The sequence below is a fragment of the Lycium ferocissimum genome, chromosome 3, assembly GCF_029784015.1.
Source record: "Lycium ferocissimum isolate CSIRO_LF1 chromosome 3, AGI_CSIRO_Lferr_CH_V1, whole genome shotgun sequence".
In the NCBI taxonomy this organism is placed as follows: Eukaryota; Viridiplantae; Streptophyta; class Magnoliopsida; order Solanales; family Solanaceae; genus Lycium; species Lycium ferocissimum.
The window spans coordinates 6936800-7008888 of NC_081344.1; the positions used below are offsets into that span (position 1 = coordinate 6936800).

The following is a 72089-nucleotide window of genomic DNA, read 5'->3' on the forward strand; positions in this document are numbered from 1 at the left end:
TTGGCGAACCGACCTTAAAAATAACGAATATATTCACGTGGACTTCGTATTTTTTTTCAGATTCTGTATATGTATCAAGAAATTAATAATTCTATTTTTATAAATATTTGATTGTGAAGTCAGTTGTTATTGTAGTATATTAGCTTGAGGTATAGAAACTTGTAAACATAAAATTCTGAGACCTGAATCCACATATGATGGGAGTAGGAATAATGAGAGTTTTTTTTTTTTTGGACGTATATTTGGTTGAAACTTGAAGGAAAAAAAAAGTTTTGTGGTTAAACTTGAAAAATGATATTCGAAATTTGAAGTTATGTTTGGATACGTATTTCACTTGATAAAAGATGAAGTATTATTATTGTAAATAAATCACTTGGAAAATTAGTGTTTAAAATTTGAAAAACTTACTTCAAAAACTAACCAAAAAATCATTCTAATACATAATTAAAAATCTTTTAACTCTTATCCAAACGGGCGTTAGCATGTAGGAGGTTTGGCTAGTCCAACGTGTAAACAAGTGTTTCTAGGTAGCTAGCAGCCTAAACATGGTACAGATTCCGTATTACTACTTTCTACAACTGGCACGCGGTCTAATATTAATCATTAACATTAATTTTACAATAAAAAATGAAATATTTTACTAGAGTAAGTTTTCTATATATTTTCATCTTCATCGATTGTTTGTATTATTAAGGAGTATTACTTTGAAGATTTACGTTTAACTAAATAGATACATAATACGTACTTGCTTGTAAGATTCCTTTTACTTAAATCATGGTTTAATTAATATATATACTCTTATTTTCTTAGATCATTTGATTATAATAAATTAATACTCCCTCCGTTTCAATTTAGTAAACAGGCTTTTACCGTTAAAATATCATGAAAATATATATTTACCCGCATAACTACTATTGAGAAAATTAAAAGGTTCTTAAAGCTTCAGACAAATTAAATGTTACTCCTGCTATTCAACAGGGACCTTGCAACACAATATCTAGATTTTTCTAAAATCAAACCTCAATGACAAGTATTTTATAGCGACTATTCTAAGCCGTCTGGACATGGTTTGAAACCATGGTTTGAAATCATGTTTGGACATGCAATTTGGATATTTTAAGTTGTATCTTCTCTTATAGACATAACAAACCCACAAGTAGTGAAAACTATCAAAACATTCTCAATTCTTATACAATCTTACCAAAAAAGCAAATCATAGTTCATAACAAAATTAATACGCTACTAGAAGGGCTTTCTAAAAAATACAACATCAATTGATCAAACTTTATTTTAAAAAAACAAAAATTTCACATGAATAGTAACGAGGTTGGTACACATAAATAAAGGTTGGTATACATAAATAAAGGTTGGTAGATGTTGATGAGGTTGGTAAATGGTTGGTGGAAGTAATTGTTAAAAATATCTACCAACTTATGGGTCTCTTTTTACAAAATATAAACTTATAGGTCAAATTTTATATTTAAAATTTTTGAAACCATGAGATGAAATGCATGTCCAAACGCTGGTTTCATCTCATGGTTTCAAACCGCATGTCCAAACGCCTGGTGAAAGAAATGACAAGTACATGAGATCATCAAAAATGTCCTCATAACTAGCTTCATTTTGAAAAAATGTTCAAGATGATTGGAGAAAGAATTAAAAGCTTGATAATATAATACTTAAGCTTTTAATCAAGAAGCTCATCAAGATTCATCTTCCATTTTCGCCTCGTTATCATGATGAAAATGGAGTTGAATTTGTAGAAATGCCGATAGAAAGTGAAGAAGTTGTACCATATGATGTGAAGGAAGGACATTTTGCTGTTTATGCAGTCAACAAAACATGCAGTGAGGAGCACATTAGAAAAAAGTTTATTTTAGCGTTAAATCGGCTAAAAGATCCAGCATTGTTGAGGTTATTAAAGTTGGCTGAAGAAGAATATGGATTCAGACAGAAGGGTGTTCTGGAAATCCCTTATAAGTGACCGCATTGTGTAAATTTTATACCAGTTGATCAGTAACTTAACTTTATTGAGAATATTATCTAATTACCCATTCTTAATAACTGAATACTAAGTAGAGAGTATTTGGCAAAGAAGTCACTCCCTTAGTTTAATTTGCAAAAGGGCCACTCATTTTCTTTTTCCTTTATTTTTTCATTTTAGGGTTAAGGGTTGTGGCCCCAGGGTCACTTTATAATTTTAAAAACTTTGAAGTTTACAACTTATACACTTAAGTCCCTTTTTACTTATTATTAAAATATACAAAAGCCCATTCTCTCTCCCCACTTCTTCCAACTCCCGCTCTAAAAAAAACTGAACTTTCCATCAGAATTCTCCCTCTCCCCCAATCTTGGTAACGCTCCTGCCTTCCATTCCAGGTATTTTCTTTAATTTAGCAATTCCTCCAGAGCATTTAGAGCTCCATTTTGCCATGAAAGTTGTTATTATTTTACGAACTCGATAGAACCATAGTGTTCATAAACTTGAGAGTTTTTAAAAAAAAAATTTGGAAGTTTCGCCTGTTTTTTTGCTAGAAATATGTGTTATTTCTACTTATTTTGCTTGTTTCGATCTTTGTTTTTCTGTTTTTGCTTTTTGTAAAGTATGGTCTATTAATAGACTTTTGGTCGATTATTCTTGTTTGTTTTTCGTGGTTGATCAACGTCACTGTGTTGTTTGTATATAGATTATAAAAAATGGTTAGAACTAGAGGAAGAGGAGGGCACATAATTCAAACTCATTCTAGGGCCACATCTGACGATAGAAAAAGAAAAGGTAGAGACGTTAGCCGAGAAGGTAAAAGAAGAAAAACTGTAGAACCTGAAAATGAAGCGTACTCGGAGGAAAATAATGATGTGTATAGTGTCGAGGAAGGTGAAAGAGATGATCCCCATGTTTCTGAGGAGTCTAGTTGTGATGAAAATGTTGATCCCTTATCGGTGCCATATTGTGCAAGGATAATTGACGACGACAAGTATGGTCTGATCAATTGGTTGGATGATTATGAATCGTTTCCAGCAAAAGTTTCGGTTATGAGACATTGCTTGTTGATTTTAAAACATTGATAAAAGATCATAAACTTAGAAAAATGTTCAGGCATTTCTGTTTTGGTCACTTAAGAAAAATATCAGAACGCTTCAATATATTCAATGGAATGTTGGTGCACTATATAGTTCTTCGTCATGTGGTTCATAAGAAGAAGCGCGAGATGTGGTTCTTGGTGAATGACAAGCCCGTGTGTTTTAGCTTGAATGAGTTTTCTTTGATCACTAGTCTAAACTGTGGATCATATCCCACCAGAGCTAGAGAGGAACGGGCACTTAAGAAAGAGGCAGCATTCTGCACAAAAGTTTGTCGTGATAGAAAGATTTCTACACTTCGAAGGAATGCTGGGAAATCAGAGGAGGTTCCTTTCCTTATTCCTAGGATTCTTAGGTGGCACATGAAGAAAATGGAGCGATTCGCTGAAGGAGGTCCATTTAAGAGAGCTGGAGTTATCGAGGTATAAATTTGGAGTCTATTATGAATTTTTTGGCAAAAAGGTAAGCTTAATGTTAATGTTTTCTTTATTTGTAGATGGTGCACCCTTACCCCATCCCTATAGTGCGTGAGTTGGAGTAGGATTACATGAAAAATCTGCTGCCATATGATGATGAAAATAATGACCCAATCATTGATGAGTTGGAGCGTGAACTTGAAGGCGTGACTGTTTTGATTACACCAAAAAATTCCTCAAAGGCTTCTAGTAGGAAGGAGAAGGAGTCCATGGAGCATTTTGATGAGGATTACACTCAAGAGGCCGAGGATAATCATTCGGAAGATCTCGGTGGTAATTCAGCTGCAAAAGATAATGTTGGTGTTGGGACATCTATGGATCGTGCTCAACTGCAGTAGAGTATAGATAAACTACTTAATCTATAATGTACTATGCTCGTTGGCGATTATACACTTTTGGTATATTATAGACCTATCCACGCCTTAGATTTACGTAGTTTGGGGTTTGGGGTTTGACTTTTTTTTTTTTTTTTTAAATTATTTTTATGAGCTTTACATTCACCGGGCTTCTCATTCCAAAACAAGCCCCCTTTATTTACCGAGTCTATAATATACTATGCTCGTTGGAGATTATACACTTTTGGTATATTATAGACCTATCCACGGTCCCTTAGATTTACGCAGTTTGGGGTTTGGGATTTGACTTTTTTTTTTTTAATTAATTTTATGAGCTTTACATTCACCAGGCTTCTCATTCCAAAATCGTCCCCTTTAGTTACTTGGTCTCTAATAAACCGATGGTCTATATGAGGCTATAGCTTGTGGTTATTATAGATATTGTATTGGTTATTAATCAACTTAGCTTGTGGTTATTATAGATATGGTAGTTGTTTGGTTATTAATCGGCTCATCGAACGACATTAAATCAACATTATGCAGAAAATAAAGTAAGAACACAAAGATCATAACATAAACTATTTTCATTAATATGGTGGATTTTTACATAACAAAATAAAACCCCAAAACACCACCCAAAGCTTTCGGCGATGAAAGTCCAAAAGCTTCCATCGACCACTTTCATCGCTGAAAGCTTATACAAAAATATACAAAAAACTAATATTCTCGGGGGATGGTTGGGGGGGGGGGTGGTTATCAGAGCATCGGGGTTCACACCCTCCAGCTCAAGAAGCACATGCAGGATGCGTGTGATTCTGTGGCGATGTCTCCATCCGCTGATTATTATTCTCCGAGGCCCCGAATGGCCCTGCGAAAGTCGTTCCTGAGGAGGAGGAGCTCAGGATGTGGTGCTCTGAAATTAGGATGAAAGTTTGCTCTATTCCTAATCCTTCTCGCCATTCTTGATCTGAAAGTTTTTTGGAGTTTTTTGTGATGAGAGAGATGAGGTGGTGTATTTGAAATAGGCTTAGGCGATTTATAGACTGATGACCTCGGTTTAGTGAATCGACGACTAATGTGTGAGCGCCACGTGTCAATGCGCATGGAGGTAGCGTTTAATATTGGGTTTGATTAGACATAACCGTTGTGCTTTTGAATTTTAATTGGTGGTGTTTGGCGGTTCAAAGAATCGATTGGCTTGGCGAATATATATCATATACGTTATCTAGTATAGACTAGATATTAAGTTTATTATTTACTATACCTAGTAGATATATAGATATATCATATACGTTATCTAGTATAGACTAGATATTAAGTTTATTATTTACTATACCTAGTAGATATATAGAACACAATCTTGGTTTATTATATACAATTATACAGTTGATTAATATTTCGACATTCAAGAAAAACAAAATGAAATCCATTCAATAAAATATTTAATTGAAGAACCAAAAACTGCAAAGTACAAGAAAAGCATATTTAATTGAAGAATCAGAACTGGAAAGTACAAGAAAAGCACAATGAAATACATTGAAAAATACATCAAGTTCATCCCTCTCTATTTCAGCACGTTGTTCTCTTGTGGCGGCTTCCCTTGCAAATTGAGCACTTGTTTCTCCTCCCCTTCACACATCCTTCGGGCTTAAAAGATTTTGCGATGCCAGGGATACACTTTATTCTCTTCCTTCCAAGTTGGTTTGGCTGCCCATCACACTCGCTCTTCGACATCAACATCATGATCATCCGTATCCATTGAATGATCACACATGCTCTCATTTTGCATTGAATTTGCATCCTTAAAGATTGTGTGGGTGAGGTGGAGGTGGTCTTGTGATGTTGATTATTTCGAGACCTCTTAACAATATTTATTCTCAAAAAGTTTTACAACCATCAACAAGAACATCAAGCATATACAACACCACATGCCTATCATTCGTTATGAAAGAGGTGAGCTTTTCCCCTAGTGGGCGGAGCATTAATCATATAACTAATGCGCAAGTCTCTGGGGGTCACAAGCTAACTCCCCGCTTTCCTTTACGCTCTTAACCAAATCGTTATAGGTACCATTGCGACACACAGCGATCGACACTGTCACCTTGCTCGCAGAATTCCAAATCCAACATTTTGGGGTCTCCACCCATTCACCCATGTAATCACCACCTACTATAACATATTCTCCAATAGATGCCATACTAAAGATATAATAGACTATTGCTATGGTCTATAATTTGTCGATGCCTAGACTTAGAACAGTACCAGATCCAGACAAAAAAAAAAAAAAAAACAGCAGGGATACGGCTCTTTTAATGGAGAATTGACTCCACAAGAGGATTAGAACAAAAAACGAACTCCACTACCAGTGGACACGGACGGAATTGGCACCTGATAATTGAGCTTTGACAACAATGGTGAAAATAATTCGAGCTTCTTTTCAATGATTTCTAAGAGATTTAAGTTACAATGACTGAAAATGGGGAAGAAATCCATCGTTTGGGACTGATTTTCAGATGAAAAGCCAGAAATTTGGCCAAAAACGGGATCGAAAAAGTGCAAAAATGGGGAACAACGAGCTTTTGGAGGGAGGGAACCAAAAAAAAAAATTGGGCTACTAAATTGGGGTAATTAAATATTACTGGTTGGCGGCTATTTTGTATTTTTTAAAACTTTGGGTATAGGGGTGACAACATGGGAGACTTCATTTGATGATGTCATAAATAGTGGCCCTTTAGGCAATTCTTTAAGACTTATGACCTTTTGTCAAAATAAGTGTTGAGAGTGTCCTTTTAGCAAAACACCCCTACTAAGTAGTGCTAGTATTGACTAATTATATAAGATCATTGATGTTCATATTCTTTAACAAACTGTTGAACCAAAACACGTGAATTAGAATCAATGTCACTAAATAAGTAGACTCATTTGAATCAAGAATGGGAACGAGCTCACTATACTATTCTACTACTGTCGGATCCATTTTAGATGTCGTATTTCTTTGTTACACAGCCCTTAAGAAACTACTATTAATAAAAAAGGAGTTTTTGACTATTACACCTTTATTTATATCTTTAATCTTTCAGCGTATTAATCTCCGTTCAATAAATGTTCTCTATGTTTATGTGCCTTATCCATCAATATAACACATTTAAATTAAACTCGGATTTAGGGTTTCTATAATATGTAACCAATGTTTCTTACTTTCAAGAATAAGTAATACGCCCTCCGTCTCAGATTATTTGTCGTGATTTTTAAAACTAGTTGTCTCAAATAATTAATCGTTCTAGAAGTTCAAGACAAAAATCAATTATTTTTTCCCATTTTACCTTTAGTAGTAATTGTTCTTGAAGACTACAAACATCTCAATTGATGCAGATGACACATAAATAGAGTAAATATTCAATGAAAGATTATATTTTAAGACACAAATAAGCATAAACTAGTAAAAAAGTTTCTCCAAATGAATGTGTCTTAAGGGACGTGTAAAAAAAGAATCACAGACGTAATTTGAGACGGATACTGAGGAAAAATAGGAGAAAAATATTTGATTATATCTTGATGGTGCTAACCATCATTTTTCAGTCCCTGACATAAGCGATGGAAGTTCACTTGTACTATTTTCCGTCCCTATCTTACTCTATGGGCTCTCCGTCAGTAATCTGCAACTCAAGAGAAAAACATTGCCTCGCCACAAAGAAAAGATCGAAGGGGAAAGGTTCAGAGATCTCAAGCGTAGCTTGTCACGATCCATTTAGCGAGTCATGAGGGAACCCACACTAACCCCCTAGTGGGTGAACTCTTTTCTTAATCACATCATTTGGAAGAAAGACATGCATAAATGAATACGACAACTTTATATTAAAAGACTTACTTTATGAGTATAACTGATGCGGTAATAATTTAAAGAGTTACAAGCCAAAACCTGGTCTTAACTTTTACAAGAGCTTCTAAAAAGAAATACATATCCGAGTACTGACATTACAAATCACTTAGTAATGGAATAAGATATTGTCTGTCGAAAAGGAAGTATATAGAATAACATAAGAAGAGGTCTAGGGCTGCAGGTCTGGCTAGTAGCTCACCCTAAGCCTCCGATGGATAGCCTCGGGATCAATCACGAGGTCTCGAACAACTTGGATCAACACTGCACTTCACAAGGAGTGCAGCAAGAATAGTATAAGATCAGACATAGTGTCTAAAAGGCCAAGTAAGACGGTCAATGAGTAAATGAATGCATGTAATGCAATGCAATGCCCCCCTAGGCCTCCTCTCCAATTCGTATACACATGTTAAGGGCTATGCATCAAAATCATGACCCATGGGTGACCCGCGAAGTCCATGTACCACATCGCTCTCCGGCAAAGACCTCGAAATCTGTCTATATATCTCGCTCTTCGGCAAAGACCTCGGAAGCTATCAATATATCTCGCTCTTCGGCAAAGACCTTGGAAGCTATTAATCACTTTCTCACCATCATATTAGTCATGTATGAAAATGGAAAACATGACAACCATGGAATCAATTGCAACTAACATCGCAAATCATAGAATAAATAAATGCATGTCACGAGTGCAAATCACAACTCAGTTCGATAATCTTATTCTTCCCTTTTCCATGTAATAAGTGAGATATCAAGTGACGGGTAAATAAATCAACAATCACAACTTATTATCAAACATGACGAGAAGCCCACATAACAACATGCATACCAAGCCATTGGATTTATCACCACAACCATGCCCTGAAGGCCTAACATGCTTTCCCCATCAATATCTACCATGTATATGCGATTCAGTCATCGGAGTCTAATAAAACACCTTAACCGACCTCGAAGACGAGCAGGAGCCCCAAACCCAAATCTGAGCCTTCCCCTTCCGAAGTGCCTCCGAACAGTCAAAATCTCATTCCGGACGAAGATTAAGTCTTCTGGAAGCTCTACCGTGTCCAAATTCACCAAACCAGTTCAATCTAGTCAAAATAGTATTCTACAAGGTTAAACAAGTCTAAAGATACCCATATTGTTATACTTCTGTTCGGAACCCCAAAACGAACCGAAAATAGTCAAACCTGAATTTCATTGCAAGATCAGGTCCCATGTAGTCAAAATAATACTGTACGAGTTTAAATGAATCCATAATGGACATTTTGCTTCTAAGTTCGCCTTTAAATCTCTGCATTCCTTCAAAATCCAAAAACATCACACCCCTCCCATTTGGGGGCCAAGTGCTCAAAATAAAAAGACTTTTCTATTGTGGTGTCCATCGATGTGGGATAACTTAGCAGCCCTTGTTTTTCTTTTACCATCTGTTGGACTCGCGAATGATGGATTAAAAAATTGGTGTCATTAAATTACACGACTCCAATCCTAACTAGCTAGTCTACTTTGATTTAATCTTTATCTTCCATTTTTTCCCGTTTCTTTTCTTTTTCTCTGCTCTTCCGAACAATACATACAAGGAAATAATGTTGATATTAGACGGGTTGTCTGAATTGCAGCCTAACTGTTTTAAAAAATGCCTGAAAAAGAAAATTATTATTTGTCTGAAGTAGGAAGTTTAGCTTTCTGCATAAAGATTGAAAAAAAAATATGCAGTTCTTGTGATTCTCATTATCTATTAATCCCTACACCTCCGGCCAATAACTATGAGTAATTTTGGACTAGTTATTTTTAGCAACCACGAACAACTAAAATGGACCAAGAGTTCCTAGCTTACGTATAAACTTCTTTTAGATCACATTATCAGTGTGAAATTTTCTTTCCAATAGAATGCAACTCTCCATCAATGAGCCAATGCCACACGTTCGAATTCAGAAAATAAATGGTCTATCGCTCGTCAACCCTTTTTTTTAAAAAAAAATACATTGTATGACACTACATTGATCATTCATCTTTTGATGTACACCTTATCGAGAAATACGTTATACAGATATCAATTGAAAAATGGAACAAGCTCTGCAGTCACGCAGATACTATTACTTCACCTCTGAGCAATTATTCGGACCAACTGGTTCTCTCAAGCAGCTCGATATTGCCATAACAGCAGCCTCAATAGACGCGTCTTCACCCTGTCTCACACATCAGATTCATACAAGACTCAACTTCAAAATCTCCAAAATATAATAACTCAAGGGAAAAAGGAAAATTAACATTTTTACCTTTTCTTTCCAATAAAACATGTTTCCATATGTCCCTGCCAAACGGCTCCAGAAGCTACGTGGAATATCAAGATCCACAGTAGCTCCGACGTTGAAATTCAGTATGTTTCCTGAACAAACACAATAAGCACCAGAAGATAATTCAACAGCACAGATTAATCTGAAAAAAGAAGGATTTTTTTTGCATATTTACCAAATGTAGGATCAGCAACAAAAACTATAGTACTGTCGTCCACTTGCCAAAAATCTTTGATAGCTAATCCTGTGAATATAACATTGATACATCACCATTACACTTTTTAAAAGTTTAATTAAGATAGGAGATAATTAGACACCAAAAATAGCATATGTACCAGGCGTATCAGGGTAGTTCTGAGCTAAAACTCTCAGCTTAAAACCAGTATCCTTTTCTATATCTGTGATCTCTTGTGCAATTCTTTTCTCCTGTAAACTAGTAATAAATCATGAGCATCTTTTATTCTTTCATATGAAATAGCAGCTCTTTTAGTAAAAATTAGTACGCATAGGAAAAGATAGTACACTACAAAATATATACTGTGTTTTCCAAAAGAGAGATCCTGAGTCAAAGATAATGCATGCAAGAAATCAAACCTCCATTGCTTTTAATTTAGATTCAGATTAATGCATTAGAAGGGAAATATTCTTAAACCGTGTATCCAAAGTCTTTTGGCAGAATAAACAAATTAGAGAGAAAGAAATGCAAGGAAGTACAATGTGGGGGCCAAAAATCACACCTGACCATCAGAGAGGAAGCCAGCAACATCAATAACTGGAGTAAACTCCTTAGGAAGCAATTCTGGCTTGTTCACCCCAACCAATCCCTCAGCAGTACCAACTCCTACAAGGTTAGGTTTATTTTTCACTCAACATCCTAATCCAAGAAAAATAAGTCTAGAAGTATTAAAGCACACATTTCTTGAGAATTGGAACATATCCAGGAAACTATATATTGAACCAGAAAATTATTCATTCCCTTCATAAATGAAAAGAGCACCTGAGAAGCTCAAAGAGAGTATCATTTTCTCTGGATGGAAAGAAATTCTGGTATATAGCTGGGAAAAGTGGAGCATAAGCACAAGACATAAACGAGAAGCAAAGCATTCTCATGCAAATAAGAAAGAACTAACTAAAAATTATTTTAATCTAATAGGAACCAATTGTTAACATACCACTTAATTCATAGTGATGAAGTAAGATGATATATACCAGAATGAGTTCAACTGCTGTGCCATTTCAACATTGTAATTCAATGCCATTCAGAAAGTCTACAAGATGTTTTTGTTGCTAAACTAGAGGACTATTTTGGAAATTCCATCGGAAGCATATATTTATCCAATACGCCTTATGTCTTAATTATAGGGGTAACTAAGGCTGGAAAGAGGAGCTTAATATGATAGTTTCAGGTCTCAAGTTAGAGTTTTCCATAATGGCTGTTGAAACCAGCAGTCTCCTTTCCCTTAGCTACATTTGAAAAGTAATACGGTATTTTATCTTACAGAAGAAAAGCAAGTTATGGAAGATCAGAAATCACTTATCAAATGTTGGATGCAGATTATAGAATTGCTGAGACAAAGAAAATTGCGAACATAATCTAATAGTTTAGACCACCATGTATCTGACTTGAGAGTTAGAATTCGAGACAGAGGCGGATGTAGCCTTGTGGTACCGTGCTCATCTGAACCCAATACTTTCGACGTGGACCATAAATCTATGAAAAAAAAATTAATTAAAGTTGCAACAAATAATACATATGAACCCATAATTTTAGGAATATAATAGGTTCAAAGCTAAGGACCCAATGTAATCCTACAGGCCACAGTACAACAACATACCCAGTGTAATCTCACAAGTGGGGTCCGGGCAGGGTAGGATGTACGCAGACCTTACCTCTACCTTTGCAGGGTAGAGAGGATGTTTATGATAGTCAAAGCTAAGAACCTTAAATGTTGAAATAGATCATGTTTATAAGATGCACTGGCTGCTCGCTCGTATAACCGACTTAAGCTCTTATGTAAAACACTAAATCCTCGAATACAACCCCATCACCAATCCGACTCCACAAGAAAGGAAGAAATTATACCACATTTTTCATGAACGAAGATTTATCAATCATTCAACTATCCAAGCTGGAGTTGACTATATGAAGTTCATCCTATAGAAGTATTCACCCCCAAAGCTATATTAGTTATAGGGTTAATAGCACTTTTGATCCCTCAGTTATTAGTAAATTCTGATTTTTATCCTTATGGTATCTGAATAAGCACATTAAGCCTTCAATTAATTGAATTGTGCTGCAATGGACTTTGATCTAAAATTAATAATTTGCTTGGAAATATTCACAAATTTGTCATAAGTATTTACGTTTCACCACTTCATTACTTACGTGTTATGTTAAATTTGTCCAGTTACTTATTTTTTTACAGTGATATTGTTATATAAACAGTCAAATATAACATATTTTCTATGAGCTCCCACATAATTCAATCAGCTATCTGCTTACTCTGAATTCCTCCAACCCTTCTAAGCATCTCAATACATTCAGACAGACAAAAAAAAAAAAAACCTTTACAAAAAGAAATTCCGAACAATCAATTTAAAATTCTATAACATTCTTTAGGATGCTAAACTAGCAAATAAAGTCAAAATTGTATGTTCTAACAAAAACCCATTGAAGACAATTACAGAAACGCTAAAACACAATGTATAATACAATTTTCAAACAATAATTTTAGTGGGCAGATAATAATGACCTGTGAGTGAGAGAGCAAGAGCTAAAGAACCAGATATCAAGAAATTCAAAGTCTTTGATGAAAATTCTGATATTTTGGATAATTGAGGTTGTGATTTTTCATTTTGAGCTGAAATTCGAAAATGGGAATGTGATGCTTTAATGGGATAGATAGAAGGAGAGTGATAAATTTTGTGAAATGTGAATGATGAAGGAAAATGGAAAAGAGAAACCATTTTTCAGTGTTCTTGGGTTATAGATATGGGCACGTATCCTCATTCTAGAATATTGTACTTTAATTTATTCAACAAAATCATAAAGTTGGTCTCTTATCAACTCAGCTATTTTGGTCTTTTAAATTTGAAAAAGTGAGCACTTTCGATCTTCGTTGAATATTTATCAAATTCTGATTGTTAATTTTAGATTGAGCGGTGAAAATTTGAACAAGAAATACCAGAAATTTTTGTTGGAATCTCAGAAATCATAACATAAAAAATTATACCACACATGAAGAATAAGACCAAAGTTACTCTTGAAATATATCTAAAATAAAATAAATTGCAAAATTTGTACTTTCAAATGTGAGTTTTTGTTAAATATTTTTCTATTTTTACAATTTCATTAAATTTAACAATCAAAGTTTTGGGAAATACGTGAAGGAGAGTAAAAGTGCTCAACTTTTTACAAATTTTAAGAACCAAAACTGCTTAGCTGGTACTTAATAACTATTTTAAATTTACTACCAAAGATGAATGACCAATCTTGTCATTTTCTAGTATTTATTTCTCCTCTGTTTTGTTTTGTTTTTTTTTTTCTTTTAAACTTAGCTAAAAGTTGAATATTCTCAACTTATTGACTTTTGGCTTTTAATTTATATGCTACTTTCAAAAAGTCAATCCAAACACCCTCCTAAAAGATCATAATTGTTCAGTTGGTACTTAAAAAGACTATTTTAAACCTACTGCCAAAAGATAAAAGACCATTTTTGGTCACTTTCTCTAATTGATTCATTTCTTTTCCCCTCTGTATAAAGTTGTAGATAGCTTTGAAAAAAAATACTCTGCAACTTCCTAGTACCATAATCAAGCCTTTAAAAGTATTCCAAAAATCTCATATAGGCCTTTAATTTGTCACAACCAAACTCATATGTTTATGTTGTTTTGATTCATAAACAAATACTTCTGTTATCTATTCAGCAAAGTGTTAAAAATTCACGTCCTTCTTTTTGTTGTACATGCTACTGAATTGCAATAAGAGAAAGAAATAAAGAACCTGCTATGAAATTTGATGTCATAGTCCTATACAGCAACTAAGCTATATTGCGCGTTGTGATAAACATTACGGATATCCATAAATTGAGGGATTTGCAAGTCCGTGTTTTGTTTGTTGAATAAGTTGTTTATTCATTTGTTCTTTTTGCGTGTTGTTTATTCATTTGTTCTTTTTGCGTTTCAATCTTAAGGTTTTTGTTAGTGGCACTCTGTTCTATATGTAAGCCAAAGTTTAAGCTGAGAGGTAAGGTTTTTTAAGAAAAAGCTCTTAAATGATTCGCAATTTTGAATAGAACGATGGACGTAAAGCGGAAAGTGAAAGAGAAAAAGGAAATAGAGTTGATGATGATAGGCAAGATAGAGTTCGTACAGACGAATTTGGTGGAGAAATATAGAGAATTGAATAGTTAATTTCTCAGATGATCACTCAACTTTTTTTGGTAATTAAGGAATTTTTATTTACCAAGGGAAAAATATGTACACTCCACTAATAGTTGAGCATTATCTCATAAAGTTACTTTTTGTTTTTTAATAGAAGAAAGGTGACTTGTTGAGAGATAATAATTATTCCACGGGTATGTACATGGCCAGTGTGAGAAATCAACCAAGAATTGAGTGGCACAAATATGTGAAAATACTGGATTTGAAGGTTGTAATGAATCAGCTATTGAGTTTCTTGCTGATATTACAGTTAAGTACATAGGTGACTTAGGCAAGGCTGCAAGTTCTTATGCTAATTTATCTGGGAGTACCCAATGCAATGTCTTTGATGTAATTTAAGGATTTGAGGATCGGATTCTCGTATTATCACAGGGATTCTTGAGTTTGTGAAATCAGCTTAAGAGAATCCCTTAACTCAACCTCTTCCACATTTTCCTGTGATCAAAGATAGAAAGGTCGATACTAGTTTTTTACGAATTGGTGAAACACCAGTGTTTAAGCACATACATGTATGGCTGGATGCATTTCCTGATCGACATACACACCTTTGTATGAGCTGATAAAATTGAGTTAGCAAGGGAGTGAAGGAAGTCATTATTGAATGTACAAAAACGATTGGTTTGCAATGGTTAGGTGTCAACTTCCAATGAACCGTATGATGTTAGGATTCAATGAAGAGAAAGATGACAAGAAGAGGAAAACAGAATTGATACTTCTGCAAGCAATGGGAAACCACCAGGAGTTGACTCAGTTGTAAATTAGTTCATAGAATGGCTAGCTCGATGGATTCTTTCATATTCGTTTTGGAAGATCACCAGTTAACTAGGCTAAGTAGAAGTCAGTCGAACTATAGTTGTCCTGTGAAGATCACAAGTCTATGATGAAGTCTGATGTAGTTCAAAGCAATTTTGGAGGTTAGTTGTTTAATTCTCCATTGACTGATCAGTTCCCTTATCCTAACAAACTAAAGAAAAAGGAGGAAGTATTAGTAGAAATGGAAACTATCAAGGATTTTCAATGGGATCATGCAATTCTTTTGAAAGCGGATAACTGTGATTCTTTTTTTCTTTTCATGCAAATTGGAATAGAACTGACAACTGTAATATCAAGGGATTAAATAGATGAAGCATTAATTTAAGTACCAAAATTGCAATACCCTATTATACAAAGGTGAACAAGCCAAGGAGGCAAATTTCAACTAATATATCTATTCTTCAAACAGTTGCTATGCCATTTTACTTATAGTTTAGTGTTTCCCTTTCCGATGTCAAATGAATAGACTAATTGTTTGAGTCAAAAATTGTACTTTGCCCAAATAATCAAATTCGTGTTTAAAGTTAAATAAGGTTAACCACAGTTGGTAGTAATTTGATAAAGATGATTTAACTCATACAAGAGAAATAATATGAATAAACGAATAATTGACTTAGATAACAAAAGGCGAAGAGAACGTTTTCTATTCCACAATGAAACGATCCAAATGTTTGATCGAGGAAAGATTGATGAAAATCGGCAAGACAATTCCTCGGGAACATCTTTGTGATGAACCCGAAAAATTGAGGGACTATCTGTATGGGTAAAAATCTAAATGGTGATGCCGACATAACAGCATCTTCAAGACAACAGCTAAATATATCAAGACAACGCTGATATTTCGGCATTAACATGATGTCGTGACTAGAAGAATCCAACAATAACAGTAGTGTGATACACGGAAAGAAGAAATAAATGCTAATTATTACCAAAACAGACAGCGGGAATCAAGGCATTTACTACCTCTCATTAACTGCAACTTTAATGAGAGTTGTTACACTATAACAGGAAGACTCACCCGATGGCCAATAAATACCAAATCAATTGCATTGTAAAGGGGGGACATTCACTGGAAAAGGAAAGAATTCTTACTTGTATTTGGATTCATTGTTCTTATATTTTTAGCAATCATTATATCAAATTCTGAGAAATTCACGACCAAAGGACATTTGTCTACATTTCATTGCAAAACAGCATAAGTTCTCTTCCAACACTAACAAACTTTTCTTATCTAAGTCAATTATTCATTTATTCATATTATTTCTCTTGTACGAGTTAAATCATCTTTATCAAATTACTACTAAATGTGGTTAACCTTATTTAACTTCAAACACGAATTTGACTATTTGGGCAAAATACAATTTTTGACTCAAACACTAATCATTTAGACATCCTGAAGTGTGCAGCTTGGAATGGGTATAATTGTAATCTGCCTGAGTGACATACCCTTCCTCCCAGCCCTACTGTTATCACAGTATCCATGTCTCCCCATGAAAATAGAGTCAGTTTGTACCAAGGAGATGTGAGTTCAACTTTATCTGATGCTTCTCCCATGATACAGATCCCTATCTTTACTTTCCATGAATGCCTAAGTTTTGCCCTTCTGCCCGTTCGTTCAAAGTTTTGATAACCTTGTAAATTGGATTCACGATTTCTACCACTTGCTACTTCCATTAAACTAATATAGGCGGCTATTTGTGGAGTCATTATGCCAATCTGATAGGTGCTTAACTTGTAACTGAATTTTACAAGATCATAGCAACTTGATCATCAGTGATCGCGTAGATCAAAGAGAGAGTTTTTGGGTTCTATTGTATTGATGAAACTGGAATAAAGTATAATGGGCAATGAGTAAAACTCCTCCATTCGCTGATCTAAGGCAATAGTTTAGTTTGTTTAATAAGTGTTACGTAAAATATTTCCACGAATCAGATATTTCTTTGGACAATTAGCTAGAGCAACATGTGCTGTAGTGAAACTGATTGCAAAAGAGGGTGAAACTGGTCACATTAAAACACCTTCATGTGAGGTCCGTTTAATATCCAAACGCTAGAAAAGTTTGGTTAAGATATTATCTTTTGTGCAAAACTTCTACCAGCCTTATCGACCAGTCTGCCCCAGTCTGCTTCTCAAATAAATGGCTTATTGGATTCAGCATCAGTCTTAGCTCACCTATTACTTTTGTTGATTTTGTTATTGACACAATCTACACTCAATCTCATTCAGTGCCTTATCTATACACCAATTAATGTTACTGTGCTATTTGTATAGAATTATAATGATTTGTTTTAGTTGCCTACTTAGCTGAATTGTGAAGCTCAATGAGTAAAAATCTGCACAAAGCCTTGGACAGGGCTAAAGTCAGCTGTACAAATACAAAACATGAAACACCAAGTTTCTTATTTAAGCCACAATTTAATCACCAACAAAATGCATTTGGCATAAAGCCAGAAGGGTAGAAAACTAAGTGTGTTCCTTTTCTGTGATCTACTGCTAGCTATATCATTTTCCTATGAATGTTTTGCTTCCAACGCATCTAAACTGAAAATTCAGGGTGTGGCAGCCTCATTTCAATTTACAGCTATTATGGCTGACGATTAAAGTTGCAAATCTTGATTTGGTTCATCCAAGTCTTTGTTGCTTTTTGCATTTCGTTTATTTGAAACAATCATGCAACACAAACTCACACACATGCAATGTGCACTATAGTATCATTTCTGTTCACTATTTTCATTTAGTTGAACAGTGTTTTTAACTTTTATGTACTGCAGCATTGTATGCTGATCTCAGCGAAAAAGAAGTCTTTGGATATCACCAGCTTCACATGGTATGACTACAACACCTTGCTGGTAATATCCAAATTCTCTTTCTGCTTCTTCTAGTAGCTTGATAAAAGTAGGATGAGAAAGATAATCTAAAGCCACTGAAAATTTCCTTGGCTCTGTATTCACCCCCTGGGCTACCACCGAAAAGTGCCCTTTCTTTGTTGAAGTTGTAACTTCAGCTTTCCATCTCTTCCAGTTGCTAATGTTGTTGAGAAACATCTTCTTAACCCCGGTAAAATAGTCCCCACATATCACTTTTGTTGTTTGGCTTTTCTTGCTCATTCTTACTCTTCTAATGTGCTGAGAGAAGTGCAAGTTCTTGTTTCTGTATTGTGAAAGTTTAAGGTGACATTTCAAGTTGAATTGGAATCTCATATATATAGTGTTTGACTATTGCAGCAGCCTTGTTTACTTTCTCATTTGACAACCCATTTTATTGTTGTCCAATTTGTCCTTCCCACAAAGGGACACACCAAAGATGTCACTGTCGAAGGAGTTCTGGATAACATGGATTGCCAGTAAACACTCCTACTTGTACACTTTTTGTTTTCATTTTTGACACTATTTTGTTCCGGGGATTGTCGAGTGAAAAATGAATTGTCTCATAAATTCCTTTGTCTTTTTGTTTGTTTGTTTTCATAATTTCTCGGAAGCTAGTTTGTGCAAGTTGTCAAAATTCAATGGATAAAGAATCTGCTCATCTACTCTTATTCACTTAAATGCTAAGCTTTGGCCAATGCAACATTCGTACTCATGTAGTGCACCTAACATCATGCATTGTGCTCTTACAATTGGTCCAAGACCCTTGTTCTCTAATTTTCTTACCCATTCTCCCCTGATTCCGCAATCTCTTGAATTATATTATATGGTACCATACAGTGTGTATGCAAAAATGTGGCTAATGTAGCAACCACAGAATTTAAGGAGAAAAGGACTGTTAAGAGGATTGTTGACCAAAGATGTACTCTTATTGGCTAGTAAAGAATTTGAATGGTAAGTACACTAGAAAGGGGGGATTTACAAGTTCAGGTATACAAAAATTAGCTTGGTACAATGCACTTGGTATAGATATTATATTCATGCTAAGTTGCTATGATAGTAACATATTATTTGCTATCTACCCAGCTGGTCCCTTCCTTATCCCAGCCTCTTCTTCTTCTTCCTCAATTCACTTCATTTTTGGACTGTTCCCATTTATTCTCTTCCATTCACTACGTGGTCTAATATGAACTATAGTTCAGTTTAACAGTCGACTACCTTAGAAATAATTTTTCTTCTGAAATGCAATCAATTCTTTGGACCAGTGGTAGGCCATTGTACTTTTAGTAATAACTATACTATATATTTTTTTTTTCCTATCTCAGCAGTTCTTCCTTCATAGTTCCACATAAAATCAAATACGGATTGAGAAATTTGCGTAAGTACATACAACTATGACTAAGTTTTCTCTTGATTGTATTTTCGTCTTCCTAAAAATCTCTTCGACAAGAATATTGATATTGCATAGTGAACAAACAGCATTTCAGAAATTAAGAACCTTCAAAAGTACAAGAAAATTGAAAAAGGTTCCTCTAAACACGGTTAAAGAACAGAAATGCTTGAATTAACTGCCGCATCATAACCAGAACTAAATGTCCCAAAGTAAATTAACAAGTGAAAATGGAGTAGTTTAACAGCTTCCAGAACAATTGAAGCAATACCATGATTGAAGATCTTAAAATTAAAGCTGGCTGGTAAAGTAACCAACCCTGCATTTTGGTGAACATATATTAGATATGTTTTATGGTTAAAATAAATACCCACAAGAGTAAATCAGTTTTTGTTTTCCATAACATGTCATCTAGTTACAGATGGAGCTATACCATAAAATTAATGGAAAACAACACAAAATATCCCTAAAATGTAAAATATTTACCCGCCCAATATCCCCTCCTAAACTAATTTTGCTTCTTACCCAACCGGCTGAAAATATTTACCTAAGTACCTCTGGCCCAAAACCCTATTATAAGCAGTAATTTAACAAGATCAGTTTGTGTTTAAGAATCCAAAAAACAAAAAAAAACATAAAGGACAGAAATGTAGAAGAATCATAATATTTTCGAGCCCACAAGTTTCTTGTGTGTCCTTAAGAAATCTAATCCCCTCACAGTTGTCAAGGTTAATGGATTAATTCCTTCCAGGATCGAACGGAAAATTATTTTGCAATAACGTAATGCAAATTGCAGAACTTCAGCGAACTCAAATAGCGGCAACAAATCATACGACACTTACGTTTTGTTTTGGAAAAAAATGCAGAGAAGAGGGAAAATTTCAGAATTTATCAGTATCTAAAATTTGAGGCAACCTCTGAATTTATAAGAAGTGAAAGGGTGAGATGAAGAGGTGCAATCCAAAAGGTCCCTTTTTCCATTTCCGCTTCACACATTTTAAAAACTCAACAAACCTTTCCTCCATGATACCATCGCAGTATATTTATATATCATGATGGTATCATGATGACTAAGAAGATGATCAAGGTCTTCACGATATCATCACAATATATGTTATATAAGATGATGATATCAGTTTTTTTTTTTTTTTTTTTTTTTTTTTTTAGAAAAGTGTGTCTTTTGAATAAATAAACACGATACCATCTCAGTAGATTTATATATCATGTTGGTATCGTAATTTTGGGGACATTTCGGGTAAATAGTTTTAGGGACATGAAAGAAGAAGGGGTATGGGCGGATAATTAGTTTGTTTTCAAGGGCAGCGACGTTTTTTCCCTAAAATCAATGAGTATTAGTCACGAATGGATCCAATAAAATAGAGGCATCCTGCCTATCAGGAACCATGTTGGTTAAAATACTACTACTATGTTGTTTTAGTATCTGATTCTCGGTAGATGATACAATTGTTATTCTAACCTCGAAGGTTCCAAGTGATGGCTATCTCCTTTCCGAAATATCTGGTTGTTGTTGTGTAATGCATAATGTTTATTTGGATTAGCTTATGTTTTCTCCTCTAGTCCCAGTTATGATATCAAGCAAACAACCAAATTAACACCAAATAAAAGCTACAACTATCTGCTACTTCTACATAACTAAAACATCTAGCTTTGAATAAGACTTTAGTTCCACTTGACTCTTGAGGCTCTAATGTTGTACGTGTATGCTCCTTTCTTTTGCAATGCCTTCCCGCCCTTTTCCCCTATACTCAAAACACCGAGATGGTCCTTGTTGGCATTATGGCTTTAATGCCAACGCTGACTAGAAGGCTATTCGATAACCGACTCTTGTCGGCATTATGGTTTAATAAAGTGGGCGGAAAAATTTACTAACTTTTGGTGCTCAAAAGTCCCATTGTGAGATACTCTAACGTATAGAAAATATTAAAATTTTGGTATAAATTAATAAATAGCACAAGAAACAATAAAGATCTTTGCTTTTTTTTAAAAGGTTGTAGGCTTTAGGCTAAGCCATGAAGGAGCCAAGTTTGAATCCCACTCAAAACAATATATTTTTTGTTGATTTAAAGGTAAGACTCAAGAAAGACAATCATATCATTGTAGTCCGCGAGTAGAGAACAAAATTTTCTCCTAGAAGGCTATTCGATAACCGACTCTTGTTGCCTAGTCACGAGGGGCAAATAAAGAATTTCTTGTGCATCTCTCATTCCACCTACTACTTTGTGTTACGCGAAAGACCAAAAGTTCCAAATAAGAAGATGGTATTAGTCGAGCTTCCTCCAAATTTGTTGAGTTGAAACTTGGCAACCACACATGTGCACCGACGTTCGTCTAGCTCGGATCGTAACACATGCGCGGTGTGGTGCACATTTTTGCTTGGCTATAATTGTTTCCTGCCTTTTTCTTCTTTGTGTAACTGCTACGGAATCAATTCTGTAACAACTGATTCAATCACTGTTTTAACGGCCAAGTAAATTATGTTATCAGGGGTATTCATGGAAAATCGAATCAAACAAAAAATCGAAGTGAAAAATTGACAATTTTTTGGTTTAATTTGGTTTTTATTTTTCATTTTAAAACTGACAAATATTAATTTGGTTTTGGTTTTAATCAAAAAAATTGAACCAAACCGCTTATATGAATAGCTATTTGAAAATTATAAAATTTCACATATATGTTTATATAAAAAAAATTAAATTTTTACAATACAATTTTTTTTGCACTTTTGGTCTAATCTACGTGTTTGCCTTAATAGTAATCCAATTATTTGTCTTTACTTTCTAAGTTTAATTTTAGTCTTCATTTTTACAAGTCAAAAAATATATTATGAAAATAATTTGTCTTTGAATCCTTTTGGTACTATTCATTATTGTTTAGTTCATTCGTTGAGATATCTTGGTAACGTACAATTCTTTAAAAAAAATGCATAAAAAAATCTTCTTTGTAAACTTTTTTGTTAAATTTCTTGGAAATGGCTAAATTCGTTTACAATGCATATAATTTTCTGGAAGACGCTACATATATAATTTCATTACAAGAGTAATTGACTTGGTAGTGTTATGCTAGATATAGTCAGTTTAATATGTACTTAGAAGTATATCATCAAATATTTTTAAAACTGAGAAAAAAAAACTAATAAACCAACAAAAAGCAAAGCGATGAAAACTAGACGTAATTGGTTTGTTTGATTCCAATTTTGAGATATCGATTTAATTGGTTTAGTTTCTTTTTTGAGAAAATCGACCCAAACAGAATCATGAACACTCCAATGTGTAACGGTTCACTAAGTCTCCTCTGTAACAGCTCCAGAGACTAGCCTATATAAGCAGCACCATTTGTGAACTTTTTCAACACTAAAGTTTCTCATTCTCTTTTCTTCTCGAGCCTATTTCTGGACATCTTTCTTTTTTACAAACTTCAAACTTTTCCAGCCATGAGTGTACACATATGAAAGTGTTGTGGAACCTTAAGGAGCTTCAGTTTAAAATTTGCATCCTAGTCTGATCGGAATCGCTTTAAAGGTAATGGCTTGCCATGACACTATGTTTGTTTTAACAACTTTTTACCATTCTTACTTATATTCAATATTAATATTATACTAGTTATAATTTTTCCAACAGACCTTCCTCCGTGGGCTGACATGAAGAAGTCCTCGAGATCCATGTACTGAAATATTCCAAAGTTTAATTGGGCGGCGGTGGTACTCTCACAAAGGTTATATAGGTGATGTCGGTCGGTGTTGTAGGTGTTAGGAAATTTTTCAGTTGACTTGTCTTCTATTTCATTTTGCTTTTGCTGTACTGTTTGTATATATTTTATTCAATAAAATAAAACCACTAAGTCCCTTTTAGTGGTAATTAATATAAAAAAATAGTTTAATCCTAGTTAATTCTTTCTATTTTTAATCCACCAAATTTCTTTTATTCAAATAAGCATTATGGACAAGATCAAAGTTTTGATGTACTTGGTGATTTACGGAAAACTTAAAGGGGCGTTTGGTTCAAAGACAAGTTATACATGGATTAACAACGCAGGGATTAGTAATGTAGAGATTAGTAATACATAGATTAGTAATACAGGGCTCATTTTTGTTGGGTGTTTGGTTCATTGCACTAAAATTGGACACAAAAGATACCATTTAAATATTTATTTATTTTTAAAACTTAAACATAATTTGTTACAATTATACCTTGAATGCTTGACCTTTATAGGTTTCTTGGAACAAAAAAAGGCTAATTTTGTCATTTTAGTTTTTTATCCATGGATAAGTTATCCCATGGTGGTGGTGGGATAAGATAATACACGCTTGGTGTATTAAATAATCCATGTATTAGTTATACATGTCCCAAAATGTCAACCAAACATGATATAAAATAATACAACATCTAATATTATGACTGTTTTAGCTAAGACCTCCTACCGAACAAGCTCTAAGAAAATACTTCAAAATTAAGTATTATTGATCATTTGGTTTATGGAATAATGGATAATAATTTCGAAATAGAATTTGGTATTATCCATTTCCATCTTTGGTTGGTTTTGCTTTTTGGTATAGGTAATTTCATGATTCAAATGAGGAAATTGCACGACTTGGCCTTGCTTATCTTTAATTTCTGCTCTTCAAATGGGCTGCTCTCAAATTTTTGCGTTTTAGCAATAAGTTCTAGTGGGACATAAATTCTTCAAGGGCAAAAGTCACGCAGAACATAGCTTATGAAATATTGTGATACGAAATATAAACTTATATCACATGAAAATTTATTTATTATAAGGGACAAAATTAAAGACCAACACAAAATAAGGGCCTAAGTGCCAATGACCCGATTTAAATATGTCTTAAAACTCTGAATCTTTACGGTATAACTCATATTTGTGACATGTGATTACGGTATTATGTGAAATAAATAAGTGAATATTAAAATATTTAGGGATAAGGCACTAATTCTGGTTTGGTTTAGTTGCGACGTCACGCTTTACCTTTAAGGAAACTTTTCATTACCCTTCTAAATCTTTTTTTTCGTATTTTTTTGCACCTTATGTGTTGATGGAGGAGGGCGTGAGAACCTCGTTCAAGCGCGTGAGAACTTAAAAAAAAAAAGAGGTTTAACCTATAATTGCCACGTGTCGTTTTCTATTTTTCAAGAGCTTTTCATCCCATTTTATCACCCATTTTCAAGAGTTTCAAATCTAATTTTTGGTCTAAAAATTTAAAACTAATCAAGCTCAAATTTCAACTACTCACAACAACATCATCACGAAACTTTAATAATCAATGGATAAACAACCAATTTGGACAAACCCATTTTTTTGTTAAGCTTTTTCATGATTCAAATGAAGATTGCAAATTTTTCTTCATTTTAATTTCTCATCAACAAATGGGCTGATCTAGAATGAGTTTATCACTTGAATCTCAACTTTAAAATTTCAACAGCCTTCAAATATGCTCAATACCTCTAATTCTTTTTTGAGTTCATACAAAAACAATAACAATTGTTTTTTTTCATTTTTCTAAATATAAAATAATATTTCCGTTACATTTCGGAATTAAAAAGAAAACAAAAAGGAAGAAAAAGAAATAGATTTTAAAAAAAAATTAAAAATTGTGAAATTACACATGCAGCTCGTGTATTTCATTATGTGCCAAATGTTTGGTTCTCTATGCCACATCAACTTAGGGTGACATTTATTATACTTTAAAATAATTTAGGAGGTAATAGGACCTAGTAAAGGTAAGATGTATCACAACAACTTTAGCCAAAGTTCGGTGTACTAGTGCGTTATCCCAAATATTTACATGAATATGGATTAGAATCCATATAGTGTGTGTTCTTCATTTTCCCTTCAAAGTTCATTGACAGATTAATTGACAATTTGACATCATAAGTACATATCGCACGCTTACAACTAATTTTTTAAATAAAAAAAGGACAAAGGAAATACATAAATTTACTTAGGATTGCTAGTACATTTAAATTCTTTTCTTTTCCAAACTAACATGGACTTGTGCTAGTTGTGTTGTTTATTCATTTTGAATGTAACTAAATATAATCGTAAAAAGCGAAAAGTGAGTTGAAAAACAGGTTATAAGTTAATTTTCAAATAAAGTGAAATAAATTATACCGAAAAGTGACTAATTTTTATAGCCAATCGGGTCTTAAAAATCTGTATTAGTAAAGGAAAAATACAACAAAAGGAAACAAAAACAAAAGAAGTGATTTTTTAATTTTGCTTTTCTAAAAGTAGAAAAAGAACTCCTTACTTCCTATTTACACAATGAAAAGGAAAAGTGAAAAGGAAAAGTTATACACTCTATATATACACGATATACAAGCGGTAAAATAAAAACAAAAACACATTTCTTTCCTAACAAGAAATAGCGATACTCCTCTTTATATAACTCTTCGTTTTCCCTATACCCTTCAAATTCGCAAGATCTTTTTATAAATATTACATTAAAAAAAAAAAATCAATACCTAAAGAAACTCTTTATTTTTTCTTCATAATCATGACTAACAAAGCTGAATCATCCGATTCGTAAGTACCCTTTTTTCAGATCTTTAACATTTTGTAGATTTACTTGTATATATATAGTATACAACTTTGTGATTCTTGATATTTGATTTTGGTGGTGTTTATGTAATTATATATGTCTATACAAACTTTGTGATTCTTGATTTTGTGTTTTGGTGTTTATGTAAATATATATGTATATAGGAACATTGGCATCGATTATACAACTTTGTGATTCTTGATTAGTTCTTTGTGTTATGGTTTTCGATAATGTGAGGGTTTTGGAGTTTGCTTGGAATACTGAATTTGGGTTTTGGGTTAAAATTACTTTGTAGATTTACTTGGTATACAACATTGTGATTCTTGATTTTGGTATTTATGTAAATATGAGTGCAGGAAAGGGACAAAGAGGGATTTTAGTACGGCGATTTTGGAGAGGAAGAAGTCACCGAATCGACTTGTTGTGGATGAGGCAACTAATGATGACAACTCTGTTGTCGCTCTTCATCCTGATACTATGGAGAAGCTTCAGCTTTTTCGTGGTGACACTATCTTGATCAAGGTTCGATTTTTTACCCATTGTTTTGTTAGAATTGGTTGAGTTTTGTGTGGGCAAGTATTGAACTTTGGTAGTTTTGTGGGTTTAAGTCTCAACGATTATATAAGGGGTTTGTGCTATGCTTTTGACAATGGTAGTTAATGTGAGGGTTTTGGATTTTGCTTGGGAATCTGAATTTAGGTTTTGGGTTTCTGAAATCTTGCACAAGGTCTGATTTTATCCATGATTTTGTTAAAATTACTTTAGTTTGCTGTTTTATTAGTTCTTTGTATTATGGTTTTCCATTATGGCGTTTGATGTGAGGGTTCTGGGTTTCTGTAATCTTGATCAAGCTCTGATTTTTACCCATTATTTGTTAAATTTACTTGAAATTTCTGTGCAAGTATTGAACTTTGGCAGTTCTGTGGGGTTTATGGCTCACCGATTATATAAAGGGGTTCGATGGGTTTTTAGTTCTTTGTATTATGGTTTTCCATAATGGCGGGTTTGGGTTTCTGTAATCTTGATCAAGGTTACTTGATTTTTCTGTGTTTAGTAGCTGTGCAAGTATTGAACTTTGGTAGATCTGTGGGTTTATGGTCCGTTCTTTATACTAGGGTGTTTGATTTAATGTGAGGATTTTGGATTGGGATATTGTAGTTTGGGTTAGAAATCTGAATTTAGGTCTTGGGTTTCTGTAATCACGATCAAGGTCTGCTTTTTACCAATAATTTTGTTAAATTTACTTGAGTTTTTTGTGTTTAGCTGTTGTGCAAGTATTTAACTTTGGTAGTTTTGTTGGTTTATGGCTCATCATTTATATGAAGGGTTTGATGGTTTTTAGTTCTTTATATTATGGTTTTCGATAATGGCGGTTAATATGCGGGTTTTGGGTTTCTGTAATCTTGATCAAGGTCTGATTTTTACCCATTATTTTGTGTTTACTTGAGGTTTCTGTGTTAAGCTGTGCAAGTATGGAACTTTGGTAGTTCTTTGTACCATGGTTTTCGATATTGACGGTTAATGTGAGATTTGGATTCGGATTTTGGAGTTTGCTGGAAAAAATATGAATTCAGGTTTTGGGTTTCTGTAATCTTGATCAAGGTTTGATTTTTACCAATGATTTTGTTAAAATCACTTTAGTTTTCTGTGTTTAGCTGTGCAAGTATTGAACTTTGGTAGTTTTGTGGGTTTAAGTCTCGACGGTTACATAAGGGGTTTGTACTATGCTTTTGACAATGGCAGTTGATGTGAGGGTTTTGGAATTTTCTTTGGAATCTGAATGTGGGTTTTGGGTTTCTGAAATCTTGCACAAGGTCTGATTTTTATCCATGATTTGTTAAAATTACTTTAGTTTGCTGTTTTTAGCTCTGAAACTTTTAAACTTTTGTAGCTTTTCTGGGTTAAATTTCACACATGCTATGGGGGTTTTGATGGGTTTTCAAGTTGGTTTTAGAATAATGGAAGTTAATGTTTGAAAAAAAGATTAAGTCTTGAGATTTGCCTCAAAATGTGAAATTTAGTTTTGGTTTCTGAAGGTTTTACTTTTAGGTGACACTTATTAGTTTATTATATATTAGTAGTGTTTCTTGATAGGAATTGCTGATGAAGATTGCTAGCGTAATATCCAATGTGCGATTTGGGTTTAGGATTTAGAGTTTATAATGATTAAGGAAGATAGTAACGACACACTTGTATGGAGTGCACGGTTAAATAGGGTTTTGGTAATTTAGTCATGTGCTTCTTTTTTTGTCTGAGTCAAAACGATGAAAAATTGAAACATCTAGCAATATGGTTTAAGGTTTGCTGAAAGAAGCTAACAAGCTTGGTAAAGAATCTAGATTTGTTCTGTTTTTGTGTCTATTTCCTTTATTTTGAAGTTAAAAGTGAACACATGCTGTACATCTTTTGTTTGTTTCTGTACCCTCCTTTTTTTTTTTTTGGTTTCTTTTGCATGTTCAGTGATTAGTAGGTTAAGTTAGTTCTCATGATTGCAGTTTTGTTTACTACTTGAGACGCAATCTTGAGAATATGAAGGTTTTCCCTGTAATGCCACTGTATTATGGCGATACAAGAAGGCCCTGATATTAGTTGGATGCTGGGATATGAATCATATTAGGATGATGATCTTATGGTTAGATACGATTTATTCTAAACTTTTGTTTTGGTTTATAGGGTAAGAAGAGAAAAGATACAATCTGCATTGCCCTTGCTGATGAGACCTGTGACGTGCCAAAGATTAGGATGAACAAGGTTGTCAGAAATAACCTAAGGGTTCGACTTGGTGATGTTGTCTCTGTGCATCAGTGTCCTGATGTCAAGTATGGAAAGCGCGTACACATTCTTCCCATTGATGACACCATTGAAGGGGTCACTGGGAACCTCTTTGATGCTTACTTGAAACGTAAGTGTTTTGAATTTCTTCTGTCTATTGGCTTGCTTCTGCTTTTAAGTTGGATGTTTGATTTAGGTGTATACATGTAATAAAGAGGCTGGACCTAGTTATAGTATACATGTATAGTAAGATAAATTCTCAATTTGGGAGGCTCTGTGCCATTTATCTTGCCTCTGGAGCCTTCTTCTCCTGTTTTTATATAGATTTGAACTTCTGATTTAATCTGATGTATCCATATTCTTTGTAATTTATACTAAGCAAATTAACAACTTCATTGTCGCTCCATGTGCTGATTCATCAATATTGCTTCTTTATTTTATTTATCTGCAGCCTATTTCCTTGAAGCATACAGACCAGTAAGAAAGGGCGATCTTTTTCTTGTAAGGGGAGGGATGAGAAGTGTAGAGTTCAAGGTTATTGAGACTGATCCTTCTGAATACTGTGTTGTTGCCCCTGATACTGAGATATTTTGTGAGGGCGAACCAGTGAATAGGGAAGACGAGAATAGACTAGATGAGGTCGGTTATGATGATGTAGGTGGTGTGCGTAAACAAATGGCTCAGATAAGGGAGCTTGTTGAGCTGCCACTAAGGCACCCACAACTCTTCAAATCTATCGGTGTGAAGCCTCCCAAAGGAATTCTGTTGTATGGACCACCTGGATCAGGAAAGACTTTAATAGCCCGAGCAGTTGCAAATGAGACAGGCGCGTTCTTCTTCTGCATTAATGGTCCAGAGATCATGTCAAAATTGGCAGGAGAAAGTGAAAGCAATCTCAGGAAAGCGTTTGAAGAAGCTGAGAAGAATGCCCCATCAATCATTTTCATTGACGAGATTGACTCAATAGCTCCTAAACGTGAGAAGACAAATGGAGAGGTGGAGAGGAGGATTGTCTCCCAGCTTTTGACACTTATGGATGGACTTAAATCACGTGCCCATGTAATTGTTATGGGTGCCACTAATCGCCCCAATAGCATTGACCCTGCCCTAAGAAGGTTTGGTAGATTCGACAGGGAAATAGACATCGGTGTTCCAGATGAAGTGGGGCGACTCGAGGTGCTTCGTATCCATACGAAGAACATGAAGCTTGCTGAAGAGGTAATGTCATGTTTCAATGTTTACTGTTCTCAAATCTTCTAACCATAAAGACTTGCATTGTTAACTTTGGGATCTTTTATTGCAGGTTGATTTAGAAAGAATTTGCAAAGATACACATGGTTATGTTGGTGCTGATTTAGCAGCTTTGTGTACCGAGGCTGCACTTCAATGCATCAGAGAGAAGATGGACGTGATAGATCTGGAGGACGAGACCATTGATGCAGAGATACTGAACTCTATGGCTGTGACAAATGAGCACTTCCAAACTGCTCTTGGGACGAGCAATCCTTCTGCCTTGCGTGAAACCGTATGTCTAAAGTTCTCTTATTAGATGTTTATGACACTACTGAATTCTCATTTGATTTTAACTATGTAACTTTTGTCCGAGCAGGTTGTTGAAGTTCCCAATGTTTCATGGGAGGACATTGGAGGTCTTGAGAATGTCAAGCGTGAGCTTCAGGAGGTACGTTCTATATACTAAATGTACTGATTTTAATTTATTTTAATCTGTTATTCTTTTCTCATCAATTGTTTTTATTTTCAACCAACTTGTTGTGCAGACTGTTCAATATCCGGTGGAACATCCTGAGAAATTCGAGAAGTTTGGTATGTCTCCCTCAAAGGGAGTCCTTTTCTACGGCCCACCTGGATGTGGGAAAACTTTGCTCGCGAAGGCCATTGCTAATGAATGCCAGGCCAACTTCATCAGTATCAAGGGTCCAGAACTGCTTACCATGTGGTTTGGAGAGAGTGAAGCCAACGTAAGAGAAATATTTGACAAGGCCCGCCAATCTGCTCCTTGTGTCCTATTCTTTGATGAACTGGACTCAATCGCCACACAGGTTTGTTAGCTTATCCTGTACTAATTTCACTTTCTCCTTTGTGGAATTTGTATTTGTTTTTTTTTTTTTTTTTTTTTTTTGCTGATTGGACTTGAAATTCTTAGAGAGGAAGTAGCTCGGGAGACGCTGGGGGAGCTGCTGATAGGGTTTTGAATCAGCTCCTTACTGAAATGGATGGGATGAATGCTAAGAAAACTGTGTTCATTATCGGTGCAACTAACCGGCCAGACATTATTGATCCTGCACTTCTGCGGCCCGGTCGTCTTGACCAATTGATTTATATTCCTCTCCCCGACGAAGATTCTCGTCACCAAATTTTCAAGGCATGCCTGAGGAAATCACCTCTTTCTAAGGATATCGATCTAAGAGCTCTAGCAAAATATACACAGGGCTTTAGTGGAGCTGACATTACAGAAATCTGTCAACGTGCTTGCAAATACGCTATCAGAGAAAACATTGAGAAAGTAAGTTCCCAAGCTCCTCTAGTCCTTTCATAAACTACTTAAAGGGTTGATAACACTTTTAGTCCCTCAATTATTGTTTAGTCTTTATGATAGCTGACCAAGTACATTAATCCTTCAATTAATTGGATTGTGCACTTTTGTTCCTTTTTGCTTGTGAATATTCACAAATTTATCATAACTATCAACTGTTTCACCACTTAATTACTAACGTGTTATGTAAAATTTGTGCTAGTACTTCATACTTAACGGTAGTATTGTTCTATAAATAATCAGATAGTATCACATATTTTCTACATGATTGGACCAAAAATTCACAATAATTAACTGAAGGTTAAATGTACCAAAAGTAGAATATGCCATCAACTTAGGGACAAAAAGAGCTATTGTCCCAACTATTAATCTAGGTTTTGTTGGTTACAGAAAACTAATGTAGATGTGTGTGTTTGTTGCAGGATATTGAGAGGGAGAAGAGGAGAAGCGAAAATCCGGAAGCCATGGAGGAAGACGTTGAAGATGAGGTACCCGAGATCAAGCCTGCTCATTTCGAGGAATCAATGAAGTACGCTAGGAGGAGTGTCAGTGACGCTGATATCCGCAAGTACCAGGCTTTTGCTCAGACTTTGCAACAGTCCAGAGGTTTCGGTTCGGAATTCCGATTCTCTGAGACGAGCACGGCGGGGACCACTGCAACTGCTGACCCATTTGCTACTTCGGCTGGTGCAGCAGATGAAGATGACCTGTATAGTTAGGTTGTCCAAGATTTGTTTTCATATTTTACATACATTGCAACCCTGTAAAATGGGCTCTATTTATTCAGCTGAAAAACTTCTGAGTAGCAAATTGATATCTCTCCTTTGCTGCTCTCAGTTTATAATTTAAAATTTATGTTTGGATCTTCTTGCTCTCAATTTATAATTTACATTGGATCTTCCATAGCTCTCATTTATAGTTCTTTTCTTTTTAGTATATAAATATATGGCTTTAGTGTGTGGTAAGTGTCCTCAAGAAATCAAAAGTGAGGTTTACTATAAACTGGCGAAACCGCAAATATTTTTTTATTTTATTTTTTTCGCTGTTTTGCTAAACATTCTCTTCTGTGAGAATTTTCTAAAAATTGCAAACAATGGTTTTATAATTATAATGAAATAATCCAGCATGCATGTAGGCATGCTACTGTATTGATGCTTTACCACATATTTATGGGTGGTGATATTTTACAAAGGAAAGAGATTGTATAATTTTTAGAGCCAGATAATAACAAAGAGACTCTAGTAGTACAGTGTGTTATGTTATATAAGACGTTTATAACTTAACTATAGGTTTAAGGATATGACAATAATACTGACCATAAGAGATTACCACTCTATTTTTCAAGTTAATATGACCATTTTGTTATGACAACTTAAATACAAATCTTCTGTGTCACTTATTTTATCATATGCATTTCATTAATTAATTAATATATCAGAGAGTTTGAAGTTATATATATGTGCATTGACTGTATATAATTTTTTTAATAGCCAGTTAATCTACAATATGTAATTTTTCATAACAAAATGGTTATAGCAACTTGAAAAATAGAGTTGCAATTTCTTATAGTCAGTAATTTGTACTAATAATAGTATACAATTACTTTTTCCGAGTACTATGTCACTAATGAAGACAATATTTTGACAAAGACGACTCATCATCTGTTATATATACATAAAAATTTGAAAAAAAAAATAACTTTTTATACTCATATATTTATAGTTTGGCGATGATATTTTCTCCCCTTTAGCTCCGCCCCTGATACGGCTTGAGCTAAAACAGCCACGTCTCCCACATGATATACACTACATATTTCATTTAGTTATGATATACACTACATATTTCATTTAGTTAATAAAATTACTAGCTGGCTAGAGTGTATAGTGGACTTTAGTACCATTCCTTTTAAGCCAACTCTTCTAACGTCTCTTTACAATCTTAGACAATCTGGGAACAACGATAAGATAGGTCTACCAACAATGTTGCAAATCAATGTCAAATCTATGGTGTACATATATTACTAGCATAAGAGTGGATAAATAAAGTTAAAATTTCATTTTCCTTTTTTATGCTCTAATTATTACAAATATAAGTACTCTTTAAAGTAGGTGACAGGGTTTTGATTATTGGAATTAAATGATAGTGGTACCTATTATTTTTATGGTGAACTTAGTCACCGACTTATTTTCGACATTTTGTAAATGAAATCTTTTATCTTTGAAAAAACTAGGGGTGTACATGGACCGGGTTGGTTCGGATTTTGTAAACACCAAACCAAACCAATTGCGTCGAGTTTTTAAATTTATACACCAAACCAAACCAATAAAATTCGGGTTTTTCAACCTCGGGTTATTCGGTTTTCTCGGGTTATTCGGATTTTTTTTCGGAATAGTGTTGAAACAAAACATATAACTTTTACTTCAAATATTTCTTTAGTCCTAGTAAGATACAACTATGTAATTAAGGTGTTTCATAAGAAAATAACACAAAATGTGAGAAGAGTGATGACAACGTATTAAAATATTCAACAAAAGATAATAAAATCGGTTAAAATAAATATTGCTAATTAATAAGCCATAAAGAAAATGACCATAATCTAAAAATACTAAGTCATGCTAAAATAAGTACGATTAATAAGTATTAATTACATGACAAGAAAAAAAAAACTTAAGTTATGTATTTTCACTCTCTAAACCAATTATGCAAAAGTAAAAAATAGATATCCAACATTATTGTCATTCTATGGGTAAATTGAAATTCTTTTTGTTAGTACTAGTGTTGAGTTAATTTTGGTTTGGACTTTATATGAGTTACTAACATCGATAGGATATAAAACTTATTCACATTCAAAATCCTAAGTTCAAGCGTGAATAATATGATAATAGATGAAAAACTACGAAAAAAATTAAGAAATATTTATAAATTACATTACAAATAAATATTTTTATGTATACAATATTTTTAAAATTGAATACATGTAATGTTGGGTTGGTTTGGTTCGGTTTGACTTTTTTTTAGCTAAAACCAAAACCAAACCAATTGTGGTTTTTTTTCCAACACCAAACCAAGTCAAACCAAACTACTAGTCGGATTTTTTTCTCGGTTTATCAATTTGGTGGGATTTGTCGGTTTGCTTTGTACACCCCTATTTGAAATTATGCATAAGGCAATCTACTTCACAACTTTTAAACAAACATTATTTCTACTCTTCAACTAATAAGATTCGTCTTTTGTGTGTTTTTTCTCTGTCTCTCTCGAATAGCTGGATCCTTCAAATTTCAACCATCAGTCAAATAGAGAAAAGGAGTTGGAGATAGATAAACAGGGAAAGGGGGTTTTGTTCTACGAGTAAACTTTCTTTAAGACATACTCTCAAACAATGTGATGAATATAAGTTTTATAACTTGACGGTGTAAAATTATTTACAATAAGCTTATTGATGTTAATTACAAATAAGTTTTGATGATGAGCGTTGATTGGTTACCTAAAGAAAAAATAGTACTTGACCTGCTATAATAGATTAAAGTAAAAGTCTTTACACTGTCTCATAATTATTTGACGATATCTTTCATATTTATTAGGGATCAGTATCAACATCCTTATTATGTGGGGAACATAAATACATAGTACTGAATTGAATATCTTTCATTAAAAAAAAGTGATGAAGAACCAGGGGTAGAGGTAACCATCAGAGTACAAGTTGGACTGAATCTAGTAGTTTTAGCTTGAATCATGTATATGTGTTTAAAAATTCATTAAATATCTACAGAAATATTAAATTGAGAACTCCGTAAAAAGTTACTAAGTGCTGCTGATTAGAGTAACCTATTTTAGGGGAGGCAATTCCACATGAATGCCAAAGATTACTTTGTCCTAATTCAGATAAATTCTTCACGTTCTTGCTACTATGTTATTGGTCTCTTTGTCCGACTACTTTTGCACTTATTCTATTTGTCATCTCATATCTCATTTCCCTTTTCGGAATACCTAATATTATATAGGTAGTACCACCGCTGCATCACACATTACAAAAGATTTAAATTACCTTCTAATTAGTTGTTCAATCGTTTATTCTCTCAAATCTAGTCAAACATTAAACAAAGAAGAGACATTGTGGTTGGATGTATGTTGCAAGTTGTAAGCACATGAAGAAGCTAGCTAGCGAGAGAGTTAACGCCACAAGAAATACATCAAATCAAAATAATGATGCAGCTGGCTAGCATTATGTTATTGGAAGAGATCGAAACACGTATGCACACGCAGTATAATTAATATCCATCATGGCTAAAGGGAGGTCAAGAGGTTTCTCATTGCACACATTATTATTTTTGGATTGCTGTTTCTCAAAGACGGATCCATATTTATATTTTATGATTTCAATTTTTACAGGTTTTAGCATTGAACCTATTTTATTTTAAAAATTATGGGTTCATACTCTATAATTTTCATGAATTTTCACATATAATTTTTATTCCACATCAAAAGTACTGAATTTAGATAAACACGATAAGATAAGGTTGGATCCGGCCCGGATTTCTCTACCTAAATCTTGTTGCATATATCTTTGACTAATATAGCCCATTAAAGCATGGGGCTTAAAGTGGTGAACCTGTTGGATGAGTCAGAAGTTGATGCAAACGGTAAAAACTAGAAAAACCTTATAAGGCACTAACGCAATACTAGTACTAAAGAAGTCAATAGATGTTTGGGTTGGGGCCCAAAAATGAAGATGTGCACACGAGTATGTACTCTGTTCCACAGAAGAGTAGTAAAAGGAGTCATCAGTAGTATGGTACTATATATAATAACTCAGGATTCATGCTGTCGGCTCCTTTCACATCTTGGCCCATTCTCACTGTCCTCCTGCAATATCAACTTCATGTCGGTTGCCTATCAAACCTTAAGAATTTGTCTAATGAGCTATATTATTTGAGTCAAGGAGTTCATCAGAAATAATCTCTCTATTCAAATGCCGTAGGTGGGATAAGGTTTCTGACAATTCTCTACCATCTGGACCCACCTTAATAGCATTATCTTTGTATGTTGTTGTTTATGATTTTCTTGTATAACTCTTTACTCCTCTCCCTTATCGATATGAGATTTGCCTGAGGTGTTATATCGATCTCTTCTTCGAAAGCTTACTGGCATAAAGCCCGCCATTCTTTTTCTTTAGCACGCTTCATCGATCCATCGTCTGTCAAGAACTATCCCCTTGTTGAAGTTTTGTCCCACCATCGTATTGCAGGAATCCGGCTCTAAAACTGCTATTTTTGCTTTTAAGCTCATATCTCGTGCATGTGAGGGCGACCCCTTTTGATATTTCTTTACTAGCTTACTAAAGGACGATGGATAATAAAGTGAAAGAAAAAGTTATTTTTTATCAACAAAAAAACACTTTCCTTTTAAGATACTATTTACATTCTTTCTAGCAATTTAAAGTACAATGTGTAATGTGTTTATACTTCATGAGAAGCAAGCTATTCAAGATGAACTCGTGTATCTACAGTGCCCCCGCTCAATTTGTTGTATATTTTATTCAGGTTAGTTTGTAGTTCCAAAATCGTGTAGGGACTTGAAGGAGCTGAGTTACCTTATTTTTTTAATTAACCATCTTTGTATGTTCATTCGACATGTGAGATTTTAAGGCATTGTGCTGTATTAATAACGACATTCTTATATTAATAATTATTTCACGTAAATTGAATCTTATTCTATCAAAAAAAAAAAAAAAATCTTATTCTATCAAAATAAAAAATAAAAAATAATCTTATTCTATCAAAATAAAAAATAAAAAATAATTCTATTCTTCCTTACATTTGTTTAAATCACATGAATTTCATTGCTCTAAGAAATTAATTGTGGGGTAAAAGGCTAAATTTTGTTGGGGTAGGGAATAGTTATCGAGTGTACATTGAACAATGGGTTTCAATAATTTGGTGTGTAGAAAGAAGTTTTCTGAATAGTCATGACGTCCACTCGCTCTTCCAATATCAGAATTTAAAAGGGAAAAGATACTGAAATTAAATGGCGATATGTTCTTAAGGGTAATCTTATCTTCTCCATAGTAACTTGGCAAAATCAAATTTTAAGGAGAGAGTTGAAATTGTGGACTATAGTATGGTGACTTAAAAGAGAATAAAAAAGAACAGAAGAAGCATTAAACTGGTAACCAATAAGGGATGTTGTGGATGATGTGACACATTCACTTTTAATTAGAAGCTTTAGATTTGAATCCTGAGAATAAAAAAATAATTAGCAGATAGCGCTTTCACTTTTAAAGAATCTTATATGGGGTGTATCTAGTTGAAATCAAATTATTTTATACCAGATAACAATGATTAGGCAAAAGATCAATTATGTTTTGAGAATGCATGGAATGGGGATATATAGGTGAGGTTGTGGGACATGAATCCAAAGAAATTTTGAAAATGATGCCTTGAACCTGTCTAGTGTTGTGTTAGCAACTACTAGTGTAGAAAAGACTTCATTTAGGTTGTCTGAATTGCCAAAACATTTACAGCAGGTTTTTAGGGGGCAGGATTTTAATAGATCAAAATACCCTAAATACCTCATGTAATTCATATTATTTATTTTTAAAGATTTTGTACACTTTAAAAATTCATTTAATTATCTTAATTATAAGAGTATATATTGTCTAAATTAAACTATACCTGTATTAAACGTCTCACTTGATTAACGCTTTACTAACTAAAAACAGTAAGAGGAAATTGAAAAAAGACATAATCCATTGCTTTTTCTAAAACGTCAGATATCTTGAACAAATTCAGTATAATAAAATGACGAACCTTTGGGATCGTATAAAATAATTTCATGAAAAAAAACAATTTATTGGGCACATGATACTGAAGAAATTAAACAAATTTGAAGATTTCAGATATCCAAATATAAAATGCATCTAAGCTATCTAGCAAGTTATGCATCTAAGCTATCTAGCAAGTTATGTTTGGTGGTATATTTAACTTGTACACTTATTTTCATTACATGTTTAAGATAGTGCAATATATTATCTTCTTCCCATGAAACTGTGAAGCAAGATGATTAAACGAAGCACAAAATCATGAAACCTAGCTAAAAGAGCCAAAATTAAAATCAAGATTGAAAACTATAAACTTAAATTCATAAGAAGCTTGCAGGAATATAATTTTACTACATACTCTTAATAATCTTCAAATTCAATGATCATTTCTCTCATGCCAACAAACAAGCATAGCTATGCATCTCCTGAGAATGTAAAACTTAGCCTTCTGCTTCTTTGCCAAATGGCTGCACTTCTTTCTCAAACTATTTTTCTCTCCATTATTCGAATTTTTCTCAATGCAACAATTTGAGGTACTAATAATTTCGAATTCTCTTGGTGCCATGGATCGATATGAAAAGGAAAAAATAGTACATTTATATATGTACTGCAACTGCAGCCTCTGGTATGTAGCTTATTCTTCCACTTATTGGAGCAGAGGAATGTATAATGCACATATGGTTTTCAATAGTCCACATAATGTCACTTCATTTTATAGTACTGGATTTGAGTGACTTTGTGTTAGGTTTTTATTATTTTTTTTATCTTGATTTAGGTGATCTATAACTTTGTACGAAATTTACATTTACTCCTTTTCGGCTTCACACACATGAAATCATGCCATCATGGAATGGTTTCCATCATTTAGTAGAAAAAAAAAGTTAGGTAATTGTACTACATACTGACTATCATACTTCACATGACAGGTGAACATTATTGTATTGAGAAAGGAGACAAATGTTACATACAGTAGTAGTAGTAGGCCTTTTATTTGAGTGACAATGGCTTTGCCGGCCATATACTGTGATGCAAAACTACGATTTTTTTTTTTTTTTTTTTTAATGTAGTTTTATCTTAATGATGTTTTGTTGTGAGATCCTATCGTGTTTTATCTTAATTAAATTGAGAATTAGTGGAAACATAATTGTCATCTTCTTAAAGTTTGTTAAAGATTACCACCAAGGATGTGTCTCACTTAGGATTGTCGTGTCGATCAAACAAGCAGTCTTGCGTAAATTGGGGACGAGAGGAGGGTAGAGCCATTAGAAGTAATTTATGGTTTCATTAGAACCCAATAACTTTTGCTTGAACCTTATATATATTGATTTGTATTAAAAAAAAGAAACTCATTTAATATATATATATATATATATATTAAAAATCTAGTAAATTGTATTTTCTAAAATTCATAACTTATAAATTCATATTTCTAGCCAAGGAGTACTAGTAAATTACGCCTCTCTTTAGAAATAATAAATTTACCATTTGTGGTTAAAGTAAACTTCCTTTAAACAAACAAGTTCGTCCCAAATTTGACAACAACAACCATTAGTAGACTAGAATTTATGTCAGTATACAGCAGCTAGATAACTAAGGCACGTTCACGTGCATGATCAGTAATGTACGAGTGTGTGATCATATCAAAGTTCTATCTTTTTCCTGTTGACCAAATCCTTTCAAACTTACAAGTGTTTGTTATCAAGTAATTGCACGGTTTTACTTCAGATGGTCTAGTCTTTAATTTTTTTTGCCCTTCAAATGAGCTAGTCTTTAATTGTTTGTCATGGAGTGCATAAATTCAGCCCAGATCCAGGATGAAACTGAAAGAGCTTGTCCAGCATACACTTGGGCCACTTGTTCACTGGACCACATTTTCATTTACTCACTTGGGGACCCGGCCCATTTCTAATGTCTAAATATAACACTTATAGACCATACCAAACAAGGCAGCATTTGGAATCAAGGATCTAAGCTCATAACTATTTTAACTTTCTAAGGTGTCAACTTGAACTATGAAGAGTAGACGTAATCCCATCTGTGATAAGTGGCCTTAGGCTATAGGCGTAGAATGAATTCAAACTACTAATCGTTAGCATGGTTCATTTTGTTGTTTTTATTTCTAGTATTTTGAGCCTTGAGAGACCTAATTCCCCTTGCGCGCACCTCGATTAATTCTACGGGATATCGTCGACCTCTCACCAGCAATAGGTACCAGGTAACTATGTCCACCAACGGTTAGGGCAGATGAGAAGAAATCACCTAGCTGTTTTTATCCCTGTTGGGATTTGAACATGAGACCTCATGATTCCAACCCACCTCACGGCCCAAATCTGCTATGTACTTCCATTTTTAATTTCTTAGTTGTCTTAAATTTCAAACTCTACAAACCGCGACTGTAATTGATCACATACAACATGTAACGTTTCGTAACAAATATGATATAACAACACGAAAGATAAAGTACTTAATAACTTGCCGCATACAAACAGTTAAATGGTACTGATAGTGTAATTTTTTCCACACTATCGACTATACAACTTAAATCCATCTTTATAATGCAATGGAGGGGGAAAAAATATATATATATATATAGTTCACACAGAAGGTGGTGTAGCATCGGGTGGAGTTACTAAGGAAACCACCCGTCGGCCTCTTTCCGACCGGCTGTTCACCGCAAACTTCAAACTTCCCTCATGCAACCCCTTGAGTTTCTCATCTTCATTCCACTCCAACCCGTAATAATACTCTTCATTAAATTTAACATCATTTTTACTAGGAGGTAAAAACATACTTCCCCATTGTGGAAAATGCACCAACGTAACGGGAAGTGTACACACCACTATCATCATCCCCATAAACGACAATCCAGTAGCAGTTGAAAAATTCGCGTTGGTGAAAAAAAGAAGTTGAGTTAAACCCGAACCAAAATTTCCACCAGCACCGGTTAGTCCCGATATAATGCCAAGTGAACGCCTTGAAATAAAAGGGATAATACCAAATGTTGCACCAGCGGCTGCTTGTGCACCAATTGAGAAAAGTATCATTGATAAAATTGATATAGGGAGTTTATTGGATTTTCCTAGGATAATACAAAAGATTCCTCCAAATGTTTGGAGGATCCATAGATTCCAAAGACGACCTCTCATGCCGAATCTTTTAGCTGCAATGTCTGAAGTTAGACCTCCCAATGGTCGAGCCAATATGTTAGCCATGCCAAATGTTGCAGCAATTGTGCCGGCCGTGCGAAGTTTAAGGTTAAACCTTGATATTAAACCAAAAAATGAAATGAAAATAATTAAATTAGTAGGTGATATAAACTACGTGAGTTTGTTCGTTTCTATAACAGGATTTGATATATAGCATTTTTATACTACTACCATAATTTAACTAGTAATAACATGTTATTATATCTTGTTTGCAGGCTAACATAGGTTATTACTAATAACTTGATAATATAAAAAATATAAAAAATAACAACAATCATGTAAAAAAATATGTATTACTAACAACAATAACTATGCTTCAATTCCAAATAAATCAGGGTCGATTATATGAATGTTCACTAATCATTTTACTCCATTCAAACTCATTTTATTTTCTAAAGATAGATATTATCGATGCAAGGAATTTAAACTCTATATATATTATTTCAGTTTATGTAACACACTTTTTTAGTCTATTTCAAGAGAATAACACATTTCTAAATTTGAAATAATTACAATTCCATTTGACCCAAAATGAGATATACAAATGTTACGACATATTTACGGCTACAATTTTTAAAAGTTCTATCGCCAGACAAATATCTTGACAAATTTAAAGAGATCACAACTCATTATTAAAAAATCTTATGGCGATTCAAACTGTAGGGTTAGAGAAGGGAGGGAGTGTTATGTTAGCCAGTGAGAGTGGAGAAAGGGGAAAGGAAGATATTCTCACCTGTCGAAAAAGTATTCCGCAATGACATTATCAGTGGTTAATTCCACACCTAGTGACATGCCATATAGAAGAACAAAAATCCATGTTCTATAGTTGGTCATAGCATACCAAAGAACCTGAATAAGGAAAAAACAACAAATTAATACTCAAGAAATTTATAATTGTTAACTATTGTGATCTATAATCCTTTTTTATGTAATTTCTAAATATGTAAATTTTATTTGAAAATTATTGAAAATTCTATGTCGAAATTCACACCAGCATTAGTTAGTTTGACCCTCATATATCGAATCAAGCTAAACAAATTGAGACAAAGAGAGTAATTAACCTTTGAGAATTTATCTTTTGGGACGTCTCCTTTCTTTTGTAAGGTACCAAGATTTCCATCCGGCAAATCTTGACCTAGCCCCAAAACCAATAAACCCATGATCACTTGCAACCATCCTGGCACGAAAAAGGCGATCCGCCAGGCCGTGAACGGGGTCGCCCCGGCCTGGCGGATCAGCTCATAAAGTAACGGCATAAGCAATTGAGTGACCCCACCACCCATATTTCCCCACCCTGCTGCCGTACCATTAACAAGTCCAATAATCTTACTGTTAAACATCGTACTCATCCAATATTGACACGAAACAAACGTTGCAAGAGAAAATCCAATCATAAACCTAACGGCAATGTATCCGTTTGCTGACGATACAAACGACATGCAAAATACCGTTGGAGCGGTTAGCATCATTAGAAAAGCGCACCCGTAACGCGGGCCTAACAAGTCACAAACCGCACCCATAACAAGCCTAGAAAAAATGCTACCGGAAACAGAAGCGATTCCAGCATTTCCTATGTCGGATTTTTTAAGGTTAAGGTTATCGCGGATGATGGGGACTAAAGGTGCGGCAGCAAAAGTGGAGATGAAACAAGTGAAGAATGAAGTCCAAGATAGGTGGAAAGTTGCCATGTGGGGTTTTGCGAAAGAGAAGATTTTGAAGACTTTGGATTTGTGTTCAGAATCAACTGGTAAGGCGAATTTCGCAGTTGTGTCTGTGGGGATTTGTGGGTCAGATGTAACAGAGAAGGCGAATGTTTGTTCTTTGCCAGTGACGCCATGCATGGAGCTTCCAGGAGAGGTTGCACCATTTTGAGCCATTGTGTGTTTTAGGGGAATTATGAGATTGTTTGTTTGGGCATGTTCATTTGGTTTTTATAACATTGTGAGTCTGGAAGGGTTATGCATTCCTAAAATGGATATCCAGAATTTATGCTATTGTCCTTGTGAATTGATATTGGTTTTTTAACTATATAAAAATTACTGTTTTTGGAAGTTTTATCTTGTACGTACTCTAGATTTATGATCAAGCAATACGTCACTCTATGTGGTAGAAGTTACTACACTTGATGTGAACATCTAAATATAGTAGTAAGAGTGCAATTTCTTAGTACTGTTCTATTGTTTCTACTAATACGTAATAAATAAACATTTCTGTTTTACCAGTGACGTTAACTTCTATGTATTATTGAGGTGTAAATTTTCAAACAATCAAAGAGTCACTTGTTCGATTCACTATTAGATAAAGTCCTACTTAATTGGACCTGATCAATGGGTGATCCAGACCCACATATTTTCACCCCGACGGCCTGACTTGATATTTGACAGTGCAAAAGTTCTTTTAGGCGCTCACATAAAAATGGTAGTTAACTTGATATAATAGATTAGTTGTCCGTATCTATGACTTAAATTGTATATTTTTGATGATTTAATTTTTATACACTAATAATTTAAGATTTTTTTTTTAATTACTATTAGTATACTTTAGCATGTTATAGAACGTCACTTGCTGCATTTTTAAGTTACCAAATTAAATTTATTATTGATAATGCATGCTGTTATAGATCATTTTATATTACAATGAAGTGGTGTTGAGTGACATCAGGTCTCGGGTTCAATTCTCAGCAGAGACAAAACACTAGGGGTGTGTTTGGTATGACGGAAATTTTCTTTTGTCCGAAAATGTTTTTCTATTTTTTCTTATTTGGTTGCACTTAAGATCTTGGAAAATGTTTCATATGAAAAATGTTTTCCTCCAAACAGGAGAAATATTTTCCATAAATATTTGAGGGAAAATATTTTCCGGATCAACAAAAACACACCAATGCGTTCCCCAACCAACACCCACCCCCATCTCCCACCACCCAGCATCACAAACCACACCCACCCCACCCCACCCCTACCTTCCAACACCCCCCCCCCCCCCCCCAAAACCAATTTTTTTTAAATATTTTATTTTACTTTTATAAAAAAAAAATTAAAAAGGCATAAAAAATTTCTTATCACCACTAAACCACGACCCCCCCCCCCCCCCCCACAACACACACACCAACACCACCCTCCAAAAAAGTTATTTCATTTTTAAAAAAGTTTTTAAATTTTTACACCACCCAGCCGCCCTGCCGACCCCACCTCCCAACCCGTACTCTCTACCACCAAAAGTTGCACTCCAAATTCAAAAACTTCATAGTGATTTTGCTTTCAATATTTGCAAATACTCTTAAAATAACAATTTTCAACTTGCGTACCAAGAAAATGAATAGGAAACCCGATTATCTTCCTAGATTTTTTTTTTCTTAAAACGTTTTCCTTCATACCAAACACATCCTAGGTGATTTTTCTCATCTGTTTTAGCCTTGATGGACAGAGTTACCTGGTACTTGTTGCGGGTGGGAGTGTATCCATGAAGTTATCGAGGTGCGCAAGAGCTGTCCCGAACACCACAGTTATAAAAAAAAATAGAGTAAAAACAATATAGCCTGTCAAGTTAAACTCTTTTTAGGTGCAGCAGCCGCTGAGATTAAACGTTACAAGATGATTAGAAACCAAAAGATTAAACAAACCTAGCATCTTATGGCATCACTTTCTAGTTTCAAGGTCAATTTCCACCCCAACCCCACACACACAACTAGTTGCAATTAGTTAACGTCTGTCTCTATCTTGCTGTGTTTTATAGCCTGTTTGGGTTTTTTATTTTTCCCCTAAAAGTACTTATTTTTTCAATAAATGCTTATTTGGAAAAAAAAAGTGAGGTGTTTAGCCAAGCTTTTGGGAGAAAATAAGTGTTTTGGGGAGTGTACAGCTTTTTGAAGCTAAAAACGATTTTTTGCCCAAAAGCACTTTTTTTTTAAAAGTACTTTTGAGAAAAATACAAATATAAGCACTTTTTAAAAGCTTGGCCAAACACTAATGATTGCTCAAAAGTGTTTTTTTTTAATTAATTGGTCAAACACAAATTGCTTTTCGCCAAAAGTATTTTTTTGAAAAGTACTTTTTAAAATAAGCTGATTTTAGAAGCTTGGCCAAACAAGCTATTAATCATATATTAATGTCTATTTTACAGCATTGTTTTCTTTGTCTAAAATTCCTTTTTTACGTTTTTTACCCTTTCGCATGTCCTAAGAGGTTGAGGAAAAAAGAAAAAAAAAAAGAAAAGAGAATGTCCTAAGAGGTTTCTATATACAATAGTTACTTTGAAAAAATCGTTCTTTTCATTTTGTTTCTTCGTTTTTGTTTGTTTTTGAAGTTATATGCCACATGCCGAATGGTTGCTTGAACCCTTTCTTTTAGAATACTTTTCTTAATTTTGTTTAATCATACTAGAAAATATTAAGTTTCTGATTTTTAAAATTAACGCGTTATATTTTCCACCCAACTATGGAGCTTTTTTGAAGCATTTTTGTTTATAAAATGGGTTAACATTGTATTTTTCATTTGTAAGTTACCACTATGCGAAATTGAAATTTTCTCCGCAGCATATGCCACGGGCATATTTAAAAAAAATGCGATTGGCCCTTTCCAAATATCAAGAAACTAACAATGTTTTGGATGAATGCTTTTATATTTTATGTCAGTTTCTTTATGAAATTATTATTGGACCTATAACCTTGGAATTCAGTTTTCACTCGTTTAGATGGTACCTCATATATAAGTGTTAAGAAATAAAGCAAATACGAACTGTCATTTGCTTTGATTTTTTAGTTTAGTTTAAGTTTTGATCATACCAAGAAATAAATTAAAAAATCGGAAGTAAGCATAATATGATAAACCACAATAAAAGTTAGTATTACAAATTCAAACCTGGAGGGAGGTTTATATATATATATATATATATATATATATATATATTATGAAACTATCTCTATTAAAAATAGTCATCACTAATCACAGTACTAAAAGAAATGCCAAAGCCGACCTCAAAAGAAGTTGGAAAAAGCCGACCTTAGAGGTCAGTTTTCTTAGCCCCAAAATTCGAGAAATTGGAAACATGTTATAAGACACAAGTTTAATTTCTTGGATCAACAGTACTCCGAGTTCCAAAAAAATCGAGACGACTACATATAATTAAAGAAAAATTACGCGATGGGGAAAATATTTAGATTGTACTAACGAAACGTGGCTATAATTGTAATAAATTACGAAACGTAGCTATTGTATTTACGAAACATTATGATCAGCCCTGATCTGAAGTATGCGCTAATACAACTCTTTCGCGCGATTTTCAGCTGATATAATATCTTTGTGAGACAACTGATATATACCTGCCTGATACAACCGATTGCCTCCTGATATCCGCCTGATACAATAGTTGTGACTACATTTCGTAAATACGCAAACTGTAGCTACATTTAGTAATTACATTATGAACAGTAGCTATTATGAAATTTATTAAACTAACTAAATTCTAGTAACTAAACATAAACCAAGCGATAACCCAAATGATTACGGAAGCCTTTCATTTCCAAATGAACATATCGGCCATAGCCCAATAGGCTCCTCGAAGCCTTAATGTTTGCATAAATGCAGGCTTAGCTGGTACAGGGGCCAGGGAAAGCCCAATGCACATGATGATCTCTTAATAATATGGATGTTTACACAAATATCCAGCTGAATTTATTATCTATTTTTTAGCTGGTATACAAAATAACCTATTAATTATACACGGTTGAACAACTATTATACATAGGTAATACATTTATTATACATTCGCTAGTTATTTTTAGTCTAAGCGGTTAGGTGTATGGCCTCTTAAGGTTAATTCTCCAGTAATATTAAGTCACTGTTTGTTTTCTTTATTAATTTTGGTGTGGGATTAGTCCTTACATTGGCGGAATCAGGATTTAATTGTGAACCCAATAAATAAGATGAGCTTTGAGTTCGGTAGCAATTTTTAGAACCCACTAACTTTAAATCCTGATTTCGCCTCTTATTGAAACTATATTTCTCTTATGGTAAGGAGATTCAAAATCTTATACAAGTATAAAATTATATTTACCCTATTCACGCAGTATAACTTTTCAATAAAGAAAACTAAAAACACGCATATTTATGGGATGCCCAATGAAAATTTGGAAAAAATGTACTCGTTGAAATTATGTCCAATGAAATCTAGAATTACCAATCACGTTTCTAATGGAGCGTCAATGAAAAATTTGCAAAATTCTAGTAAATTCAATTGAATCCCCTTCATTACGTATGACTCAGCGATTGAGCTCGTAAATAATGATAGAAAAAAAGATAAAAAGGACTTAGGAACGATAAAGATAATGCACCTAAATGATGTAAGGTGGAACCCTGGACAACTGCACCTGAATTAGATATGACCCACTGATAGCTAGGAGCCCGTTTGGATTGGCTTATAAGTGGTCAAACCAGTTTTTAAGCTGTCTTTTGATTTTTTAGATGTTTGGCAAGGCAGCTTATAAGCTAAAAAAGTGCTTAGAATAAGCCAACTTATTTTTTTGGCTTATAAAGCTCGTTTTTTTGGTCAAACCAGCTTATGCCCACTTTTTTAATTAAGCAAACGGGCTCTAGATTAGACTTTCTATGTCACGATTCGATTAATGACCCTACTTCGCCTGCTGCATCCCAAAACATCGATATCAATTTTTGGTCACATTATGCTACTTAACCCTACTTCAAAATACATAATAAGGATACTTAATCCATCTTTCCTCCACAACTTAAAGCTAATTGGTAATGACCCGCTAAGTCACTTTGAGCTTTTGGATTTTTTTGTCTAAAAATACCCATCCGTAGCTTCAAATTGATATTCTTGACTTGTGGGGACGGGTGATGCGGTTCCCAAGACAATCGGGTGAGCATGGGATAAGAATTTTTAACATTGAAACTTTCTAACTTAAGGAAATGGAGGGGTTTGACCAAAGTCAACATTGGAGGTTAACGAAGTCGAATCGGACTTTCGTCGACTCTATGAGGTTCGGAATGTGATTTATATATGACTTAGTCGAGTAATTGATTGGTTCAGATCTCCAGGAGCACGGGTGTGTTTCGGACCTTTGGTTGAGAAACTAGAAAAAATGGATTAAGTAGGGTTAAGTAGTCTTATTAAGTATTTTACCTTTAAGTAGGGTTAAATTCTTTTTTGATCTTTATGATATATGATTCACCTTATTTAAACTTTAATTAATTAAAATATTTCTTTTTTGTCTTTTTATGTAGAATTTATGTTATGTTTGATTATTTCTAGAATTATTATTAAATATGTAGTGACAATATAAACTTAAAAGAACACGAGTGATTTAGTGGTGGAACAGTTAATAATTATAGTAAATTTGTGAATATTGACAAGCAAATGAATCAAAAAATGCACAATTTAAGTAATTGAAAGTCTAATATGCTTAACCAGATATCACAGTGTTCTAAATTAAAGTTTACTAAGTATTAATCGTAAGCTGATATTGATCAATCTATCTCGTGGCAGTGCTAATGTGGTACTAGCTACTTAATACTCCCTCTGTTCTAATTTATGTGCTACACTTTCCTTTTTAGTCTGTTTAAAAAAGAATGATACATTTCTATATTTAGAAATAATTTAACTTAAAACTCTTCATTTTTACTCTTGATGAAAGGATTTATAGCCATACAAATATTTATGACTTATTTTAGACCACAAATTTCAAAAGTATTCATTTTTTTTTTCTTAAACTCCGTACCTTGTCAAACTATTTCATATAATCATCTCCAACCCTAAGCACTATTTTTCACACCAGAATGGTATAAACACCAAAATGGTGGAAATTAACTCCAACCCATAAAACTATTTTTTACACCATAAAAGAATATCCCTTTTATATTCTTCTCTCTCTTCTATATTATATTATTTTTTATTTCATAAAACAAATCCTTTATTTTTTTTATTTTTTACATATTTATAAAATTATAACTTATAATAATATTAACTTACAATTTATATAAAATTAATATATACGAAAATTAATTTATAAAAATTATACTCCAAAATTAGGATGTGAAATTAATATTATAAAACTATTACATAAAAATAATTAGGTATATTAGGGACCTAAAAGAAAAAATTAAAATTTATAATATGTTAAATTAAAAGTGTTACATAATAAAAAAATAATAATAAAATATTGATGAATAGTAATGATGTTGATGAATAGTGTTACACCAAATTTGGTGTAACACTACTCACACACCAAAATAGTGTAAGAACTGGTGTTGGGTTGGAGCACTAAAACACCAAATATTATATCAAAATAGCATTTGGTGTAAAAAAGGTGTTGGGTTGGACATGGTCTAATTGGACGGAGGGAGTATTACTATACTTTGTTAGCCTTCTCTGCAGTTTCTTACGCGTGGACCACGTAGTAAAATATGTGTACGATTCCACCAACCTGGTCGCCCCCAGCTAACGTGGGAATTTTTAAAAACAAAATTCCAACGATCTGGTTGTTATTTTTTATTTTAACTTTTATATTAAAGTCTTCTAGTCTAGAGTGGCTTCATTATATGCAGGTCCCAACGTGAAATCCGTATCATTATTTATATCGTGTTTGGTAATTGTCTTCAATTTTCTATTTAGAAAGCAGGAAAAGGGAATCTAAGCATTGATACCATAGAAGCATAGTACGAGGAACCATGTGCTTGGAGGTTTGATCATGTTAAAACGTCTTAAAAGGCCATTAAGGAACTCGTTATTTTTTTATTCAGTTTTTAGGTACTCCATATGGTGAGTAATTAAATACACCTTATTGCTAATTTCTCAAAAAATATTATTTTATCGTCCCACTTTGTCTGACACTATTTCCTTATTAATCCATTAAATGATGTTGGTGAATATACCACAAATTGTTACAAATTACAATTGAAAAATAAAATAAACAAGAAATGAATAAATAAATAAATATATATTCAGACTGAGGCGCGGACATCTCGCTCTCTTTAAGGAGATTCAGTTTCACGTGCGCATAATCTTCACCGATCCAAAGAAAGATAACTCGACTGTCCCCTCCAGGATATAACAGTCCGCCAACGTCGTATGACTCAAACAACTCTGGATTAGTTGAAGAGTCCAAAGTTCCACCATTAGAACACCTCCTTCAACATAAAAAAAATGCTCTCTTTTGTAGTAATTAGTTGGAGACTTAGAATATTTTTATTTTGTCTCATCTCTCTCTTTCTCTACACTAACCTCAAAATATAAGCACAACATACTATTTTTTTTTTAATCCACTCGTCATCTACTTTTTTTTCATAAAACACAAGGAAGAAAACATCCTTTTGTATAGTTGTAGAAATTCTTCCACATAGTAAATGTCATGATTGGATGATTATCTGAGGTTTAGTGGGGTAATTAGTAGGGAATAATGTGAAGAATTATGCTAAAGTGGTTATAAGAGTTACAAAGAATAATGACACCACTTTCTCCACTTTATGACAACTACTATTTCATGCACTTTAATTTAATATACTATAATATTAAAATGCTCACAATCTAACAATCCCCCACTCATTTTAATATTAAAAATCAGAGAGTTATCACCAGTTGAAGGGAGACTATTATGCATAATGAAGGTATGATTTGCATTGAACCTTCACTTGGTAAAACATCGATCTCTACTCCAGAGTCAGTAGTGTGCTCTGCATTGAACTATGGCTGCTTAAGAGAAATAAAGTATCATTGCTTACACATAATAATCAAGGTGTTGATATAAGCTTTAATAGCCAGCACATTACGACCTTGTGCTATCCCGATTTTCATGAGTGTTTTTGAGAACGAGCCCAATTCTCATAGGAAGCGGCCTTCTTCCACACTCACATAGGTGAAAATCTGTCAAAGGTGCTCCTGTAACTTTAATTACCCACTCATACGAGCTACATATTTTCATATCACTACAAAAAAATGGGTAATTTGCGGAGGTTGAAAGTTGCAATTCGCGGAGGTTGAAAGTTGCAATTTGCGGAGGTTTTAGCCTCCTTTAGCAAATAGCGGAGGTTAAAAACCTCAAGAATTACAACTTTCAACCTCGGCAATTACCCTTTTTTTGTAGTGCATTAAGAGGTCATAGACTCAACCTCCACAAATCATTACAGGATAAATGCACTCACATCATAGGAAGGGAATAAAACAATTACAATAGTGCATTTCACAACAAGTCATCATACGATTCATTTTTCCCATTGAACCTAGTTATAGGATATCTAGTCCCCAAGTTGGGTTTCCTCATATATGACTCACAAATTTTTGGGCTTCAATCCCATTCCCCTCGATGTGCTCCAGACCCTTTTTCTTGTAAAGGGCTTTGGCTATAAATCTGCATAATTATCAGAAGATTTTACGCAATTAATATTTATGGTATACCACTTTTCACAAATGATTTCACAGTATAGTACTTCTTCTTTTGGGCCTGGATTTACCATCATAATAACGATTTTGTACTCTACCAATAATATTGGTGCATCACAATTATTATTTCTCAACCAATTCCCTTCTTCACTAACTGAAACTAACACAATTAGTTTAGCCTCTATGGTAGAGTTAGAAATAACAATTTTTTCTCAATAAATTGCACCAAGGTGTTCCCATTTGCATTAGAAAATCCTTTGAGTACAAGAAGATATTTTTTTTTATAAAACAAGCCACGAGTTTTCTTACCAAGTAAATATACCTGGTTTGTTTGTACCTTCTAAGTACTTCTACTACATACACAATATCAAACCAAGTGCAATCAGTCACATATCTCATATTTAGGCCAACATACTACATTTTGATGTATCACAATTTTTTGGCTTTGAATTGGAAATAAATAAACACTTCATTAGAAGGAATTGGAACACATGTACAATCCACAAAATTGTACTTCACAATGTTCTCAACAAAAATGTGACTGGTTAAGAAAAGTTTTATCACATGTTTTTTTATATTTTTCATCCAAGAATAAAATTTGTCTCACTCACGTCAAAATGGTTGATACGCATATTTTTAGTTTAATTGAACAACACTAATGTTAGAGCCAAAATCAACAAATGATCAACCATTGAAGCAAAAATACCATGTGAATTTTCAAGATTAATAAATGCACTTGCCACAAATTTTAAAACATTCTCAAAGATGTAGAAATCACTTTTCATGATAAATATTTTTCTCACTTCTTTAGCCCCCACTATTTTGAGAATTTAAATAAAAATGTATACTCTTGAAAAGTAGTATCACTTTATTCATAAAAATATAAGGTAAAAAGTGTTTTACCTTTCCTCCGCTTGAGTTGAGCAATTAGGGAAAAAAAAATTACCCTTCCATCTCTTAAAGAGATCTAGCGACCTCGAAGCAGAATGATGTTGACATCTCCAATCCTAATATCCGTGATTTTTCAAACTGTAACAAGAATTGAATCTCCTAGAAATTGTTGGTGAATATACCACAAATTATTATAAATTACAGTTAAAAAATAAAATGAACAAGAAATGAATAAATAATTATTCAAGCTGAGGAGCGGATATCTCACTCTCTTTAAGGAGATTCAAGCCCACTGTGGCATAATCTTCACCAGTCCAGCAGTATAACTCTGACTTGTCCTCTCCAGGATACAACAACCTATCAACGCCGTATGACTCAAACAACTTCGGACTAGTTGAAGAGTCCAAAGTTCCACCATTAGAACACCTCCTTCAACATAAAAAATAAAAAATAAAAACTCTCTGCTGTAGTAATTAGTTGGAGACTTAGAATATTTTTATTTTGTCTCAACTCTCTCTCTTTCTCTACACTAACCTCAAATATAAGCACAACATACTATTTTTTTATCCACTCATCATCTACATTTTTTTCATATAACACAAGGAAGAAAACATCCTTTATATAGTTGTAGAATTTCTTCCACATAGTAAATGTCATGATAGGATGATTATGTGAGGTTTAGTGCGGTAATTAGTAAGGAATAATGTGGAGAATCATGCTAAAGCGGTTACAAGAGTTACAAAGAGTAATGACACCACTTTCTCCACTTTATGACAACTAATATTTCATGCACTTTAATTTAATATATTATAATATTAAAATGCTCACAATTCAATAGATGATAGTACATTTTTATATTTGAAAATATTTTTAATTTTAACTTCTTATTTTACAGTTAATGAGAAGCTTTTATAGTTACACAATGTTATAGCATGTTTAAAATAACAAATTTCAAAAAATTTAAAGTCAACTATTGTTATTATACGTCGAATACAAATTTTTTAAAAATGCTTCTTTTCTTCCTAAAATTTACTATGCCTAATAGTACAACGGAAAGTAATAATGTTGTCCTTCAGTATTTTCCTTTTTTAGTTGCTAACTTAAAAGAGTTTTATCGTTTCTTTTTGTATTTCATTCTCAATGGTAGTTGGTAGTTAACAGTACATCAAGTCTCTAGCGCACATTTCTTCCTTACGATCGAAGTCTTTGAATTTTTTCTAAAAGAAGTTTCATTCTCTGTGCCCACAAGAGTTAAAAGTAATTATTTTTACAAGTACTTCAAAGAAAAGGACAGTTTTTACTTACGTTTGTATTTTGTGCGGAGCAACTAGCAAAGAATCTTAACGAAATGGTATGAAGTTGATACCACCATACACGTTGCACACGACTTGTGATAATATTCTTTTTTCAAAAAAATAAATAAATCCGTACTATGTAATTTATTGTATCAAAATTATAAACCTTAATCTAACTATTAATTAAGTTGAGTGTAACTTCTTTGCACGGGATAGTATATAAACTTTTTTTTATATCGTGAAGTTAAAGTTGACTTGCAAGAACATTATCTAAGTATACGGTAAATTACTTGTTGGAACCGATAAATTACATTAACAATGTAATATTCATTTCTTTACATTGTTGGTATATATACTCATACCTCTTTATAACAATTACCTATATAACAATATTGCAGTATAGCAACTAAATTTTTTTAAACCGATTTTTCATGTTATATTTACCGTTATAATAACATTCTACCTATAACAGCAATCAACAGTGCCCTCCATTATATCATTATAGCTGCACACTTTTTGTAAAATTACATCATTATAACAATCCTACTCAAATATTGATTAATCTTTAACTACTTGATACAATTTTGGTATCATAAACTAAAAAATCTTTTAATTTTTAATTAGTTTTAAAATACGTTTATTCTTAGATAGTTTAATTCTTTCTATGCACAAACAAAGCAAATGATTTTGAATTTATTAATAATGTTTTAGCTTTTCTAAATTTTAATTAATAAAATATGATTTTTTATGATATTTTAAATTTAAATATTTTCTTTTCTTTTATAACATAAAAAGTTTAGGAAAAATGATTTTTTGCGTGACTTTTGTCTATATTAAAAAGTACTAGTGCACGATATTCCAATAATTAATTGGATGATACCCCTACTCACCCCTACTCCAAACCCTTATACTAATTCTCTCCATGCTACACTCAAATTCTTTCTCTTTCTCTCTGTCATAGGCTCATAGCCCATAGGTAGCTTAATATCATGGCAGTCATGAAGAAAGTTAGATCTCTAATCCAAACTTCTTCCTCTATTCATCAGCCATGGCTCTTTTAGTTACGTAATTAGTGGGTGTCTTTATTTTTTTTCCTTTTTCCTTATTGGATTCTTTTGAAACCCTTAAAATACCATAGTTTTCTTGTACGGATATTTTCTTGATTTCACGAGTCCAACAGTGTGCAGTGTCTTTTATTGGATCTGCACATCAAGTTTCGTGATCTTGTTAATATGTGTCAAATGCCCTTTTGTCGATCTGCAATCTCAAACAGCCCTGAACCTCATAGCTCCTCAAGATCTGCCCTTTTTCTTCTTCTTTCTTCTTTTAAGATACTACCAGAAAATCGCTAATTTCCAACAACAATTTCTGATGGAATATGGAACGTCATCATAAATTAGCGATTTTCTAGTAGTGAAAAAGATTTATGTGTAAGTTTCGGTGTTCGTTACTAACTAGCTCAATCAATTCAGATTCGCGTCCCTACAATCTAATAAAAGGAAAGCCTCGAGGGGTATTTCCATTTTCCCATTTCTAGAGTTTGAACTCGAGATCTCTAATTTAGGATAGAGGAATCTCATCTATTTCACTACACTCCTTGATCATCTTTTTCTTATTTCTTAATTTACTTTGATTCTACTTTTGACATATAGAATATTGATTTCATGATTTTTAATTTGATGTTGTGGCAAAAGTATTGTATCAACATCTTTACCAAATTCATTTTAAGGTTTGGTAATTATTTTTTGTCCCGAAAATCACTTCAATTACTTCAATCTTTTCATCGAAATACTTCACAGAATATTTTCGTGACTTTCTGTCAGGTCTCCATGGGCATCATGAGTTATTTGCTTTTGTTCATCATCTCCTGGTGTACACAGTCGTCCTTTGCAAATGCAGCACCATCAAAGATTCACATATAATATTTGTCATTAAAATGCAACTAATGTGAATCTTGATGATGCTGCATTAGCAACAAACGACTAAAGATTGCTGTTCCGGTTTCAATCATGATAATTGCCTATTTCGAGGATTTAAGTTATATACATTAAGGGGTTATCGTTTGGTTCAAAATCAGGTTATGATGATATTATAACCATTATCATAATACTGGGATTATAATCCCCACCGTACATATGGATAGATATTTTCATGTTTGTGGTATAAACTTTATCCTGGTTTTAGCTAATACCCTCAGCTAAACGCGGGATCAGATTAAATCGCAAAATTTAATATCAGGATAATCTACTTAATTCCTCTAATCAAACGCCCCCTAATAGTATACAGATTGTTTGAGCTATAATTAGTGTAGCCTGTGATAGCATGTAAGTTACATGTCTCTTTGGTTGCAGGTTTTCACTAAAGCACGATCACGAATGAAGTTTGCTGAAGTCAAAATTAGAGAGCTAAATAAAGCTTGTAAGTATGCAGTTATTCTTTTAGCAAATTATTTGGGCTTTGACTTGAGAGTATAGATAGATTCTTTGATACTATTACCTTAAAATAACTTTTTGTCAAGAAATGTGTCATGGTCACGTTACCATTAAAATGTAATGTGGTTCTTGATGATGCTGCATTAGCACTAAACTACTAAATCCGATAGAACTGTAATGAACTTTTTACACCATAAGTGTAATTTAACTTTTTATAACATTACCATTCAATTTTATTAAATAGAGTTACCTAAATTTTTTTACACCATCAAGCGCATAGAACTTAAACTAACTTTTTTGATGGGTTTAAATTATACATATTGATAGTGCATATAAGTCTAACATTATCATTTATCAGTGTAATTCAACCAATTATAGTAAAATAGATATTTATGTCTGTAACCTCATAAATGGTCAAATTAATCATGTAAATATTTTCATTGTAAGTGCACAGACTTAGACTCTCTATTCTTATTCTATGACTGTTTCTTAGAACAAGTATCACAGCTAGTTTCCTTCGTTACCTCTGTCGAGAAACAAAAACTTCGGATGCAGGTTGACATAAAAGCAAGACAAGGAATATGAAATTTCTGAAGTCAATGCAAGAAAACTAAAGCCTGATCTGGTATATTTTTTTTCTCACTCGGCATCTAGTATTCACACTGAGGTCCTGACTAATCTAGATTCGCAGCAGTATAAGAACCATAAAGGGGGTAAGTGTCTTAAGAATTCATCGCCAACTTAATTAATGTTTAAGATATTTCATGAAGAATCTAGAATAGTCAAAGAGTTGTAGAGAATTGGGAGGAGCACTCCAGAATAAGAATTTTCGAGTAGTTCTAGAAGAAAGTACTGAACATCTTCCACTAGATCCTTCTACCACCACTTATAAATAGCGATATTTCGTTTGAGTTATATGTGTGCTCAAGTAAGGAGTGTGTGCTCAAGCAATGAGTGAGTACTTAAGAAAAGAGTGTGCACTCAAGTAAGAAGTGCTCAAGTAAATAAGCAAGAAGTGAGTGAGCAAGTGAGAAATAAGAGAGAGCAACAAAGAGATCGTTGCTAGAGCGTGAGTGCAAGAAAAAATTGTGTAAGATTTTTATCAATTTGGTCTAAAAATTGAGTGTAAGATTTTTATCAATTTGCTCTTAGTATAATCTTTTGGGTTTGGAAAAACTTGTAAGATAAGCTTTGCTAGAATTGAAAATTTCTAGTGAGTAATTAGCAATTGAATCATAATCATTAATCTTATGTATTTAATCAAGATACTTATATTCATGAATTAGCTTTGTCATATTGAAGTTACAACCCTGGTTTCTCTTTTAATTGAAAACAAAACATATTTTCTTGTATTTCAAGTGGTTGACAAAAGTCCTAGCTTAATATTATTCAAATTTTAGTGGTTATTGTAGAAGTAATTGATCAATCACCCTTTTGTTGAAGATTGCTTTAGAAATTTCACAAATTTTCACACGTTGACACACTCCTTCTGGGATCGACCTCAACTTTTGTTGGGTTTATTTTTACTACATACGACTGTACTATATTTTATTTTGAGGGGTAGAATTGGACGATATCAAAATTCTTAAATCTCAGAGCTCAAACCCGAAACAACTGATTAAGGATGGAGAGCTACGATCCATCCCACCACAATCTTTAACAGTAAGTAGTTTCGTTTAGCAAACTATTTTGGGCTTTGCAAGATAGATTCTTTTCTTAATTAATAGCTCAAAAAAATTTTGAGGGAAAGAAGTTAATAGAAATGGCAAACAAAAATATTAAGAGATCTCCATCTTTGTGGATGAGAAGCGTCTTTGCAGAATGCAGAAGTCATAATGTACTCCCTCCGTCTCAATTTATGTGGCACTATTTGATTAGGCATGGAGTTTGAGAAAGAATGGGAGACTTTTGAAATTTGTGATTCAAAACAAGCCTTAAATATTTGAATGGTTATAAATCATCTCATAAAGTTAAATTATAAATATAGAAAGATAACATTCTTTTTGAGACATACTGAAAATAAAAGTGTGCCAAGGGAGTAGTACATTTACTTTTTTTTGGTTACTATGTCAGAGTCTCATTTTGTACCAGAAAACATATATTGGTGCTGCAAGATGGAAGAACAAATTTTACAGGTTGGTCCCTCTATTTCTATGATCAAAATGTACGATCTTTAATAGTTTTGCCAGTTCAATCTCCACAATGGGAAACACATTACAAAAATTTGGTCCCTCGTTGAGTACTACGGAGTAATACTTTTCCATCGACGTACATTAATTTAATTTTATGTATCTCCCAATAGTTAAAGTCTTTGATAGTAATTGAGAACTTATCACTTTTTTATTTTAACAATAATTAATTATACTTTTATCTTGATATAGACTCGAGTTACCTCCGCGTAATTTTATTTGACATTATTTTTTCCAACCTCCATAAGACATACAATTGGAGGACAACACCTTTTGTTGTAAAACGTACATACATAAATTGTATTTTGAACTATCCACGCGGTGTAATTTTCCACTAAAACGTGTCAATTAATTTTCCTTGGACAACATTAGCTCTGCCACTGCATACAATGACCAATAATTATCTAGCAACTTGTCAAGGTGATTATATGTTTTTTGTTTATTTATTAACTGCATCGTGGACAATCTGAGTAATGATATTATGTTCAAATCTTTTGTTTTCAGAGAGGTGTGGAAGAAGCATAAATGGCACTATGAGTCTATGACAGCACCACTAAATATGTTAGATTTTTTGCACCAAACCAAACCAAGTTTTAAAATTTATACACCAAACCAAACCAATGGTTTTTCAACCTCGGTTTTCTCGGGTTATTCGGTTTTCTCGGATTTTTCGGATTTTTTTTGGGAATAGTCTTGATACAAAATATATAACTTTTACTTTAAATATTTCTTTAGTCCTAGTAAGATACAATTATATAATTAAGGTGTTTCTTAAGAAAATAACACAAAATGTGAGAAGAGTGATGACATTGTATTAAAATATTCAACAAAAGCTAATATAATCGGTTAAAATAAATATTGCTAATTAACAAGCCACAAAAGAAAATGACAATAATCTAAAAATACTAAATCATGCTAAAATAATTATTAATTATATGACAGAGAAAAAATCTTAAGTTATGTATTTTTACTCTCTAAATCAATTATGTAAAACTAAAGAATAGATATCCAACATTATTGTCATTTCTAGTGGTAAATTGAATTTCTTTTGTTAGGATTAGTGTTGAGTTGGTTTTGGTTTGGACTTTATTTGAGTTTTACAATAGGATATAAAACTTATTGACATTCAAAATTTAAGTTCCTTGAATAATATGATAATAGATAAAAAATTACGAAAAAAAATTTAAGAAATATTTATAAATTACTTTACAAATAAATAATGTATAAAATATTTTAAAAATGAATAAGTATAATGTCGGGTTGGTTTTTCGGTTTGATTTTTTTAGTTAAACCCAAACCAAACCAATTATGGTCGGTTTTTTTTTCCAACACCAAACCAAGTCAAACCAAGGGATTTTTTTTCTGTTTGACTTTTTATCGGGTTGGTGCGGTTTGTCGGTTTACTTTGTACACCCCTACCACTAAATATGTTAGATGCAAAAAAGGAGATTTATGCAGCTGGTTTAACCCCTTTTTATACTCTGTTAAATTATTTTTGCAGAACAGAAATTACCAATCCATAAAGATTCTCATAACTGGTAGCTGGCATCGTACATAAAATCATGCTGAAGTTTACTTTTCAACCACAAAAGCATTATGTATGTAAGTCACTTGTCACTGGCTCATTGTTTCACCTGAAGGAGGATTGTCCTTGATTATTGAGGTTTTACAATTTCTCCAATTTAAATGCATCCTCAGTCTTTAATGTAACTTTCCATCTCCAGCTAAAAGTATTATAATAGAGGTTTCAGGTTCGAAATCTCCTGCCTAAGCAAGTAGGGATTTTTCTTCTAGATTGAGCTCGTCGCATGGCTTTCTGCGGTTATCTATCTTACCTTTAATCGAGTGTTTACCGCGTGCGCACCCAAAGGTAGAGCGGGGGCTCCTCGTCATGAAAAAAGTATTATAATATGTTATTGATAGGGATAGTTAAGATTCTTCCACCTTTAATCAGAGGTTTCGGATTTGAGCCTTGCGAGAGGAAGAAATCCTGGTAAGAAGAATTTTCCCTGTTAATTAATTAGCCATACGCGACCGCGAATTTGAATTAGTCGCACCGATAGATTTTGAATACCATATCATTAAACCTAAAAGAAATTAAAAAGATAGTTACATACGCTTATCTTTTAGGTGACCCAAGAGTGTTAAAGTTTTTACACGTATTATCAATATATGGAAGTTATAAACGCTAACAATGTAAAGAATTTTTACAGTGGAATTGAATTTTAATTGGTTATAGTAGGTTCCTACCCAATTTGTCAGATTACTAGAATTAGATATATTGAAGGTCAATTTTATTTGATGTAACGAAAATACACACTCTGATTGCATAAAGTAGAAACTAGAAACAAAGTATCTTGCACATGTTTCAATCAAAATCTCTCGTCTCGTATCTTTTAATATATAGTAGGTGGTAGTTGTGCTCGTCTTATGATAAATTCTGCTATTTGTTTAGTTTAATTTTCAGAAGTTTAGCGCATCAAAACAACTGACATGTGCTGTGATATTCGAGAAATTAATGAGCATGTGTACAATAACTAATAGAATCATGTAATTAACAGGGTGTTTGCTTATTTTAGATTTTCCATAGAAACCAAAAAAATTCACGAAGTTGATTGTTTAACAGTCCCAAATTCATGGAGAAATTTGCCAAAATATAAACACGAAGTTTAAGCTTTTTTACCTCCATCACTCATTTTACTTGGAATCTTTATTAGGAACTAAGTTATGTTTGAGTTAAGTAATACGCTTACCTAACTTTTGTCTTGATTAATACTGATGAATCGTAGTTTGTTTAAAGTGCCATGGGTAATAAAACTCATGGAGGCAAATAATTTAATAAATATCTCTGCAGCTGGCAGGATTAGCATAAAATTTTTACTCTGCCTTATGTGAATATTCTTGATTGTTAGATTCAAAACTATAGTAGAAGACTTGATAATTGTGTGACGTAAAGGTAAAGCAATTCCTAATTCCTATATATGGCTATATATTCATCTTTATATATTTCAAGTTTTAGGCGTTATTAGTGTAGAATTATTTTTTATATTATCAGGTTAGTTCACTTATAATAATAGATAATTTTTATAGCAAGTATGATAATTATTAGAATACTGGGGATTTGATTAAAAAAATTAAAATATTGGGATAATTTAATTTGAGGTGTGTAGAACACTATTTTTAAGGTATAATATTGCCCCCACTATAAATAATTATTGATTGACAACAAATCTTAGAGAATATAACAAAGCCTTCAAAATCTAGTGGCAGCAGTTATTCCTGAAGATTTTCTTTTCAAAACTTCTCTAAGGACCAAAGGCATTCGTTGAGAAAACTAGTGAGAGGGGAGGAGACGAAGATATGAAAAATTATACATAAAGGTGTATTTATACTGCCAATGACAGAAAATTTCACGAAGGAGAGTATTGCATAACTGATAAAGTTGTTGTTGTGTGACCAAGAGATAATTGGGTTTAAGGACAGAAAATTTCATATGTCCAGATAAACAATTACATTTCATCTTGTTCTTTTAAACAACACGTTTCGACATAAAATGCGTCTGCTTTTCGAATTTTGAATGAATTTAAAACAAACAAGTACCACCTGTGAAAAGGAACCACAAGTAAAACTAGATACCACGAAACGTATTATTTTAGTAATTTTTAGTTTTCCTCTTAAACTTAACCATTTCTCAACTAGCTTAATATTTACAAATTATTGCACTAACCCCCATTTTAGCTTGTGTAATATTAGGTCATTAATATTTCATGTGTACAAAAGGTATCTTTCAACTATTTCGAAATTCTAGATAAATGTGCTGGGGTACAATCAGTTCACAGGAGAATCACCCTCCCAATTTAAAGCTTTGCTGATTAAATTTGACTCTCAGGTATTATCCTCTATGCTTAATGGAATAAATGATAAACACTCACACATTCTTACTATATGCAGGTCACTACTCGATGATCTTGGAGCGCTACTTGTCCAACATAGATTCAGAGAAGCCAACACTTTAGCTGATATTATGTCAAAATATAATTGTTTTAATAGTACTGCTACTGTTTTCTCACACTTTATTTCACCGCCTTCTTTTGTGTATGACTACTATATAAATGACCTTTCAAATCAAACTTTGACAAGAAGGGTCACATCTTATAATAGTTAGTAATAAATGAAATTACGTCTGCTTAAGCAAAAAAAAACCTTTTTTCCTGGAATCTCGACGTAGGAATTACGATGGCAAAGAAGCCTAAACCCAAATTGATAATTCTAGAATAAAAAATACTATACACATTCATTAAATAGTTGTTCTTCGCCAAATGCACAAAATTGGGAAGATTGTGAACTAAACTACATTAAGGTGTATGGGCCTGATGATAGATATGCCAGTTAGTAGCAGGTTGTTGGCACTTCAAGCCCACTGAATTACAGGGCTATTTATATATAGTTTTATAAATATTCATTGAATTTTCTCCAAAACATAAGATATATTACAAAACATGACGGATTTTCATATATTTTTCGTTTTTTTATTTTTTTTCCGTAAAAATATATATATTTTTTATAAAAAAAAAAATATTTTTAATATTTTTATTTTTTAAAAAATAATTTTTATATATATTTTTTAAATATTAAATTTTTTTTTTTTTTTTTTCATATTTCTATGTATGAAAGTTGTATGAAATGTGTAAGCAAAAGTTTATCATATACTATTTTATTTGATATAATTATGTGTTGTTGTAGTTGTATTAATTTTTAGCCCATCTAGTACAAACAAAATTTTAACACATTTCAACATAAAATTTTAATTTTTATCAAGATATACAATTTCATACGTTCTTCATACATAAAAATTTTTAAGCCTTGAGCAATATATACACATTTCATACATGGATTATTTTAAGTCTTGAATGTTGTAAAAGTTATATAAAGGTTGTCTACGTAAATTTAACATGAACTTTATACATGAAAATGTGAGCGAAATTTTAAGACATGAGCAAGATACAAATTTCATATTGTTTTCATTTTGAACGAGATATACACATTTCATACCATAAAAAGCAAACTTTTTAAATCAGAGACATACACATTTCATACAACTTTCATACATAAGTTTTCTGAGCAAAAAAAATAGTTTGTAAAAATAAAAATATTTTTTAAAAAATGATTTTTAAAAAATAAAAATAATTTAATTTTTTTAATATGATGTTATGTTATGTTTTGTAAATATAAAAAGTCACGTTTCGTAAATATTTCTCTTAAGATGTATATATATGAGGTCATTGAATTTTCTCCCTAGTTTGTGCTAGTCTTTAATATTTTCGCCTGATAACAAATAATTTTTTTTGCGGGACATAAGTTTATCCCCTATTATTTGATATAATTACGGCTCAATACCCTTAGCCCATCTAGTTTTTAAATTTTAACTCAACAACTTAATTTTTATGAAACAATGGATGGTTGTCTACCCGTTTGTACAGAAGGATCTCCAAAAAGAAGGGAATATAACTGAGGTAGGGAGTTTGTGGAGGAATAGAAATATTTTGATGAATGAGAAGAGAAGCACTCCAATATCTTGTTTACACATACAAGAAACAATGGATGGTTGGTGTACAAAAGGAGATATGGTGGTGTTTGGAGGAATGTTTTGGCCCCTGAGGCAATATCTTGTTTACACATAGTTATACAATGTTTATACATTATTATACAAGCATAAATATTATTTATACATTATATAGTGTATAAGAATGTACATGTAATGCATTATACTATATAAGGATGATGTGTAAAGTTACAAAAGTAATTGAGCAACTTATATATAGCTATACATTACATATATATTATCTATATACACATGATACAGTGAGTTATATCAGGTGCAAACTAGCTGCGTGGGTTGTATATATGAGTTATTTCCCCTTATATTTTTGCATCATAATATCCCACAAGTTATGAGCCGCATGACTTTTATCCTTAAAAAACTTATATTCCACTAATCTTAAGTTCAATTGCTAAAGGATAAAAATTAAAGAGCGTACCCATCTGAAGGGCAATTCAACTTTTGCAAGCTGGATGTAAAAAAGGTTGCAGAGTTCCCCTTCTCCTCCTCCTAACAAAGAGTAAATAAATAAAGAAAAGAAAATGACGACTTACTCTTAGTCCTCCGTTGAGAAAATTTTCTTTTCTCGACATAGTGTTGATAGAGGCTGTTGGTCCACCAAACAATATATGAGGAACCTCGTTGTGTATCAGTTTCCTGATGCGGTGCAGTAAGTAAATAACACAGGATATTACTGTGGAAAACTCCTTGCTCAAGGGATTAAAAACCACGACCCACCACGTAAGATTTCACTTCACTACACCGAGTAATTTCAGACTACACCCTCTTGTAATCTAGGAATTAAACCCTTAATCCCTCTCCTTACAGTTACTCTATTGTAAGCTACACGCTATGACTAACTCTAGCCATGCATTCAACATAGTTTGACTACCTCTAGCCAAACCAACTAATACACCTTGACTAACTCTAACCAAGGGTACCACTCAATAGCTAGAAACCAATGTACAACTAGTGAGAATTCAGAATACTTACAACAACTTCTTTAGAGAAGAGTAAATTTACAAAATAAAAAACATAAACAAAGCTCAAAACAAACTAAGGGACATTTGCATCTTTAGTTGTTGGGATCTGGTCCTTCAGTCTGTGGTCAACTTTGTTTTGAACGCTTGGAGAATCTCGTGATGGCTGCACTTTTAGAGTGATTCTAGGTTTTCCAAGTGATACAAAATATGTTGGAAGTTGTTGTATATATATTGGGGAGCATGTGGGCTAGATAGAGACCACTCATCCCGTGTTTGATTTAAAGCATAGGCCGCAACACTACGTACAAAAGGCTTTGATTATTCTTCTTGTCATTGAAAAACATACACCGTACAGAGAGAGCAGATCGCGAACCAGGTCTCTCTTTATTTCTCCAGTAGTTTGACAATCATCAAAACGTAAAATGCATTTTGTCTTATCAAGTGTTACTTTGAAAATTTCATTATAAGGGAGGAGGGGCGAGGGGGAATCAATCAATCAGAGGCGGATCCAGAATTTAAATTCTATGGTTCAATTTTAAGATTATTAACATTGAATCCGTCATAATTTTAAAGTTATGGGTTCATATTTACTATTTATTGCAATTTAGATAAATTTTTACACATAATAATTACAATGCTACGTACGCCTTTGTGAGCAGTGGTATTCAATTTAGCAAATAATTCAACTTCACTTATACTACCATAAAACCCAAAGGTAAATCATCTCAAAATAAAAGTCATCGGACTGAATTTGTGGTAAAATTGAAATCATTTCACTTCCTCTCTTAACGAAGAGAGACTACTGACTACATGCAGCTACCTTTTAATGACCTGATTGTGTAACACAGTAGAAATTAGATGAAAAAGATATAGTGTTGTTTCTGTTCCAATTGACGTGAATGAGAGAGCATTGCAATGACATTGACATAGAGCTATAAAATTAAAAAAGAAGTCACTTATTTAAAATCACTTATTTTAATTCTCTAGTTTGATGGAGGTCCAGCTGGATTTGCTTGTAATTTACTGGAACTTTTTGACACTCCTGTATAATAGTAGTACTACTATTTAAAAGTATTCTCGAGGTTTGAGCTCGTTCATTCGTCGCCTCATGTATTATTACTTTCACATTCGAGTATCTATTGATTGTTTAAGATATGAATCGTAGAAGATGTCAACAAACAAACAAAATATTAAAAACATACGCCCTATCCCTACTTTGCTCGTGACTCTTGCTTTTTCTTAGGCCTCGGAAATTAAGTCCCCAAATACTCATTGCATATAGTAGTAGTATTTAATTTTTTTTTATATGATCAAGAGTTGATCCAATTGACATTCACATCACATGACTTGCATCAAATACTCCATCAGCCTATGCCTTTTCCTTGGTTGAGAAAAGCATCATATCCTGTTCACATTAATCCTCAAGCAAAAGAACAAGACTAGCTACTAAAGTAGAAGTAAGGGCAGCACCTGGGTGCTAAAGAGTTCTAGGGCGAAATTTACTTTGTTACCTCATGATAAAACTTGAGATTCACGTCAGCTTTCATTCTCAAAATTAAAGTTTTGATTGACCTGATTCTCTTTGGAACCCATTATTGGAGCTAAATAGTTCAAAGGGGTTTAATTGAGTCTCTTTTAGCAAGAATAAACAATTTTTTTGTTGAATTCTCTTGATATAACATAAATTTTTTATGTAATAACAAATATAACTACAAAAACCTCTTTACATCACAAATGTAAATTCTGTCTACGTGTGATTTTGTTGCAATTTTTTTTACCCTAGTACCGCTTCTTGACGATTATCGAAGTGCACTCATGCTTTCATAAACATATCAATTATCTAACTTCTGGAAATTTGAACTCAGGGGGTGAGCTATATATAGCAAAAAAATATACCATAAATAGGATAAACTATAAAAGCGAATTTTTAAGGTTATATATAGATAAACTGTTTATTTCTGTCATAAAGAAGATTCCCGAATCTCGTGTAGTTTCAAGCATCCTAAATTTGTTTTTGGTCACAGTATAAAATCGTAAGTATGATAGTTTTAATACTTTTTTAGTTCTCTTTGTATAAATTTTGAACCCGTTAGACTAAGATTAATTAGAATCTAGTGTTTTTGGGCCACAAATAAGATGGACCTATTGGTTTTTATTTGTTTCTTCCTCATATTATTCGTCTTATGTAATTAACAACTACAACTAGTCTGTTGAGTCAATGTTTGGTCCTGGAGTCATGGTCCACAATAGACAACATTAAATTCCTTCAATTCACTAAATTGCAAAGGGTTAAGTTTATCAGAACACTTAGGGCCTGTTTGGAAAGCCACCCAAGTAATGTGTAATTAGGTGTAATTACACAGTTTGATCTGTTTGTTTGATCAGGTAATTACACAGTTAGGTGGGAATTGAGTGTAATTGAGAGGGTGTAATTACACTCTCCAATTCTTAAGAAGAGGCTGAGAATTGAGTGTAATTACACTGTAATTCCAGAGTTACTTTTTAGTTTATTTCTTCTTAATTTTATTTTAATTTGTTTTATTTTTAATTTATTTTTTATTTTTATTATTTAATTTATTTTTTATTTTTTAATTTCTTTTCTTTTCTAATTTATTTTTTTATTTCTATTATTTAATTTCTTTTTTATTTTTACTTTTTAATCATTTGTATTTTTAAAATATATTTTTCTTTTTATAGAATTTATATTTCATTTCCTTTCTTCTCATTCCCAACCTTTACTTCTTGTGATTCTATGTAATTGCTTGTATTTTTTAAATTTTTTTATTTTATTCATTTAGCATAACCATGTTAATATACTAATTTTTGAAACTACATATCTTAATATTAGAAAGAATGAGTCATTAGCAAACTTGGCATATAAAAAGTGACGTTATTAAAGTAGAATTTCGTTGTGAATGAGGTTATTGACTTATATTTTCCCTTCCCTTTGAATTATAGGAGTATTTAATTATGTTACGTTGAAACTTAGTTATGTAATGTTAGAATTTGACATAAGAGTAGTATGTTAAAAATATTCTTTCGGATTTTGAATTTAGGTTATATTTTCGATTTTAAACATATTTGTTTTAGTACTATTGACTTGTTATTTCACATTGCATGTTGTTTATTTTTCACTTACAGTTGATATAATTATTGTCAAACATTTGAATAGTGTTATAGTATTATATTTATAAATATTCTTTTTTTTGTCAAACATCCAATCCTATGATGTTCTCACAAAAAAGGTATGCTTTGAATTTTTATAATCAATTAAAATTAAAATATTATTAATTTGAAATTATATATCAATTATTTTTTACAATATTAGTTACAAATATATGATTATTAATTAACATATTTTCAAGAAACGAATGTATTATTAAATAACTAATTTAATATCATTTATAAAGGCACATATTTTTTAAATATTAATTTTAATTTTTTTATAATTATTTTAGTTTTAAAATTAAACTAACTGTGTAATTACACTTGCGCAACCAAACAACACGCTTGTAATTACACTGTCATTACATTATAACAAACAAACAGATCTTTGTAATTATAATTCTGTGTAAGTATTAGGCTATGTAATTACTAGGGTAGTAATTACATCAATTCCAATTAGCAGGTGGCTTTCCAAACTGGCTCTTAATGATGTTTGTTGGCCAACTAATATTTCAGATTGTGGAGAATCTTGGAATAATTGTTGGACATGAGTTGGTTGAGATTTTTTTTTTTTTTTTTTAAATGGTATTCGAAGTTGAAGTTGAAAAAATGTACTCATTTTCAAGTTGCAATTGTGTTTTGACATGAAAACACAACTGAAATTTTGTGCGTGAGAAGTTGAATTTTTTCTAAAATCTTTTAAAACCTATTTTTCAAACATCAACTTCTATAAATAAACAATAATTTTTAAAAATAATCTTTAAATATTATTATTTCAAACTTTTTGTCAAAACCTATTGTCAAACGGCTAGCTTACTATGCAATCAAGTACAAAACTTAGCAGCAACTTTGCAACTTGAGTTTGGTGCGAAAATAAGACACCCTTATTTAGTACTTTATGCAAAAAATATATGTATATAATAATCACACGCATTTATTTTTTCTCTTAAGAGCCCTATTTTCTGGAATAATGTAGAGAGTTATGGATAGGTTTACATAGAAAAGAAGAATCTTCACGTATTATATTAGAAAAATCTGTTATTTATCATTATCATATTACTAAATCCAGTAAAATTTCCAAAAATTTGCAAAATGTCCTTGTCATCCTCTGGCTCTCTAAAATAAAAGATAATAATCTCAGAGAAAAATAAGAAATTATTGTATTTTTCCTTTGATTGAACTTTTATTTTCGGTAATTTCAATATTGTTTGTATCATAATTGTAACACTATTTTTACATTACACTCACTATAGGATAATAATTTCTATTACTAATCCGCTTATAGAATACCTAAACGATAAAGGTGTTTTCTCCAATGCTCTTTCTCCCAAAGGCCTTTAAAAGGTCCAGGTAAAATTAAAAATAAAAGTTATTTTAATTTATCTAGAATAAAACCAAACATATAGTTTATATATTTTAATCATATATCCCCTTTTTAATCCAATGAATCAATCATCGACCAATAAAAATATATCCATTAAATAATTATGACATTATTTACTTCTCGTATTAAAAGTTCTCCAGTAATTTCAATATAACTTTTTCGCTAACTAAACGATCTCTAACATATACGAGACGAAGACTAATTGTTACTTGTTAGTGTACTTGAGTATGTAGTAAAAATTAATCGTAATATTATAAACAGAAGATTATTTTGATGGAATTTTCGATTTCTAGATATTAATTTTAAGTTAACTGCAGCAAGGGATATTAGATTAAAAGAAAAAAGTCGTCCCAAGAAATATGATAATATTTTCCTCTGGGGTATATTAGTAGCTCGATTGATTGACTACCTGAACTTTCACCTTGTTACTGAGAGTTCGATTCCCCACCTTGTAATTCCCTCCCCCATTTCCCCTTTCCCTAGCCTTACGTAATAAAATAAAAGATATAACATTTTTCCTCTATTGATGGAAAATATTTTCTGATAAAAAATGTTTTCATTAAAAAAACATGGGCAAAGGTGCAAATATACCCCTCAACTTTGTGATTTATAGCAGATATACTCCTCGTTACAAAAGTGGTGTATATATCCTCTCATTATTACAAAATGGTGCAAATATACCCTTTTCGCTTACAAGGTTTTTAAAAAAAAAATCATTTAGGCTATTTTTTAATTAAAAAATGTCACGTGACTTTAAAAAAAAGTCTAAACATTTTTTTTTAGTAGACATACTTTTCTAAAGCCACATAGAATTTTTTTTTCTCGATAGGTTGGGTCTGGTTCGTTTAAAAAAATGGGTAGACTTTTTTTTTTTTTTTTTAAAGTCACGGAGATAATTTTTTAAACGAACCATACCCGGCACACCAAAAAATAAAATTACCATGGCTTTAGAAAAATATGTCTACTTAAAAAAAAATAGGTAGACTTTTTTAAAAGTCACGTGGCATTTTTTAATTAAAAAATACTAAATAATTTTTAAAAAAAAACTCTCGTCGCCAAAAAGGGTATATTTGCACCATTTTGTAACGGTAGAGGTATATTTGCACCATTTTGTAATGGCAGGAGTATATATACACCACTTTTGTAACGAGAGATATATATCTCGCTATAAATCAAGAAGTTGAGAGATATTTGCACATTTGCCCAAAAAACATTCCGTGGTATTCAAACAGTGAAATGACTTACTCATGAAAAACATTTTTTTTACAAAAAAAAAAAAAAAAAAAAAAAAAAAAAAAAAAAAAAAAAACTTCTGTTATCCAAAATATATTGTTTAATTATTATAATTCAAGTTATATATAATTTCTTCCTTATCTACAGACAATAATTCAAAATACCAACCAACCGAATCAACAAACATTTAAGCCGATGGTTTAATTTGTCTTTATCTTGGACAACTTTTTGTATATAATATGCCTAGGATACAGCTGGCTTTTGAGGAAAACTGAAAGGAACAAAATTCTCTCATTAAAACTGGTCCCTTTCTTTCTTAATTCTACCTATTTCCCATTTTCCTAATGGCTAGAGAACAAAAACTCAAAATAAAAGTGGAGTCACCAACTTCTGAATTTCAAGTTGAAGTCAAAGGAAGTGATAAAGTTAAAGATTTGATCAAGATTGTTAAGAAAGTATGGGGGAGTGACCATATGTTACTGAGGCATAATTCTGTTGAAATGAAGAGTGATGAGAATTTGTCTACATATGGTGTTAAAAATGGTTCTGTTATCAGAGTTAGTGTTTTTGCTGAAGCTCCATGAAATTAAATTTGTAAGTCAAATTAAGATTTTTTTTTTTTTTTAAAGAGTTTTGTGATGGTGTAGGAAAAGTTGTAATTAATTTTGAAGTTGTGGGATATCGATCGATGGGAAGTTTTATGTTATGATCTTGTTATATCATATATGGTGCACTTTCATGGGATTTTTTATTGAGGTTTAATGCTATAGTTTTTTCTGATGATTTTGTTTTAGTAAGTAGTATCTGAAAAATTGGTAGGATAGTAAATTAGTATTAAACGATTCATATTTCTACATGTTTATTGAAATTCCGGATTTCAATTGGTTATGCTCTAGATTTGGATGCAGATTTAGGGCGAGTTTTGTGAGTTTTAATTGAATTCATTGTTTTATGCTCGAATTGTATATATAAAACATCGATTTTATTTTGAATTCACTAAATCTAGATCTTTGAATCGCTTTCGCATTTGCCTAGCCTT

The 72089-nt window shown here is 32.7% G+C and overlaps 3 protein-coding genes and 1 long non-coding RNA gene across 4 annotated transcripts; 1 reads left to right on the forward strand and 3 right to left on the reverse strand.

Annotated features, from left to right (window-relative positions):
• Window positions 1–9737: 9737 nt before the first annotated feature.
• On the reverse strand, window positions 9738–13070 carry LOC132050882 (thylakoid lumenal 15.0 kDa protein 2, chloroplastic). The gene is made up of 6 exons (XM_059442224.1): window positions 12817–13070; window positions 10801–10904; window positions 10399–10489; window positions 10239–10307; window positions 10046–10155; window positions 9738–9955 (listed from the first exon to the last, which is right to left on the reverse strand). Exons 1-6 carry the CDS (start codon window positions 13028–13030, stop codon window positions 9863–9865), a joined length of 681 nt encoding a protein of 226 aa, XP_059298207.1. The 5' UTR covers window positions 13031–13070; the 3' UTR covers window positions 9738–9862.
• Window positions 13071–17697: 4627 nt separating this feature from the next.
• LOC132050883 (uncharacterized) lies at window positions 17698–19165 on the reverse strand. Its single transcript, XR_009413513.1, has 2 exons — window positions 19056–19165; window positions 17698–17883 (listed from the first exon to the last, which is right to left on the reverse strand). It is a non-coding gene; the product is annotated as an uncharacterized LOC132050883 (long non-coding RNA).
• Window positions 19166–25936: 6771 nt separating this feature from the next.
• LOC132049502 (cell division cycle protein 48 homolog) lies at window positions 25937–32368 on the forward strand. The gene is made up of 9 exons (XM_059440333.1): window positions 25937–26125; window positions 26498–26663; window positions 28815–29043; window positions 29365–30131; window positions 30217–30438; window positions 30523–30594; window positions 30692–30973; window positions 31078–31437; window positions 31890–32368. The coding sequence occupies exons 1-9, from the start codon at window positions 26097–26099 to the stop codon at window positions 32184–32186; spliced, it is 2424 nt and encodes an 807-aa protein (XP_059296316.1). The 5' UTR covers window positions 25937–26096; the 3' UTR covers window positions 32187–32368.
• An 8430-nt stretch (window positions 32369–40798) lies between these two features.
• LOC132050884 (high affinity nitrate transporter 2.4-like) lies at window positions 40799–43524 on the reverse strand. The gene is made up of 3 exons (XM_059442225.1): window positions 42552–43524; window positions 42224–42339; window positions 40799–41545 (listed from the first exon to the last, which is right to left on the reverse strand). The coding sequence occupies exons 1-3, from the start codon at window positions 43365–43367 to the stop codon at window positions 40879–40881; spliced, it is 1599 nt and encodes a 532-aa protein (XP_059298208.1). The 5' UTR covers window positions 43368–43524; the 3' UTR covers window positions 40799–40878.
• Between the last annotated feature and the right edge of the window lie 28565 nt (window positions 43525–72089).

Excerpts from the sequence above, each read along its gene's own strand:
- LOC132050882 (XM_059442224.1), bottom strand. The coding sequence starts at position 13,030 with ATGGTTTCTCTTTTCCATTTTCCTTCATCATTCACATTTCACAAAATT. Across the intron at positions 10,905-12,816 it reads TCTTGCTCTCTCACTCACAG|GAGTTGGTACTGCTGAGGGA; the intron begins GTCATTATTATC and ends CTAACCTTGTAG. Across the intron at positions 10,308-10,398 it reads GAACTACCCTGATACGCCTG|GATTAGCTATCAAAGATTTT; the intron begins GTACATATGCTA and ends TTATATTCACAG.
- LOC132049502 (XM_059440333.1), top strand. The coding sequence starts at position 26,097 with ATGACTAACAAAGCTGAATCATCCGATTC. Across the intron at positions 30,132-30,216 it reads ACATGAAGCTTGCTGAAGAG|GTTGATTTAGAAAGAATTTG; the intron begins GTAATGTCATGT and ends CTTTTATTGCAG. Across the intron at positions 31,438-31,889 it reads TCAGAGAAAACATTGAGAAA|GATATTGAGAGGGAGAAGAG; the intron begins GTAAGTTCCCAA and ends TGTTTGTTGCAG.
- LOC132050884 (XM_059442225.1), bottom strand. The coding sequence starts at position 43,367 with ATGGCTCAAAATGGTGCAACCTCTCCTGGAAGCTCCATGCATGGCGTC. Across the intron at positions 42,340-42,551 it reads CAAAAGATAAATTCTCAAAG|GTTCTTTGGTATGCTATGAC; the intron begins GTTAATTACTCT and ends TTCCTTATTCAG. Across the intron at positions 41,546-42,223 it reads GCGGAATACTTTTTCGACAG|GTTTAACCTTAAACTTCGCA; the intron begins GTGAGAATATCT and ends TTTAATATCAAG.